We start from the raw sequence: 72,089 nt of genomic DNA on the forward strand, positions 1-72,089 counted from the left end.
TGCATGGGCCGTGTCACCTGCTCTGTTCCGTGGCTCTGTGAGCAAGTTATGATGACCTTCCATTTACAGAGGAAAACACCTGGGGCCCCGGAGCTTAAGAGCCTGTGAAGGTCACCCCAGTGGTAAGTAAGTAACCAAACTGACCCCTGAGTCCCCAAATCTGACGTCCTCCCTGAGGCACAAATGTTGCCTTCCAGGCACCTCAGGGGTAGGAGAGAAGCTCAGGGCACTGACCGGCTGCTTCAGAACCTAGAGTTCATAACAGGGGAGCTCGGGGGCTGGAGACCCGAGACAGAAGGGGGGTGGCCTCGGTGGCCAATGGCACCTCACACCCATGGCACCAGCCCTCAGGAGAGGCGGGAAGGGGCGCAGACACAGGATGCAGAGGAAGGAGGGTGGCGGTCTGCAGGATGTTCTTCACAGAAGAGAGAAACGCTTTCTGGCTGTCTCGGTGTCTCTCGCAGCGGGCTTCCTGTCACCAGTCCTGGGCTGAAGGTCAGCTGGCACGTCCTCTCCCCAGAGAGTCATCAGCAAAGCCATCAGGTGTGGCGTGAGCCGGCACTTCCCACACAAGAATCGATGTGTGTGCACCTGTGGGGGGACCATCCTGGGGATCGCGGCCAGTGCACCCCACACTGCTGTCTCAAAGGCTGACGGGTCCCTCTCTCAGCTCTGACGACCAGGTCGGTGGCCATGGAGGAAAGGATGCGGGACTCCGGCTGGAAGGCAGAAAACGCCATGGCTTCCCATTCCACAGCTCGGGCCCCTCCCAGGCCTCTCTCTCCAGCCCAGAACGGAAAGGGGTGGCGGGGACAGGGCGCCAGCTTCCTCCCGGGCTGTCAGGGCGCGGTCTTGGCATGGCCCCCTGTCCTGGCAGGGCGCTCCTGGTGCCTTGGTCTCCAAAGCTCCTCTCCATGGGCCAGGTCCCTGGGAGCAACGGTCAAAGCTCAATCAGGAGGGGATGAGGAGGAACTGTCCCCTGAGGGCCAAGGCTCTGAGACTCGGGCCTGTGGTCTCTGCTGGGCACACGGAGCTGTGGATGCCTCCTCCGGGCCACCCGAATCCAGAGCCTCGTGGCTTCCCTCTGGGTCTCTGAGCAGAGCTACTTTTGTGATCTCCTCTCATCGAACCAAACCCAGACCTCCAGACCCGAGTTCCAGAAGGGAAGCCTCCGTGGTCCACCAAACAAACGTTCAGTCCTGGACGGTGACCCCACCCTGGGCTGCGACCCCTTTCCTCACACGTCTGCCCTCCAGGCTCCTCCATGTGACCTTGTCCCCAGGGGATAGTTGGGACTCCTTACATGGCTGCCCAGGGTTCACAAGAGCACAAAGCACAATGTCCTGGTCTCCATTTCTGCTGCATCCTGTTGGCTATGGTGAGTCGTGCGCGGCCCCAACCAATACAGATCAATTACACGAGGTCGGGAACACAGGGAAGGGGTCATGGCGCCCTCTTTGAAGACCACCCATGAGTCAAGCAAGTGTAAGAGCTCCCAGCTGCTTGAGTTAGCACACTGAATCCAGACACCGTGGAGACTTTCCCCTTCAATTAACTCGGGATTAATTAGAAATGTGATTTGAAATCATACTTCTCCCTCCCTGGTCTAACACCCTCGGGGCCCATGCCCCCACTTCCTTATTTTCTGACAATGTCAATTAGCAGAATATTCTTGGGTGCCTACAATGCCCGAATCTGTCTTCCATCACCATGTGCTGGGATGGTCCAGAGGAAGCACCGTTTCCCCTTGCGAGGGGGTCATTCCAAGACGTGCTGCCCTCATGTTGAAAAGGAGAATGGCGAAACAATCACTTATGCTGAGTTATGGTTCTGTTCATCTGCTTGCCTCCTGTCTGAAGCAGCTTGACAATGTCTTTATCTACAGCCCTCTCTCCAAATGTTTTGACAAGGCAGATGCTTCTTAATGGCTCTAAGTAATTCTCTGAACTTGAGCGGAGGCCTCCCACAGCTTACAGTTAGGAGGTCTGTACTAGAAGGGGCAGGCATCCCCTGCTGTGAGAGCAGAAGGTGGGTGAGTTGCTATCCCCTCTGCACACAGGGAATACTCAGGCTATGCTGTGTGCATCCCTCCTGGGCTTCATAAGTAGATACTGCCTCTTAGGAGTGAAACAGTCACCGTTTGCTCAGAGCCCTTTGTCCTAAGGAATATTAAACATTTGCTAAAAAAAATAGGTGAAATTAAATACAAAAATCTATATAGGGTTTGTGGTTTTAATTGTACCATATTTAAAAATATTAAAGTCTTTCTATAATGTTTACTGAGATTGAACCAAACGTTTCATCTGAGAATTAATGAAGAGCACTTTTATTTTTTGGCTAAGACCAAGATTAGATTTACATTAATTAGAGAAATAATATCTAGGCCCTATTTTACACATCTTTATGTGGGATAATCATTTATTGGGTTATTTACTGTCTTGTGTATAACAATACCATCTTTGTGAAAAATCGACAAGTACATTACAGTTAAAATATTATGTACTAAAGGCAGATATTCTGAGTATGAATTTTATTGATTCCTATTTTATTTGGAAGACATAAAGTAATTCTGCAACATAAAACCTCAACAGATCCTTAACAAAAAGTTAATATTCCAGACTGGTGACTTTAGTGACCTGAGCCTGTTAGTGTTGCCATATTACCATAATCCCTTTCACTCATTTAGACTACATCTTTAAAAGTAAAAGATCAAGTGCTCACTTGAAGATGATGGTGGCTAATCTATTTACAAGTCAGTAAATAAATTACAGTCGTGGAAAGTATAATGGGGAAAGTGGAGTCAGGGAAGCTAATCCACTCTGAGAGATCAAGAAGACTTCCAGAGATGCAACTTTGAACTTACTTGTTCCTAACTCTGATGGAGAAAAGTTCTTATTTCTTCCCTGTGAATTACCCCACCACCACCTCTCTCTCTCCATTCCATACAAAAACACTCTCTCTTTTGCCTCAGATATAATAATTGATAATTTTTTTCATCTTGAATTTCTTTGCCACAGAGTGTATATATCAATTTTCAAATACCTTCATATTAAATCTTTTAAGTTCACTGCAGAGTTCTTTATGATTGAATCTCAACTGACATTTTGTGTTCTGAGCTGGCAGTTTAGATTGCTCATGTTACTTACAAGAAAAAGATCATCAAAATATATACTAGGGCTTGGGTTGTGGCTCAGTGGTAGAGCGCTTGCCTAGCATGTGTGAGGTACTGAGTTCGATTCTCACCATCACATATAAAGAAAGAAAATAAAGGTCCATCAACAACTACAAAATATGTTTTAAAAAATACACTCTGTTTTGTTGTTGTTTGTTTTCTACACATGTAGGGGGAAAATAGAAATACTATAGCTTTTCTATTTACAGTGACAAATTCTTTATATAGTCCCTGTCCATAAAATGCTGTCCTTCATTTTTCCTTCCTGTTTAAAATAAACTTTTAATTTTAGAATAGTGTTAGATTTATAGAAATGTTGCAAAGATATTAGAAATAAAACTAACCATGTTACACTATGCTTAACATATATCTATAGTACATTTGTCACAACAAGGATACATTACTGATAACTGGCTTTTTAAATTTTTATTTTTTTAACCTTGTTTTCAGTTCTGGAGATTGAACCCAGGGGCTCCCTACCACGGTGCTACATCCCTAACCCTTTTTACTTTATTTTGAGACAGAGTCTTGCTGAGTTGGCTAGGCTGTCCTTGAACTTGCCTGCCTCCCAAATCCTGGATTACAGGTGTGTGCCACCATACCTGGCCTTACTTTTTTATATTTTGCCTCAGCCTTGGAGTGGCTAGGATTACAGATATGTGCCACCACACCCAGCTTCTGGATAAATTAATTTTGATTTGGCTCATTTTTCTGCTTTAGGGTCCCATTCAGGATACCACTGTACATTTAGTTGTCATGGGTCCTTAGCCTCCTCTGTGTGGTGATAATTTCTCAGACTTCTCTTATTTTTTATGATGTTGACATTTTATGGAGTACTGGTCAGGTATTTTGTATTTTATAAAGTGTCCCTCAGTTTGAATTTGTCTAATGTGTAGAGGGAGAAGATGGAAGAGATGAAGTGACACTCATCACATCACACCAAGGGTACATAATATCAACATGACTTAGCATGATAATGTTAACTTTCTTCACATGGTTCAGGTAATGTTGGACAGTTTTCTCCATTGTAAAGTTGCCGCCCACCTCCTAGTCCCCATCTCCATACTGTACTCTTTGCAAATGATTCACTATGCTCAGCTAACATGCAGTAGTCAGGTAGGAGGGATAGTGGCATTGCTTTTTATTCATACATTTGACAAACACTTTTGAGCCCTTACTATGTGCCTAACACTGAGCTGTGTCCTGGAGACAAGAAAATGATCTCTCCTTGTCCCTGAGTTTATGAATCTTCCTTTTAGAGGAAATACCCCCTAAAATAAACAAAGACAATTTAACATTTCTTAACTGTTATAGAGAGAACAAACTAGGACGAGGTAGGTGAGATGTAAGGGCTGGGCAACAAGGTAGAACCAACCTTACATATATGGTGGCTAGTAAAGACATTTTTAATTTTAGCTGCCCTTGAATAACAAAAGCAATTATCCATGCCCAGAGTAGGCAGAGGGAACAACAATTCTGTGGAGACCCCGAAGGGGAAACGAGTGCAGCATGTTTAAGGAACAGACAGGAACAGTGTGGCTGGAGCAAAGGAAATCTCATAAATGGAGATGTGATGGTAATTTTCAAAGCAAGTTCAGCAACACAGCACGTGGGGCCTTCACTGACCCTGCTATGGTTTGCATATGTTTCCCCAAAGGTTAATATGTGAGAAGCTTGGTCATTAGAAGAGTGGTGACATTGAGAGGTGATGGGAACTTGAAGAGGCTAGGCTCCTTGGGAGGTCCTTGGGTCAATGAATGTATACCCTTGGAAGGGATTGAGTTCTTTCTTGTGGACCCTGGTTAATTGTTGCAAGGAGATTGTTATAAAGATCTGGCCTGACCCATCCTCTCTGGCTTCCTGTTTTGAGATGTGATTTCTTGCTCCCACATACTTCCACCATTTACAACTACCTTGAGGTGATATAGTTATGGTGGGGCCTCTCACCAGAACCTTTCCCTGTTTGGAGTTTTCACTGCCCAACCTGTGAGCTAACTTATCCTCTTTCCTTTATGAAGTTAATTTGCTTCAGATATATTACAAGATTGTTGTGAACTCATTGAAGACTATTCAACTAAAATTTTAAAATAAAAAAATATCAGAATGGTTTGTCAGTTAATATTAAAAAATATTTTTTCCAAATTTTAAATTATATTTTAGTTTTTAAAAAATTGTGATTTCCTTTGATTGATTTTTCTCATTCTATATTTGCTTTGACATCTAATTTTTGTTCATAATTTTGCTTTGTTTTTCATTACAAAAATTCCCAAATTATATGACATTCAGGCCCAAAAGAGTATATGTTTCTGCCTGTACTCACAAAGAATTATCAGTTTTTAATTGCTTATTCAGTTATCTGGTATCTATCTATCTTTTAACTGCTTATTCAGTTATAACTGATAACTGAATAAGCAGTTTTTCTTAGAATCTCATTTTGAATTGCAATGAAAAATAATCACTCATATACTTATAATATATGTTAAATTTGAAAATTTTGGGTTCAAAAGAATTGAAAGATGTTGCATGTATGGGGTTTTATTTGTTACTGTTAACTAATCCTAGAAAAGGAGTTTGAATATCCTGAACTCTATGATATTTTAACTATAAGATTTTGTTATTAGTTCTTATTCTTGAAAAAATTTGACTAGTGAATGATAATTATATATATATATATTCAAATTCCAAAAAGAAGTAAAAAATTAGACATTTCCTAATACAAGATTATTTATCATAAGTATTGTACTTAAGTGGATGAATTCATTCCCAGTAAGCTACTCAGTGAAGTCAGAAAGGAAACACAGGGCTAATGGATGGTAGTAAAGAAATGAGAAGGAAAGCAGGCAGTGGCAGTGGTCCCATCATATTAAATTGAAAGACTTTTATTGCCATTCGGTAATTAGGCATTTCCAGTAATAAAGATTCTGCCCTATTAGTAGGCTAATTTGCTTTTAAAATTCACTTTTATTTTGTTTGTATAATTTTTGTATGTTATGTAAAATTCATTTTTGTTGTTGTTGTTTTTGCTTTTGGTGACTGGGAATAGAACCCAGGGATGCTTAACCACTGAACCACATCCCCAGCCCTTTTTATGTTTTTTTTTTTTTTTTTTTTTTGAGACAGGGTCTCCCAAAGGTGCTTAGGACCTTTCTAAGATGCTGAGGCTAGTTTTGAACTCATGATCCTCCTGCCTCAGTCTCCTAAGCAGCAAGAATTACAAGTGTGCACCCCCAACACACACCATTAGGTGTAATTATTTCAGCTTTTTTAATATACTCTCGCACATCTTTGAAAATGATATCATAGGAAGAATTCATTAGAAATGGACGTCCAGGTCCCTTAGCTAGCCAAGCAGATAGGCACCCATAGAGAAACAGTGATCATTCAATTTCTGTTAAATAGGATTGCATCATAATTGATTTTCCAATCATTCCAAGTATCCTGCTCTGGAGAGGATATAAACTAATAATAAGTGGTGGTAAAAGGAGTTCTGTTGGCAGTCTAGTGGTAGTTACCATGAGAGGATGCCTGTGTACACAGTGGGGAGGCTGTGGCATCTGCTGAGGGGTCTACACTCAGAGTTGCAACTTGTGGTGGAAAGATATAGGCCAAAAGGAGGACAACAGAAAACATACTGTGAACATAAAGGTAGTGCAGTTTTTTGTAAATGTAAATAAGAAGGCAATAAAAATGTAGGGCACTATTAGAAAAGAATTCTTGGTTAAAAAAAAAAAACTTTGGAAAACCACGATGCTGGAATTTTAAATATACTTTATTAGACAGCTGCAACTATAATATTTATAGACATGTCATTGCATTTTATTATTCTAATAAAATAATTCTCTCTATACCTATGCTATCTCTCAAATCTAAAATGAAAACAAATTGTGTTAAAACCATCTCTTCAGAACAGTGGTTTGAAATTAATACTCTATTACTTAAATAATTTTTATGACATGATGTTGGACTTGTTTAATTTTAGTCATTTTGGCACTATGTATATTTAAATAAAAATTAGGTGTATAATAGGAAAGGTTCTGTAAAAGTATTACTTCAATTCAAAACATTTTATATACAGCTTGTATGCAGTTTATATACAACTGTGATAACAACTGGAGAAGCTGTAGAGAAGTAGATCATTAGTCCTTTACTCCATGGGATTCTGAAATAAGTTAATGATGCAAGGGTTAGCTTGCCCTAGGATGAATATGAGTGCAATAATTAATAAAAAAATTCATGACTTCTTTTAGAAGTAGTTGCAGGAAACATAAACCCATTTAAGATAAAGCCTTTAAAAATATGGAGAACTGCTACAATGCAGAGAGATGTAGAAAAAACATTGGGTTATCTGAACATCCAGTCCTCCAGAAGGCAGAATGCAGATCAGTTTAGTGGACTTTGTGTGCAGGAATGTATGGGTATTTGTGCTAGTTCTCTGACATTAATGTGATTATTCCATCAACATATGCTAGTTTTTTGCCATCCCGCTACAAACGACTTGCTCTCCAAAATTCCAGCAAAACTGGCTCTCTGCCCAACCTATAGATTGGTTATTCCTTTTCACTTAAGTGCAGGCTGCTGTGGCCTGGGAGGCTGGTTCTTCTCATATGCTGGACTGCCTTGCTAGAGAGGAACTGTGAGCATGGCAGGTCAAGGAAGGAGAGAAGGCTGAGTGTGGTTGATGGCTAATATATTGAGTAAGGGCTTATTCAATATGCTCACAAGGAGGGTCATTTTGTCTACTGGAAGGTTCATGGAAGACTTCGTGGAGGAGATGGCAAAGCTGAGTCTGATTTAGATGTCAAGATTAAATAGATAAAGAAGGAGGGTGTTCCAGGTAATGAAGCAAATTGAGCTAAGTCATTTCGGTTTATGCTTGGCACTAGGTCAGTCTGGCTCAGCAATCTTTGGTGAGTTGCCCTAAACCATCCAAGCAGCTCATTTCAGTACCTGGGAGGAATCTCTCAGGTTTGTGGTCAGAACACTTGTGTTTTTCAAAAGTTCCCCAGGTGATGCTGAGGTGAAAAGGACTCAGAACCACTGGACAGCCATAGCCTGCAAGATATTAGGGGTTTATGAACTACTGCTGGGAAAGGATATTAGAACAAGACTGTGCAAACTTAAGTATGTCAGCCCAGAACTTTCTCAGCTGAATCCTCTAAATGAGAAGAAGCCACGGAGGCCGCTATGTTATGGGTTTCCACTGTTTTGGGTGCCAGTGTAGTTGTATCTGATTAGAATTCTTTTGGGGCTTTTGACAGAGGTGGAGAAGGAGAGACCTGGTCTGGGTACCTGCACAGCTCTTAATGCCTTTTCACAGTATTATTTACTCATTGCTTCCCCTGTGGGGAGTAGATACTCTAGTCTCAGATTTAGTTTTCTAAGCAGAATGTGTTGAAGCTTTTATATAACAATTCTTTATTCTTTCTTCTTTCTTCAGGGGAGTCGGCTGCATCTTTGTTGAGATGATCCAAGGAGTTGCTGCTTTTCCAGGAATGAAAGACATTCAGGATCAACTTGAACGTATATTTCTCATAAGTTCTTTACAGAATGCTTCTGAGAAAAATTAGTTTCTAATTAGTCACTTAGTGACAGATTCTCGAGTGATGCATGGAAAATATTTTTTAACAAATTAATCTGTTGTCACATTTAGTTCTAACATATTTTTGGATTTTTAAAAAAGCAGAAAATTAGTTAAAATTGTGTTTTAAAGCTATTGTAAATTGATAATATGCAAATATAGAAAGTAAGATATAAGAGGCAATACAGAGTAACAGGTTAAAAATGGGCACTCGGAACAATTTCAAGTGATTTATATAGAAGCCCAGCTTAACCCCTGCCACCCTCCAGCTCTTGCTTGTATGACTTTGGTAACTGTCTTTTATAACACAGAACATGAAAAATGGTGGATGTAGGGAAGGTAGGAACCATGGAGACCCCAAGCATACAGTACCTTGGCCAGGTCCTTGGGACTGGCATCATCAGTGATAAGTCATGGTAGCATGTAGCCTTGAGATGATGTGTTGAGAATGGTGCTTTACTTCTGTGGTCTTCCTCTCTAAACTATATCCCCAGTCTATTTATGAAAAACACATCACATGAAACCAAATTGTGGCACATTCTACAAGATACCTTACCAGTACTCCTCAATGGTGTCAAATGTCATCAAAATCGAGAAAGGTCTAAGAAACTGTCACCACCCAGAGGAGGCTAAGGACACTTGACATCTCTATGTAATATAGTCTCCTGGGCAGAATCCTGAACCAAAAAAGCACATTAGGGGAAAAAAATAATGAAATCTGAATAAAGTATGATTTTTAATGAATATCAATATATGCATGTACTTCCTTAGTTGTGACAAAAGTACAATATAAGGTTAGACTTATATTATATAGCATATTCAAGTTTTTTAAAGTCTGCAAAAAATAAGTGTTCTGTAGCCAGATTATCTGGATTTAGCATCACCTTCTGTCTTTCACTTTTTAGGTATGTAGGTATGTGACCTTGGACAAGGGACTTACTTGGCAATCTGAGCCTTAGTTTGCTCATGAGTGTATTGAGGGGTAAATTACCTCAAAGGTTGCTTTAAGGAATCATTGACTTGCTATAGAGCGTTTTTAGAACAATGCCTGGCATAGTAAATACACCATAAGTATACGTTACTATTTTTGATACATCGTTTTATGCCAGGTAATTTTATTCAGTAGGCTTTTATGTTAGCAAATTGTCCTATAAACTTAATATTTAAGTATGAAATCAGAACTAGGCAAATTAGGTTTTTGTTGAAAGGATTTAAACTAAATACATTATAATAGCCAACATTACCATACTTTTCACTTCTTTGGTAAAACCCCCCTATGAAATCACTGAGGCAGATTTTAGTATGGCCTATGTGAAGAGACTTATTGGATTACCTTTTATTTAAGTTATTCAAGTACTATATCAAAGTGTAGTTTTCATATCATGTGTAAGAACCACGGTAGGGCATAGTGATAGTAATGCTATGAATTGAGACTTTATCACTAATGTGTTCACCTTGATGCCAACAGTAAAATGATAAGAAAAGGAGACTACAAACTAGAAAATTAAAGCACATGATTTCTTTCTGCAGTATCCTGTATCCCAGCAAGTCCCTGCACACTAACAGCAGGTGGCCCGTGGGAGAGTCCCTAACACAGAAGCCCTCATCAAAGTGTAGCTATTGATTTTTCTTCTCCCAGAAGCTGTCTTCATCCACTTCCTTTAATTTTATTGTATCTGATATTTATGAGTTCCCACCCACAAATATTGAAAATATTTCTTATGACTAGAAGAAATGTGTTTTTATAATGAAAAATTCCCTTAATATTAAAAAGTATAAAAGCTGAAAAATTGCCCTTTGTCCTACTACTCAGAGAAAACCACATTTAGTATTTTGATATATTGTTTCCATACATTAAAAAAATGTATCTTGTATACCACTTTATAACTTGCTATTTTCATCTAATACTATATAATGAACACTTTTAATTAAAAACAAATTTTGTAACCGATCATCATTTCTGATGACAGAGGAGTGTTTTTCATTGTATGGAGGAGACAGTATATGAACAAGAGCAGCCTAATATCAATAACTTGTTACTCTAACAAAGTGCTGCCAGAAATAAACTTTGCATACCTATCCTAGTAAGAATAATGATTAGAATCCAAGGTTTCTAATTCAATAAAATTTAATTTTTATAAACTTATTGACTGCTCTTATATACCTACCTCTTTATCTAAACATGTGAAAATCATTTTCCCAAGAACATCTCTTGTTTTCTTTGTCAGATTGTATTGAGACTGTCAATTTGCTCCTAAGCAAATTAAGCTTTCCCTGCTAGGAAAAAATCATTGATATTTTATTTTCCTTAGTACAAATGTACAGTTTTTTTAGCATATTTTCTTTTTTCCTTTCATGCTTTTAATTTTCATTCACTTATTTTATTTTTTTTATAATTTTTTTTTAGTATCTGAAAATCAGGAACATACTTTTGAATTGTTTAAACACAATCCACAGAATTAAAACAAAATCAGAAGCTATCCACAGTTATACTAATTGTCAATTACAAGTTTTACAATTAATACTTGATATAACAGTCAATATATAGCAGGGGATATTGAAATGATTTCAGAATCTCATCCAGTTGTATTCAATTGGGAAGGTTTCTTTAATGGGGATAAAACTGGCCAAAGATAGATACAACCAGGATCAGACCAGCTAGTAAAAGTTCTACCACAGTTTCTGTAGTTTCCACTTTTTTTTCTTTGTCAGTTAAAAGTGAACAGTGAGAATTAAATACTTATCTTTACATATACACAAGGTATGCTGTGAAGTATATTTGCTTACAAACATATAAAAATACTTGTTAACTAGTTCAATAAGAAAATAATGTATAAAAGTATATAGCAAAAACATTAATCATCTCTGACTCTGGAAAGCTCAATTCCATATTTTATATTACAGCAAACAAAAACAACTGTAGTTTTTTTGAATCCCTTAAACCAGAAATACTTGAAAAGGAAGACAGATAGAAATATTTCATTCTTATCCTTAGCATGGCTGTGAAAGAGTAAAATTAAGAAACCAAGTACACATTGAGATGCACAAGTCCAGAATGAGTCCAAATATTTGGCCACATAGAACACTATCATCTTCAAGAGGAGGAGTCATAACAGGCTTGATAAGCAGTTTTTAATCCATAAATACAATAGGTATTTTGGTATTTTGGCCACTGGGAAACAAAAGCTGTAGTATCAAGAAAGGTCTGATATGTCTCAATTTTGTAGACTCCATTCAGTGTATTTAAGGTTAACTAAGGTTGACATCAAAATCTTTAAAGATAGGCAAAAAATTCATATTAAAAAAAACCCTCCCATGGAGGTTAGAATAACAGTGGGTAATATGATTCCAGAAGTTAAAAATTATTTCACAACCTAAAACTCAGCTTAGCAAACAGCTTAGGTTCCAAAACTGATTCATCCCTATTAAGATGTAAGCCCTTAAAAAAAAGAATATGTCTGTATATGTAGACATGCATTTAGAAAGAATCAGATAATCTTTGAAGCAGCCTTAGTGTTTCCTTTAAACTGGTCTGGAAAGAACCATTATATTAGCTTCATGGAAAGGATTAGCCTGCTTCTTGGTCTAAGGTAAACACCGTGATCATTTGTCTAAGGCTAGAAAGGTACCAACATGATGTAAACCATCAGGAGAGGAGGAGAAAATGAGGGTTTTTCCTGGCAGTTGGTAGCTAAAATTCAAGGGATTCTTAGAAAATGACACAATGGCAGCCTTTCTTGTCTTTTTCTTTCCCAGTTGGTTCCGGTGAAGGAGGACATTCTTGCTCTTGAAATTTCCTTATAACCCGGACAAGTTCATGAAATGCTTGATCTACATTCATCCTAATCTTTGCTGATGCCTTCATGTATGTTACTTTAAGTTGCCATGCTAACTGCTGTCCTTCCTCCTATGTAACCTGTCTTTGATGATCCAGGTCTGCTTTATTACCAATTAAAATCATTGGAAACTCATCACGATCCTTTACTCTGAGAATCTGTCTTTGAAACTCATAGATTTCTTCAAAACTGCCTCTATCTGTGACTGAAAAGACCAAAAGGAAGCCTTCACCAGTCCTCATATACTGTTCTCTCATGGCACCAAACTCTTCTTGTCCAGCCATATCCAAAATATCTAGTTGGGCTGCTCTGTCATCTATCACACACTGCTTTGTGTAGGAATCTTCAATAGTTGGATCATAATCTGTTACAAAATAGGACTGGATGAACTGGATGGTGAGCGCCGACTTGCCCCCGCCGCCCCCGCCGACCACCACGAGCCTGTACTTCTTCTGGCTGGAGCCCTCTCGCCAGCCGGCTGCGACCATGGGGACGCTGCGGAGCCCAGCCCGGCCCGGCCCGCCGCGCCGCGCCGCGCCGAGCCACCGCCGCCCGCCCTAGGCCCGGCTTCCGGGACATGTGCGGATGGCAGGCTGCTGGCGAGCGGCTGGGTGGGGGTCCCGAGAGCCCTGAGCTGCCAGGAAGGACTCTCGGCGAGGCAGCGCAAGCCCCGGGCTGACTTGGTGCCGCCTGAGGAGCGGAGAAGCCGACAGAGCGCAGGGGTCAGGGGCTGCAGCGGCCGGGGACTTATTTTAAATAAAATTTTTACCGGTATTTTCTTAAAAATATAATAAACTTTTCCTTATATTTTGTTATTTTAAAAAATCAGTAGAGAGGGAATTTTAATAAGATGTATTTTGAAACATCCAGATTTTATGCTACAACCTGTCTTTAAATGTTTAGTTTTTAAATTTATTTAAAGTTTAAGTATAATAATAACAATTCCACTGAATTATATTCTGAGAATAATTTTCTTATCTTACATTTCACTTAGCTTTTTACTCCCTTGTGGCTATCAAACTATCAAATTGTTGATGATTTGTCTTATGCTAAAATAATTAATTTTCCCATATTCAAAATCAGAAAACTTCAAAAGGAATCATATAGTTGACATAGTTTACTTTGTCAGAGTTTTGACTTGAAATACTTATATAATCTAAGTGATTTCCAAAGGGTTGTACCTTGTTGAATTGCTATTTCTATGGAGATTTTGCTATGATTTCTTAATTTTATGGCAATAGTTTTCTAATTTTATGGGTATTCAGAGACCTTTGGGCTATGACTATGCTTTTAATAAGCCATAGAAATAAATTATTATGGACTTCCCTTGGGATTATTGATACACTAAACTACTGTTTCCTCTTAGCGTAGAGACCTTAAATGCACACAAGAATCATGATTGATAGCAATACTTCTTTCATTTACTGTAGCTATTTAACATGTGAAATGCTTTTTAAAATAAAATGCCCTTTGATAATTGGAAACTAGATCAGTTATATAAAATCACTGCTTTAGAACTAAATGATGTTACATTTCACCCCGAAGAATTAGACAAAACAATCAAAATAAGAGAGATCTTAAAAACTTTTTTTGGCACTAATTGTAATCATCTTAAATATTTTATTTTCTCTGTGGATTTGTTTACATTTACAAATGTTAGCTGTATATTACACAAGTAAAGTTTCTCAAGACATGAAAGATCATTGGAAGAGAAAATTTTTACAAACTTAATCAGGTTGAATCACTGGGAAAAAATGCCTTTCCTCAGTGACCTTTTATATCTGGTCTGAAGAGGGATGACTATTAAATCATTATAGAGATTATATTCACTTTAACAGGCTTCCGATATAACCTGCCAGAGACTCCCTTCTAAAGTGGCAGTGGTATATCTGACTTCTAGTATAGTATTGCCAAGGAGATAATTGACTCTGAAAAGTAGGATTATTTGGGTTGTTTGTGTTTTAATACAGGGATTAAGTTTATTCATATGCCTGTGAACTGAATATAGATAGGTGGTTAATAATTTTGAAGCATAAAATTAATAGCTCATTACCCAACATAACTAGTGTAATTAGCTCCCACAGACTGAGTCTTTATAAAAAATGTGAAAGGCAACAAAGATCAGTTAATAAAAGCCTTTGTGCTTCTTTCTCCCTCCTTTGGCAAAAGGGAACATTTCACATTTTTAACAAATCCAGTGAATTCATTTTCCAAACATAATAATTGTGTGCAAATATACAAGTTGAGTTGGTTTTGCTACAATTCGAGATTTCATCATTAAATTATTTTCTTTGAAATTGTGATGCTCATATGCAAGAAAGGAATGAAGGTGATAGAATTTGGACAAATTACATTCAAGAGTTTTTGAGTTGCCAAGAGAATAGGCACCTATTTCTCGAAGCAGCAACTCTCCTTTTTGGTGGAAAGAATGATTTATTTTCATTTCTTCAGCATAACCCATTTTAAAATGTGGCATGATGTATTGTGTGCACCTCCATTAGTTGCAAAAAAATAAGCAGCAAATACATTTCTTCAGGTGAGTATGTATTCAGAGTAACAAAATCACACCTAATAAAAAGACTTTGTATTCTAATCACATTGTTCCAAATTAAAAGTTCTACTTGATGGAAACATGGGAATATGTATGTGTCTCTCTCACTTCAAAACAGCTGAACAAATGGCAGAGAGTGCTTGCACAGCTGTCTGAAAACTTTGGCAGTTGCTTCTGGGCTTGGGTGGCTCATGGCCCAAAGTATAGCAGTCATGACAGAGGGGTGGCATAATTTTTCAGAACTGTTCTTTTTTCCTCTTTGAATGTTGATAACCCTGACAGCCTCACCTTTCCCTGCTGACCAGGTCTCCTGGATCAAATTGAATTTCCCAGTTCTTAGCCTATTTTGGCATTATTTGATTGCTACACTTGTCAAAATATCCCTCTTATCAATATAGATAAATAGATATCATATATATATATATACATATGTATATAATTTATTTATCTATCTATATTTGTATACACACACATATACATACATACAATTCTGGGTGTGTTTGCACGTGTGTATATGTATGTGTGTGAAAAGAATCACTAGCCACTTGGAAAGCCACTACTACTTGCTTCTTGAGTCTGATCCTTCCTTATGCCTCTGTGTTTTGCAATGAACTAACTGGAGAGAAATTCTCTGCAGATCCAGTTTCTGTCCTTGCTCCCTAATATGGGTGTGTTTCCAGGGTCTTAGAACTGGAACCATTATCCTAAAGTTTCATAGCAGGCTAGAGTAGTCTTGTAGAACATAAGTGAAAGCTGTCATTGCCTCCTTCAGGGGTTACTATCTTCCAGGAGCAGCCACATTGTTAGGGTGTAATATTAGTATTACAGATTTGTACCATTATTACAATTGTTGGATTTGCTTTAGGTCAGTTTACTGGGCTACTTCAGCACTCTTTTTTCAGCACTAGGGGCTATGGTATGTAAAGGAATTATATGCCACAGTGCCAATAATGGAAAAAATTACCATGACAGTCAAGGCAGGGGAACAAGGCATTCCTTAGCAATGAAGTCGTGATTAATTGCTAAGCAAAGATGAGCAGATGAAGACCAGGTAATAACAGTGGGTCTTATGTTAGTTTTAAAATACTGATTATAGAGGTAAATATTGGATTCTAATACTAGGTTCTTTGTTACTCTGAACAAATCACCTTTTCTAATAAAATGGTAGTTTCTATTTTTACAAAGGGAAGATTTGAACTAAATGATTTCAATATTGTCTTGCAGTTCTAACCTTTCAAAATTCTAAAAATGCATGATATTACAGGATTGTGTCTAAGGCCTGTGAGAGTTTTAAGAAGAAATTGCTTATAAAATTTTTGGTAAGCACTGAAGATAGTATAAGATTGGAAGATTTGATAATAAAGTGAGAAAGGAGCCTTTTATTTTGATCTTCCATCAATTATCATTTTTATTCATAAATTGATTCTCAAGAAGTACCTGCAGTAGGAGTCAGATAGTGGCAATTCTGTCCATTATTTAAAATTAATTTTTCTTATTTATATATGACAGTGTAATGCATTACAATTCTTATTACACATATAGAGCACAGTTTTTCATATCTCTGATTGTATACAAAGTATATTCACACCAATTTGTGTCTTCATACATGTATTTTGGATAATAATGTCCATCACATTCCACCATCATTTATAACCCCATTCTCCCTCCCCTGCCTTCCCACCCCTCTGCCCTTTCTAGAGTTTGTCTATTCCTCCCATGCTCCCTATCCCTACCTACTGTGAATCGGCCTCCTTATATCAGAGAAAACATTAGGCATTTGTTTTTTGGGGATTGGCTAACTTCACTTAGCATTATTTTCTCTAACTCTATCCATTTACCTGCAAATGCCATGATTTTATTCTCCTTTATTGCTGAGTAATATGTATATATGTAATATTGTGTGTGTGTGTGTGTGTGTGTGTGTGTGTGTGTGTGTGTATATCACATTTTTTAATTCATTCATCTATTGAAGGCCATCTAGATTGGTTCCAAAGTTTAGCTATTGGCTATTGTGAATTATGCTGCTGTAAACACTGATGTGGCTGCATCACTGTAGTATGTATTTTTTGATTATTCTCTTCTGAGAAATGTCAGTTCAGGTTCTTGGCCCATTTATTAATTGGGTTATTTGGGTTTTGTTGGTGTGTAGCTTTTTGAGTTTTTTATATACATTAGAGATTAGTGCTCTATCTGATATGTGGGATAAAGATTTACTCCCAAGATGTAGACTCTGTATTCACCTCACAGATTGTTTCTTTTGCTTAGAAGAAACTTTTTAGTTTGAGTCCATCACATTTATTGATTCTTGATTTTAATTCTTGTGCCACAGGAATCTTATTAAGAAGGTTGGGACCTTATCCCACATGATAGAGATTAGGGCCTACTTTTTCTTCTATTAGACTCAGGGTCTCTGGATTTATTCCTAAGTCCTTGATCCATTTTGAGTTGAATTTTGTGCATGGTGAGAGATAGAGATTTAATTCCATTTTGTTGCATATGGATTTCCTGTTTTCCCAGCACCATTTGTTGACGAGGCTATCTTTCCTCCAATGCCTGTTTTTGGCACCTTGGTATAATTTAAGAAAATTGTAATTTTGTGGGTTGGTCTCTGTCCTCTATTCTTTACCATTGATCTACCAGTCTGTTTTGGTGCCAATGCCATGATGTTTTTGTTACTATTGTTCTGTAGTATAGTTTAAGGTCTTGTATACTGATGCTACCTGCTTCACTCTTCCTGATAAGGATTGCTTTAGCTTTTCTGGGTCTCTTATTTTTCCAGATGAATTTCATGACTGCTTTTTCTATTTCTATGAGGAATGTCATTGGGATTTTGATCAGAATCGCATTAAATCTGTATAGTGCTTTTGGTAGTGTGGTCATTTTGACACTTAATTCTGCCTATCCAAAAGCAAGATAGATCTTTTTATCTTCTAAGGTCTTCTTTGATTTCTTTCTTTAGGGTTCTGTAATTTTCATTAAATAGATCTTTTACCTCTTTTGTTAAGTTGATTCCCAAGTATTTTTTTAAGGCTATTGTAATGGGGTAATTTTCCTCATTTCCCTTTCTGAGGATTTATGCATGCTGATTTTATACCCTGCTACTTTGCTGAGTTCATTTACTAGTTCTAGAAGTTTTCTGGTGGAACTTTTAGGGTCCTCTAGGTATAGACTCATATCATCAGCAAGTAGTGCCAATTTGAGTTCTTCTTCTCCTATGTGTATCCCTTTAATTTCTTTTGTCTAATTGCTCTGGCCAAGGACTATGTTAAATAGAAATGATGAAAGAGGGCATCCCTGTGTTGTTCCAGTTTTTAGAGGGAATGCCTTCAAGTTTTCAGAATATTACGTTTAGAGAAGTAAATTAAAAAATTAAAGATAGTGTGAGAATAAGTAAAATCACCTCTCAGAGATAACTAGTGTTTAAATACATTTGTATGTTGTCTTTTTCTAGTTTTTCACAGTGGAGTACATAATAAATTTGTGATTATGTATTCATCTTCTCTTTACTTTATATTATTTAATTTTATTTTTATTTCTTGATGCTAGAGAATCAAAAATAAAGGGGGTGAGAGTACTAGGTGGTACTGGGGATCCTGATGATAATTGTAATTTTGTGGGTTAGTCTCTGTGTCATCTATTCTGTACCATTGGTCTACCAGTCTGTTTTGGTGCCAATACCATGATGTTTTTGTTACTATTGCTCTGTAGAATAGTTTAAGGCTAAACTCTGTACTATAGTTTAAGAAAGGCTCCAGCCCTTTATCTTTATTTTAAGTAGGGAGCAATTTTAAGTAATTAGTGTGTACTTGGGAATATTATCTTAATGATACTATAATATTTTATAAATGTGCTAACATATTCTCCAACTAATAGATAATTTGCTTTGGGTTTTTATGCTAAGTAATGCATATAGTGAACTTACTCAAATATTCATTTATTCAGCAAAGCTAATAGACAACTATTCTTTGCCAATCACTTTGTCTATAGGTGGTAGCACAAAGCACATCTTAAAACTGTGGTTAACTGAGCTGCATTTGAAAAGCTTCCAGAAAATCATATCAAAAGAATGTTTTTTTCAAACGTTTATGTTTTGGTTAATGTAAGGAAAGAAAGGAGTCAAGGATAACTTAAAAGTTTCAAGTTTGGGAAACTAGGCGATTAATGAGGTCATTTCAAATAATGGGCACATTAAAAAGGAGAACTAGTGAAAATAGATGAGGAAGAGAACTCAAGGTAATGGCCTTCATGTCTTTATAGGTGATCCCAAAGAAGATGTTCAGTATACAGCTCAAGTACAACAGAAGTGAATGATAATAAGGAAGAAAAAAAATCCCTCACTTGAGGGAGGATATACATCAACTAGTGTGGGGAAGAAACAAAACCAGAACCCTTCCTTAAGCTCTGTCAGCATGGTCTGCACCATGCCCATACTGTGTCTGTCATGCTCTATGTGTTCAGTAAATGCTGATAGCCCAGGAAAAAAGAAGAATGTTCTGCCAAAGAAATGTAAGAGTCAACACAGAAAACATATCTGGGTTTCATTAGAAAAGTGTGAACCTCTCATGTTTTTTCAAAGGAGACCTGTGATTCTCCTCAGTGTCTCCATGATGCTGGAGCCTCAGAGGAAGGCACAGTTTCAGGCCATAACTTTTGGCTACCTTTATTAAGATTTTATATATAAAAGGAATCCTGATGCCAAAAGAAAGAATGAATGTCCCTGGACTAATGATATCTTAAGGTCCTCCTTATCAGGAGTTCTATGAGAAAGGAAAATAGAAAAGGTCCATGTGGAAAAAAATGTTGAAAAAAAATCCAGTGAAATTGAAGATGTTAGAGAAATAAATATTGAGGAGCTCACATATGTAGACATTAGATAGAGGTTCTAATAAGGAGATTTTTGTGCTTCCTAAACTAATAGAAGTGTAGGGAGAAAACTTCATTAAGATAATTTGTATTGAGAAAAGATGAGAACAGTGGGCTCCCACTATAGAATGACTACTTTTTGAAAAGAAACTTTTGTTATAAGACAAGCTGTCTATTATATAGAGATTTGAATTAGCTTACATAGCTAATTTTTTGGCTCCAAGTGTTTTATAATTACAGTGTTACAAACTTTGTGTAGAATGTAAAATGGGAATACTTTATTTAAATAATTTTCTCATGAAAATATTAATTTCTTTGACATATATTTATTATGGATCTACTCTGTGCTAAATACTCTTTCTGTGTTCTATGGATACAGCAGTGCACAAAACAAAGCCCCTGTTGTTATAAAACTTAAATTCTCTTAAATGATACTGCAAAAGATGCTAATTTATGTAGCATGTTCTGGGAAGGTATCTTTGAAGGTGATAACTTGTTCATGGAAGGTCATGGGACACAGACACAAAGATACCAGGGATCAGAGCATTTCAGGCAGGGGAAATAGTTAATGATAATAGTATTAAAATGAGAGTTCTCCATCCTAAGTTTGCTACATTGAGGATCATTCTTCTTGATGACCAAGGTGATTTTTGATGCTGCTGTTACTCTGGCTTCTTTATACAAAGAATTTTCTTACCTGGGAAGTGCTTGCTGTGTAAAGCATTCAGTTCCTGTCTATGGTAACTGATCACATTAGGTGGAGTGAACCAACAAAGAGAGCTTACAGCACATCTGAGGCAGCTTCAAGCCAGATTTGTGAAGAGGCTAGAGATCGGGGTTTCTGAGTTAATTCAGCATGAGAGTTCATAGAAGAAGATGGGAAATGTTTCTATTCAGGAGAATGGATGATGGTTCAGAGAAAAGAACAAGAAAAAGAATGTTTAGACTACAAAGAAAACCCAAGAGCACTGTTTTTTTTTTTTTTAAGTTAAAGTAGAGTTTCAAGAAGGAAAGGATTTATCAACTGCCTCAAATACTGCAGTAAGGGCAGTGAAGGCTGCTGCTGAGACAAGGCCACTGTGGGTAAATCTGAGAGAGTCATTCCAGGAGTGTTGGATGTGTGAAGCCTCATAACATGTGAGTGGATGGTGAAGAATTGGAAGACATTGAGCAGAGATCACTTTGAGAATTGATTGAAGAGGATTGAAGTCACTCTGAGGATATTTTTCAATTAATATTTATGATCTATGGTATGTCATATTTTTTAAAGAAATGAAGACTAGGATATTTGTAAGGTAAGGGACACTTAATATGTAAGAAGACATATTTGATGGATCAAGGTATTGGAGCAGGCTCAAGAGGATAGATGGTGGAGATGGTGCCTTGAAATGTGGATGAGAAGGTTTTCCAAAAGATGAAACAGGAGGGGAAGGAAGAAGAGGAAATTTGAATAAATGGTATAGAGAAGAAGAAAGGGCTTTGGGGATAACATGATCTGCCTGATTCTTAAATGAAAGTGGGGCCAGCAGAGTTATGTGCATGTAGGGGGCATATGTTTGAGAGAATGTGTTATATTCAAAATGCTGGTACAAAAACAAATGATTTGTAGCCATAATGTGATGACAAGAGGAGTAGTTGCTGACTACCTTCTCTGATGTTTTAAAATCTATTGATGATTTGAACATTACAATAGGAATAGAATGCCATATTTCCAATTGCTCTAATTTGTAATCTGTACTTATTAATATTGAATTAATTTTAGCTACATCATCCTCCCTACAAATATTTCCCAGTTATAGTTAGTAGCTTTTTAACAGAAACTTTTCTGTCTTACATTTAAGTTTTGAAAATTTTAATTGAATATATCCCTGTTTTATATTACCATTTTGTCTGTACATTAATTTATTTTTAGTATATGATGACTTCCTGGCTATTCCAGTTATCTCTTATCATGCAACCACCTCAAAATTGTATAGGTAACAAACTTTTTTTTTAAAAAAAAATCTTTTCATGATTTTAGGGTCAGTAACTTATAAAAGGTTGACTGAGTGATTTTGGACTTGGTGGCAGACAAATGGAGGCTAGAGCCAGATCAATCAGGAGTTAGAACAGCTGGGAACTGGCCAGACATCTCTGTCTTTATCATCATAGAGTCTTAGGTCCTCCGTGGGTTCTTTCCATGTGGGCTAATTTGGGCTTCTTTATGTCAAGACAGTTGGGCTGTGAGAGTGGGTGTCCCAAGAGGACCAGGTGGAACTGTGTGCCTTCCCTTAACTCAGTCTCGGAAGTCATGTGTTGGTCAAGCCCATCACAGACTCATCCAAAGTCAAGGGCAGGGGACATAGAACCCAGTCTAGAAGGAAGATGTGTCAAGAATGATGGCCACATTTTAACTGCCACACTAACCATGTAAATTTTCACTAATGTATATATTACCATGTCAGGCTGATCAACAGCTTATGAGATGGAGTGGAGGGGGGAACCAGCAAACAATTTTATCAAGTTCCTAAATTATTTCATATTTTTCCCATATTCAAACCCATTACAATGCCGCTTCCCATGGTTAATATGAAAGGATTAATTGTCGATATTACTTGGGGGACTGTGAGTTTCCCTCATTCACTCACCCTCCCTTTTTCACTAACAAATTCACAGATGTGTCAGACAGAGAGAGGTGGCAAAACACTGCCTTGGTGTGACATACCTGAGGCAGGTGAGAGGGTGTTAACACTTTTTTGTCAAGTCCCAGAAGATTATTCATAAGCAGATGTTAATAACTCATATTTTGTCTTGAAATCTTTGATTTGTAAAGTTCATCCACACATAAGAATATCGCTTATCTTATGTAGGGAGCATCGGAGGTAGCTGCCAATGAACACCTCCTGCTGTTGATGTCCTGTGTAAACAACCTTTCTTTCAGTGTGGCCTGGACATGGTGACTTGATTCTAATAGAATAGGGCAGAAATGAGGCAGTATCACTTCTGACACTAGGTTACAAAAAGTTTGTTACCTCCTTCTGGTATTTTGATAATAGATGACTGTTATTGTGTTCACAAGCAAATGAAGATGTGTAATCATCATACATCAGCCCCATAACTTCTTATCTCTCCTGATTACTCAATTAACATTATGTTTCCCACTTTCATGCTGCAGCCTGCCTTTTCTTATTCTGAAGACTCTGCTCTCAAGTGTAAGTCTGTCTAGGCCATTAATCTTTTTGTAGGACATGATTTCATTTAAAACCTGACCTTGCATCATCTCCTGCCTAAACCCCTGCAAGAAAAGACGCCTAATCCAAGTACTCTCTCCTCAATTGATCGCTCTCATGTCTCTTTATTATGTAATTTGATAAAAAGCTAGAGATATTTGATTATAATTTCTATAACATAATCTACCCAAGTCATTGGAGCACATCCCTTAGAGAACAATTTTATTATAAGTCAGGTTAACAGATTATCTAACCTTAAAGGTGAATTTGTCCTCTCACTTTTTGCTTTAATGGTGACAGGCATACATTTTTCAGATAGTCTCTATGCTATGTTTTTGTATCCTTCCTATTCCAGTGAATTTAGTTGCACTGAGAGTGTCAAAACTGTGTATCTTACTATTATTATTTTTTTTTTTTAGATTTGGAGTCTTTAATTTAGCATCATGCTATAATCAACAAACAAGAACAAACAGAACACTAGCACATGGAACAGAGGAAACGCACCCGGAACTCGAACAATTCCAGAAGCGATTCCAATCATCCCGATGACGAGTCCTACAGCCCAGCACCACAGTGGCACGTAAGACAGACTGGTATCACAATAATAATAACAACATGCAATGTTCATAACTACAGGTCAAGAATGGCAAAGCTGGCAAAGCTATACCACAATGGCACGTCCAGACCGGCCGAGCCCAGCACTACAGGCGCAGGGACACAGCTGGGCAGCGACAGGCCTGTGCAGGTCTCCTGGATGTGGCCCCCCCGTTGGCCGGGGCCGTCTTGGGATTCGTCTGTGTGTCTGTCCACGAGGCAGACAGAGCCGACTGGTGGGTCTACACATGGCTAAGTGAAGCATGAGGTATCGTGAACAGGGACCTTTTTGGAATAGAGCAGTAATCACAATAAGTCAAAATTGATCACATAAAAAAAACTACAAAAAAGGGCATCTGTAATACAATTTTCTATGAGAAAATTAAAACGAGCACATGGCAGTATATGATATCATAAAACAAAAACTGATCCTCCCATAGCAGCAAAACAACATGAAAGAGATACAGAGAAGCTGTGAACAATTTCCGACTGCGGGAAGTCACTGGTAGCAGCGCAATAGGAAGTGGAGCCACGGTAGCATGTCCCTCCTGTGGGCACTGCCTGTCCCCTCGGGAGCCTCCCCCCACACTCCTCCCTCATGTGCTCTCTCCAGCCTCCGCCTCAGCCTCCACTCTTGCCACCTCCCCTCAACACATCCTCAATGCAAAGGTACAGGACCAGGATGGGCAGGGATGAGAAGGTCCTGGACCCCACTCCTCTCAAGCACCCTTGCGTCCCTGTGCCTTGGGTGCCTCTAGAGCAGACCACTTTGGGAAATGCCCCACAGGCCGAGTCCAGGTCTGGGCAGTCTCTCTTGAGATCTTCCCTCACCTACCAAAGGCCCCATCTTTTCACCTGCAGCTCAAAGGCAGAAAGGGTTGAGTGTTGAAATCAAGGGAGACTGCATCACTTTGTAAATCATACTGGCCTTATGAGCATCCTCTGCAATAAATATTCTTTTTAGCCTTAACTATAAATTATATATTTTAGTGTTTAAAAACCTTCCGCTGTGAAATACCTAAAAGTAACCCTTACACTACTTGTTCTCTAGGTGAACCTTTGAGGTCCCTACTTTCAAACACCAGTTGGCACCAAAGGATTCCCACGAACTTCAACCTCTCTACAGGACAGGAAGGGGCCTACATCCTGGCACTGTGACAACACGGACCTTTTTCTTCTTGACTGGTACAAAACCTTCAGGAACACCCTCTCGCTGACACCACGGTGTCACACCCTTGCGGTCCTGTGCATGCAGGAACGTGAATATTCCCCGCCATTCCACTGGGAAACCGCACAGCACGTGACAGCGAAGTTGCCTCTAACTGCTGGACCAAAGTGCTTTGACATGAAATGGTTTAGAATATCAAGAAAGAAAACACAAAACCCCAAAATGATAAGAAGAAAGTAGCTGTGGATTGAACCTGATGTGAACAGGTGAGAACCCAGCATCTCACAAGCAGGTAACTACAAAAATAGGAAGATTATAAAAATAGAATCTATCATGTCGCTCTTTGCTTCCCTTCACAGCAGCACGTGGTGGTGGACAGCTGGCCTTTCTCGAGCTCCCTGGCTGGCACCTGCAGACTGATGCCCAGGTGGGGGTCCCCAGGCACAAGAGCCCGGGCTGCGCCCCATACCATGCTGACCCATAGGCAAGCTGCAGAGGTCACACGCCTACCTACCTAGGAGATAAACACACAAAGGAGTGACTACGTGGCGAGCAAGCGGGGCACAGAGCTAGGGCCTGTGAAGCCGTGCCTCTCAGGGGAGCGGGGACACAATTCCTACCTAACCCTCTTCTACTTTAAAATGGTTTTTCAATTTTTTCTTTCTTTCTTCTTTTTTTTTAAGAAGTTTTTATGCTTTTTTCTTTTCTGAACACATACAAAGAATCCGACCTAGCCCTCGGGGACCCTCGTGTGTTAATGCTATCCTTACAAGAGACACGAGTGCATTCACATACAGCTACTTGATTACGGAGTAAAATCCTCTATTTTGTAGCACAACGTCCCTCCCCCCACTCAAGGTCATGCAAATTCTATCTTTTCTTTCTTTTTTAAATACAGTTTTCAGGATTTTTTTTTCTTTTCTTTTGCTTAAGTCAGAGACGGAAGGGAGAAAGAGGAAAGGAGAAGGAGACTTTCCCTTCTGTTAGCAAAATGTCCCTGAAAAGAGGGACTTTGCCTGGAGCACTGGGGGCGGCCCCTCCCAGGCTGCGGGGCTTTGGCCGCTGCTGGGTGCTCCGTGGTGCCGCTGGCCGGGCACCTCAGACGTCCACGTCCCGCACATTGGTGGGCGTGCAGGCCAGGTTGGCCCCCGCCGCCTCCTCCACCTCCTCCTCGGAGGCCTTGGGGTCCAGGTTTTGCTGGGCCTGGCGCAGGCTGGACTCGAGCAGGGATTCGATCTGCTCCTGGCAGGCGCGGAGGCAGTCTGGGTCACACTTGATCACTCTGGAGAGGAAGTGGGTCAGGCGGTAGCAGGACAGGAAGGTGTTGGGGCTGCCCAGGTGGAGGCCCTGCACTGCGGCCACCACGCTCCCAGCAGCCACCATGGATGGTGGGTTAGAAATGAACTTCACGTCTGTGGCACAGAGGGCGACAAAGGTCTGAGCATGCTTGCGGATGATCTGTTTGTTCTCCTCGGCCTCTGGCATTTTGGAGAGGAAGTGTTCGATGAAATCGTCTGGGGTCATGGCAGCCAGGTTCCACTTGACTTTGTTCACCAGGAGCAGCTCCATTTGCAGCAGCTCGTCGGTTCGGATGGAGTTATCAGTGTAGATGCACAACTTCTCGGCCGTCAGCGGGATGGTCTCCTTCATCTTGGAGGCCACGGACATGCAGGTGGCCCCCAGCAGCTGCAGGCGGCTCTTCTTCAGGGGCTCCAGCGACAGGAAGCGGCCCAGGTAGTTCATGGCCAGGGGGAAGACCTCCTCCTCGCACTTCTGCTCCTCGCAGACCTCCAGCATCCAGGTGGCCACGATCTTCCGCATGGACGGCAGGATCTCCTTCTGCACACACTTGAAGTAGGACATGGAGGGAGCGCAGGTCTTCTCAGCCTTGAGCATGGCCCTCAGCACTCGGTCGTTGAGGAGGTTGGTGTCGGGGTATACGCGGGGATGGACTCCACTTCGCAGCACAGGAGCTGGTGAGCCATGGTGGGGGCTCTGCCTGGGCCGCTCGGGAAGGGCTGCACGTCTGGGTTCTGTCGGCGCTCGGCGCTCGCTCCTGCTGCCCCACGCTCCCTCGCGCTCTTCTGCCCCTAGCCGAGCGCGCTGACTCTGCTGCTCACTGCTACTGAGCCGACAGCCCTCTCAAAACTGTGTATTTTAAATGTACCATTGAATGAGTTTTTCTTAGTATAGTGCATAATCTAAGTCTAGGGTTCTGTTATTTTTTTATAGCATTAGATAGAAAAATTATCAGAGAATGTGAGTCTCTGCTTGGGAGTAGATTCTTCTCCAGGAAAAAAGCAAGTGTCAGTCTGAACTTCCTTTACCTATCATGTCGACCAATCCCTGTAAAGATGCAAGATTTAGTTTGGGGATACATCCTGCATTATCAAACCCTAATGCTTGCCTAGTATTCCTTTTTCCTTATTTCTAATGTCTATAACTCTTCACTCCAAATACTAGACCTGTCCCCTCTCACAGTGGATATTTCTCTGACTTCCCAATAGAAGCTCTCTCTGCTCCTGGACCTCTGGTCTGTTGACCCAAACCCCTCTGCCGTCTCCCTTCAGTTTTGACCTTGCACTGCATTTGTTTTTGTTCTTATTCTCTGACAGAGTTTAGGATTTGAGAGTAGGGGTTGGAAAGGAGAGGAGTGCTTTGTGTGGAAAAAAATTGTTGTGCACTCTGACACTGTTCAGATATTGACTTGTGATGATGGAATTATTGCAAAGGCCAAGGATATTTCTTGAACCTCTTTGCTTCTTTAAAAATTCATCTTTTTAGAGAATTCTCTGGAGATCACTTTAAGAATCATTTTAAAAAATAAAAAAAATGATTTTCCTTCTTTTATTTGTTTTAAAATAATAAGGGTGGGAACTGTGGCTCAATGATAGAGCACTTGCCTGACATTGTGAGGCACTGGGTTCCATCCTCAGCACCATATAAAAATAAAATAAAGGTACTGTGTCCACCTATAACTAAAAAAACACATATTAAAAAAATAGATAAAGGTTTGGCTTTTTCCTTATTTTCTCCCTTTTCCGTTGTAATAGTATAGAAACCAGTAATAGCAGATAACATTTAACGTTCTCATGCAAAGTTCATCTTATTGAAGTTCAATAGAACAAATTACTATTTATTTGCTCTAAGAAACGTTCAGTACTAAAAATGTTTCATGTTTGCCAGGTGGAAAGTAAATAGCTGTAAGATGTTAATGAAACCTTTTTTGGAAGTAATGTTAGGCTCATTTTATGCATCCCATCTCTTTTGTGACAAAATGTCTATGTCTCATACAGAATAGTGATGTGTGCATATTACAGTTGGTTATTGACTCTTGTTATGTGATTTAGTTCATTTAGCAATTGTGTCCTCAATATGCACAGCTAAGTAGACTTTTTGTTTTGTTTTTGTTATTTTTAATTAATTAATTTATTTTAATTAGGTACATATGACAGCAGGATGCATTTTGATCCATTGTACACATTTGCATCACAACTTTTCATTTCTCTGGTTGTACATGGTGTAGTGTCACACCATATGTGCAGTTATATATGTACCCAGGGTAATGATGGCCATCTCATTCCACCATCTTTCCTGTCCCCATGCACCCTTCCTATCTCTCCCTCCTCTTTGCCCAAAGTTATTCCCTTTTTCCCATTAGTGCCTCCCCTACAGATCAGCATCCACTTATCTGAGAGAACATTCAACCTTTGGTTTTTTGGAATTGGCTTACTTCACTTAGCATTATATTGTCCAACTTCATCCATTTACCTGCCAATGCCATAATTTTATTATCGTTTAATGGTGAATAATATTCCATTGTGTGTGTGTGTGTGTGTGTGTGTGTATGTGTGTGTGTGTGTATATATATATATATATATATATATATATATATATATATCCTAATTTCTTTATCCATTCATCTATTGAAGGGCATCTAGGTTGCTTCCACAGTTTAGCTATTGTGAATGGAGCTGCTATGAACATTGATGTAGCTGTGTTACTATGCTAATTTTAAGTTCTTTGGGTGTAGACCGAGGAGTGGGATAGCTGGGTCAAATGGTGGTTACATTCCAAGTTTTCTAAGAAATCTTCATACTGTTTTCAAGAGTGGTTTTCCCAATTTGCAGTCTGACCAGCAATGTATGATCTTTTCCCCCACACCCCCACCAATATTTATTGTTATCTGTATTCTTGATAACTGCCATTCTGTGATATGAAATCTTAGAGCACTTTTGATTTGCATTTCTCTAATTACTAGAGATGTTGAATATTTTTCCATATATTTGTAGATCGATTGTATATCTTCTGAGAAGAGTCTATACGGCTCCTTAGCCCATTTATTGATTGGGTTGTTTGTTTTTTTGGAGTTAAGTTCTTTGAATTCTTTATATATCCTGAAGATTAGTGCTCTATCTGATGTGTGTGTGGCAAAAATTTGTGCCCAAAATGTAGGCTGTCTGTTCTCCTCATTGATTGTTTTTTTTTTTTTTTTTTTTTTTTTTGCTGAGAAGAAGCTTGTTAGTTTGAGTCCAACCCATTTATTAATTCTTGATATTATTTCTTGCATTTTAGGAGTTTTGTCAAGGAAGTTGGGGCCTAATCTGACGTGATGAAGATTTGGGCCTCTAAGTAGACTTTGATGAATGTCTGTTTTAAAAAGTTTGACAGACTTTCATTTGGATTTTCTTGGTAACACCACTGGGACTGCTACTCTGAGGGAATAAGGAAGCTAAAATCATATAGGCACTCCAGTTAATCTCAGGTCCTTTTTAATTTTCATCCTAATATTGAAAATTCTTTTCAGATAAAAATAATTGAGAAGTGCATAGAATAGTCAAATTCATAATTTTGATTTTTGTGATAAATCACATGTCAAATTCAATATAAAATTATAAAGACATTAACTTTAAAGAAATTATAACCCTCTCTCTAGCAAAATAAATAAATAAATAGATGTGATCATTTTTTTGTTTCTTTCCAAATATTTAGTTCAATTTTATTTGCAAGCAATTAAAACAATGATGCTATATGGAAAAATCTGTATCTTCCACTCAATTTTGCTGTGAACCTAAAACTGCTCTAAAAAATTAAAATTCATTAAAAAAAACTGATGTAGATGGAAGAGAATACTATCTGCAAAATTCATTCTCTTCTTCTGAATTAATGGTAAGATTCCCCTTACCACAATTTTTATCTTCTTCTGCCAGTGAGAGACAGTGTTGAAGGGAATAGGCACTTACGCAATTAAAATATTTTTGCCTTGCAATTTAATGAAAGCTGTCATAGGTGATATAGGGAAATGCAATGGTAAGGAAATACCACACTATGCAGCAATGGAACAAACAGTGTAGTCACCAAGTTGAGACATGGAAAACCTACAGTCAGTACCCTAAGGATATGGGCCAGGGTGTGAGAATGTCGATAATGAACTTTCTTCTTCTAATGTGCTTTAGTTTGTATGAGTTGGGTAAAGTGGGAGAATTTGATTATTTGGGCAGATCTGTATCAACTTTCTTTCAAAAAAGCAAAAAGATACACCATCCTATTATTTCTTGCACAAGCTCAGTGACTTTAATAGGTAAAAAGGTTTTAGAGAGTGGTCTGTGTTCAAATGAATATTTTATGACTTTTACAAACATTGAGTTATTATTGACAATTAAACTATTCTGTCTCAGTCACCATCCTAGCACTTCTTTGATGTTTCTTAAAAAAAAAAAACAAAAACACTGAGTGAGCCATGCAATTGAAATAGTTCCCCCCCCATACTAATCCATGTTTCTTTAACCTCTAGTTTCTAAAATAATGATTTTGTTTATTTTTGTTTTGTTTTGTTAAAATTATGATTTTGATAAGATTGATCCTTTGTAGCATTTGTTTTGCTTTGTTTTGATGTACAACAGATTTTGTGTTTCCTCTTGCCTTTGGACTTGCCCTGCACCCATGCACCCATTGGTCTGTGGTCCAAGTACGAGTTTGACCAATACCAGCAATCTAACCTATAATTTGCATTTAGTATTCAAAACCTCACATCAGAATTAAAAGATCTACAAGTCAGTTTTCAATAAACTACTTGCATTTCACTGCTCAGAATTCTACCATCTTTCCTCATGTGATAATGCCCCAGAAGCAGCCGTTCACCTTCTCACTGACCTCCACACCTACTCCAGTCATTTCCACAATGTCAGCTAATGAGCCAAGCCTTATGTTAATAGTGTTGGGATGGGATACAAGGATGTACTGAACAGACATGGCTGTTCCTGCACGATTCCAAGATCATTTTGATGTCATTGTTCACTAAGGCATTGCTATAATGACAGAGTTCTCTTTTTTTCTTGCACATAACCTGGGTTATGTTTTGGTACTTTTATGCTTCAAGGCTGTCTGTGATAATATGTAGGGCACATTTTAGAAAGTAGAAAATGAAAGACAAAAATAAAAATTTAAGAGACTCTCAATCTCTTAGTAGAAGGAGAAATTCCAGTGAGTCTTCACACTTAATGACATCTTCAGAAGAGTAAGGGGAATTACTTAGAACGCTTCTGTATCCTCCTGAAACTTTATAAGGAGATTAGCAAATTAAGAGGATTATAGTTGGAAAAATCAACACATTTATAAATCTCTATACTCTAAATTTCTACAGTCTTCATTGCATAAAGTTTATGAGAGCAAGCTAGCCATATGTCAGATCTGTTTTCAGAACTGTGTAATTAAATGAGAAAACAAGTAAAAATCGGCAGGACAAGTATTGTTTTTTTTGTTTGTTATTGCTGTCATTCTTTTTAGTCTGAGGATCTCAAAGCTCTTCTAGATAATGTTTCCCTTTATGCTCTTCAACAGCTTTGGTTAGAAATGTTTCTTTTTCTCTTGTTCTAGTTCATCTATTTATGATAAAATTTTATCACAATGAAATAAATTTTTAAATATTGTGGAGAATCAATACACTAGGGTGACAGATTAATTACCTTCTTTCCCCCTTCAGGGAGCCCAGTAAAGATCTGAAGATGTATCATTGCTGATAGCTTACCCCAAAGGTCTGTTTGTTCCACCAAAAATAATGAAAAAAGGAAATTTGGTCCTGCTACTGGCTCTCAGGATACATAGGTTTGATAATGCTAGGCTGTCATCTCAGATGATAAGATTAAAAAATTTACTCAGAGAAGAAAAAAGAAAGCAAATGATGAGATTTTATCCACAGTGTGCTGCAGCTTAACCTGCTGGATAAATATTACAGTGATAACGGGACTATAATACAAAGGTACCTTCAATAATAGCTCCACATTTTACTTCTTTGTTTTTATGGGAAAGGCAGTACTTTTCTTTGAAATGTGAATGAATAAATTGAGAGTTTCTTTTCATCTTATTTCTCTTCCCTTTACTTCTGTCTAGTATTTAATTAATTCCATGGAAACACCAAGGGGAAAATCATAGCTATGTTGTAGTGATTTGTATATTCATTTCATATCAGTGTTTGAGCAACAAAGTTGGCTGACCTGAATACCCCATGCTACCTCCATTAAAATATTTTTTTCATGTAACTGTGGCTGGCAGAGCTTGAACCTAGTTGCAAATCTCAAAGCTCCTTCTCTTTGCATTACATTGTGTTTAAGTGAAATAATTTAATCATTTGTAATAAACGTATGGAACTTACAGTTCCAAGAAGTGATAGATAGTATTGTGGTTTACATCTTAGATGCCCCCCAAAACTTCATGTGTGAGACAATGCAAGAACATTCAAAGGTGAATGAGAACTCTAAGAACCTTAACCCAGTTGGTGAAATAATCCCTAATGGGGATTGAGTGAGTGGTAACTGAGGGCAGGCAGAGTGTTGCTGGGGGAGGTGGGCATCTGGAATGTGCCTTTAGGATATTTATTTTGTACCTGGTGAATGAAGTGTCTCTTTGCTTCCTGATGTGATGCCCTGAATCACTTTCCTCTACCACACTCTTTTCTCATGCTGTTCTTTAGGCCTGAGGAATGAATTTGGCCATCCATGAACTAAGACTTCTGAAATGGTGAGCCCTAAAATAAATTTTTGCCCCTAAAATTGTTCTTGTCAGATTTTTTGGTTGCAGCAGAAAAAAAGCTGACTAAAACAGATAGTAAATATGGAAGTGTGTCAAGGATTGTTTTAGAAAAATTCTGGAATAAAAGTTCATGATCTCTAGACTAGTTGCTGAAAGAACCTTCTTCTACTTCTCTATTTGTAACTGGACTGCTTAAGGAGGATTCAATTTCTTCACCTAGAGAAGAAGGTTAGAGGAATCATAGCTTTGAGTGAAAAAAAGTTTAATAGTGTAATTCCTTTTTAGAATTAAATTTCACCAATAATCTTTAGACTCCTAAATCTCACCTGCTTGACAACTTCCTCTACCTCCCAGGTGTGCTTCCAAGAAAGTACAGGACTCAGAGGAACATACTATGAAAACCACTAAACCAAATGATCTTTGTGGTATCATTTCCAAAACTGTTATTTTTTTCCACAGTAATAATTTTTGTTTTAATATCTCTTATACACTTATAAATTAATGTTGTTAAGATCCTTTTATGTCTCAATACACTGTTCTAAATGTATTGTCTTCATTAAAATATTAATCCCTGTCTGCTGAATTCCTTTAGCAATTTAATTATTTAGATCTCTTTTGTAGTATAGGTAGGTATTTTAATCCCAAAGCATTTTTTCCATCATTTATAATGTAAATTTCCTTTCACAAAAGCTTATTTATGGACTAATTCAAAAAGTATTTATTGACTATCTACTTTATGTCAGTTACTCTGTTAGAACCTAGACCGTTAAAATAAATAGTTCATTATCTCTTCCTCCAAGTACCTAATGGTGTGCCATGGAGAAGGCTAGGCAGCAGATGGTTATAATACCATGTGTAAAATTCTGAGTCAGCCCTGTATGTCCAGCATCACTATTAGTCCTTCCTTCCTCTTGGATGTATCAGATGAAATCCATCCAAACATAAGAATTGTTCTTAATTTTTACCCTTTCTTTGTCCTGTGCACCAAATATATTAGCAAGCTTAATTAGTTCTAGTTCTCAAAAAGATATGGAATTGACTCACAGTTCTCCACTGTGCTTGTCCATGTCACCATGATATCTCAACTGGTCATTGTGGCAGGCTCTGTCCTCTCCCCATCCCTTACAATACTCCTCTCCTTTCCAAATGGCAACCAAAGTGAAATAATTAGCATATCAATTTGCCTATTTCAAAAGAGGCAAAAATGACATGTCTTAGAAAATAGATGGTTTCTTTCTTTTATGTGTAATGCAGGCTAGTGGGTTGTCCTAGAGCTGTGTTCCATGAGGTCATCCTGTTTGTTATATCTGGCCCCTCTCTTTCCTTGGGTATCATCATTATTCACTTGGTTGAAGCTGAGTAACCACCACAGCATCAAGTTCCAGGCATCTAGCAACTGCTTCTCAGGGACATGAAGAACAAGTTGCATTTTGTCCAGAATCCTGCAAAATGTCTAGAAAAGGGTGATTATGAGACTGTGTCACCATGTGTTCAGAGAAAAATCATTAGGCATAATGCTTTAATGAAGAAAACAGAAAATACCTATAAGTTAACTCTCACAGAGAGTGATTATTTTACATTGTCTGATTATGTTAATCCCCACAGTAACCGTTTTTAATAACTTTAATTTTATATTTTAATAACTGTGCTTTGATTAAAAGACTGAATAGATCCTCCAAACATACCATATCAAAATATATGAAATAAAGCTAAAGCAGTACTTTGAGGGAAATTTATAGTATTAAAAACTAATACTGGAAAACAGGAAATTTTAAAATTAATGACTATATGTATATAGTATCAAGCAGAAGAAAGAAGCAAATTAAATCAAAAGCAAGCAGAAAAAAGAAAATCAGTATCAAAGAAGAGATATATGAAATTGAAAACAATGGAGTTAAATAAAAGCTGTTTTAAAAGATGATTAGTGGAGCAACAAATGTTGAGTCAAACTGATCAAGAAAAGGAGACCCATATTGATAGCATGGGGAAAGAAAGAAATCATCACAGCCCACTGGATGGCAGAGAACCCCTGGGCTAGAGCCGATTCACAGCTACAGAATAAATACTGGTGGCATGTAACTGCAAGCTAGAACTAGCTGCTAGGAGCCTCCGTTTTGGTGCTGGTGGGCTCAGGGAGGTGGACAAAGCATTGTGACCAGGAAATCCACTCCTGGGTCTGGTAAGCTGAGGCTGGTAGACAAACAGGGAACCACTGCCTAGGGCTGGCAAGCTGATAGGTGAGCACCTACCCCTTGATTCTTCTTCCTCCGTGGTTCCTCCAGCATCATCTGCTTAACAAAGCTTAACATAGATCTGCTGGCAAGAGAGAAATATTCCAGTATCACAAGGAGGCAATGGGAAATACTCTTGGGGCTAAATGACATATAGCAGAAACAGGAGAGGTTCATTAAAAATTTCAAAGACTGCTTCCTTCTTAATCACATGTGAGTATATATAATTTTAGTATTAACCAACAGAGAAGGAAATCAGTCTTGCATATCATGAGTCAAAGGTTACAACTCCAAGTCCAGGCAACATTATAATTCCAGTCCAGTGAACTTGTGGTTAGAGAGCTGTAGAATATAAACAATTTAAACTCATTTGTTACACTTCAATGAAATGACACAGTTTGACAGAATTTTAAGGTATATGATTTCACATTCCAGGGTGTGACCACTGTACCATTTTGACACAGAATTAGCATCTCTAATTAATATTATGTAAAACAGAGGCCTTTGAGGCAGGGCCATAGGAGACCTTTCATTGTGATGCAAATAGTATTTTTAGGACCAAACTGGATTTTTCTTTTAGGGTCCACATGGCACTTAACAGATGGTTATGTGGGCGGTTGTGATTTAAGATCTGAAGTAGTTCATAAAGACACCCAGCCTTGTCCCAGTCCCACCCTAGAAGCATCCATGGCCACAGGCTAGTCCTGAGAACTCTGCAGCAAGATGGTGTCAGTCATCCCTGTGGGGGAACACAGTTGGACCCTCAGACGGGCAGGGCCCAGGACTCCAGGATGGCTGGGAACTCAGTCTGCTGGCTTTACTCAGAATTAGCATAATCATGCCTATTTTAATCTGAAAAAGAACTTGCAGTTTTTCCTCCCATAGATACTTTAGTTCTTAGAGATGTAGCTCTAATGTTGAGACTAACTTTCCCCAAAGGGTCCCTCTTCTAATTGTCCACTAATATTTCATTCCACCTGCTAATTATTCAGAAATTTGGACCCTGTATGGTTAAGAGGGGGGTGGAAGGGGACAAAAGGCCACTTTAACATGTGCTCTTTTTTCCTCAAAAAAGTACTCCATATTTTCCTTGATGGAAATTACTAACAACACTTGTGTTACCAAATTCATTGTCTTCGTTTGATCACATTCGATTTTTCTAAAGCATTGTTCTCTACAGTGATATCCTATTCAACTTAAATTTATTTCATTTTCTTTTTTTTAAAACTAAAGTAAAAAGTATAGATAATCCCACTAGATTTAGTTTGTAAATTCAGAAGTTAATCTTTTTCCTGGTAAATTTTATTAAATTTCCATGCATATTCCTTCTTTATTCCTTTGTAATCATTCATATACATAGTGTTTGTGAATGGTATGTCTCAGTAAAAAACGTTACAAAATTGTTTTCAACTTGCTTTTAACTCCTAAATCATCCATTATTTTACATAAATCTTCATTTTGTTCTAACAGCTGCACGGTGGTCCATTCTGTGCTTGTACATATTTGGTCCACCTACTTATGACAATTTAAGTTGTTCACCAGTTTTTGTCTTTAATATTTTTTAGGTATTGATGAACCTTTATTTTATTCATTTATTTATTTGCAGTGCTGATAATGCTAAGCAAGCACTCTATCAATTAACCACAGCCACAGCCCTCAACCAGTTTTTTACTATCATAAAAGGACAAGACTGCTGAGGTAGCAGCATCCTTCTTCATACTTGAAGCTTTATGCACTTGTTTTCTCTTCAGAGATGACCCTAGAAAAGAATTGCTTAGTGCATCCTGAACATTTTTGTAGATTTTTATAAATGATTCTTCAAATGACTGGTTGGCCCTGGTGTTGGTGTTCTTGCTTGTCTACTATTTTGCTTTCCTGACATGACATGCAGCAGGCACAACAACGGCTTCTTCTGTGTCTTATGTAATTTGCCACAGTAGTGTTATTCCCCAGAGAATGCTATTCAGACCAGGCCTCCCTGGGTCTTATTAAAGCACACACTGTGCTTACAGTGAGGTGAGGGCCATATCACTGTCTTGGCCTGGGTCAAGCTTTCTCATCCCATGGAACAGGAGATTAAGTTATGATAGGTATTTTCTGAACTGCATACATTTACAGACAAAACACTGCTAGACACATTTATAAAATGTATAACAATCAGATAAGTGTTACCAGTAATTAGCAGTCAAACAAATCCGCCCCAGCTAACAACCACCCACCACAGGAGCAAAATAAATGTTATTTTTCCTTTTTCCCCCAGATGAATAGAAGCCTCAGATTCATTTCAGCTGGATAGAATGAAAAAGCCTTCAAGCTTGCAGCTGTCAATATACCTTTTTTAAAATCCCCTATAAAAGACAATATAACATCAATAAAGATTGTTTGTGAAAACAGGAGGGAGAAAAACAAAACCTCTGACAACTTCTTTATTTTCATTTTTACATGTGTCCTAATTTTTATCCATCTGTCAGTATTTTAATGGTTGAAGTCTTTTCACAAAAACAGTTTTACATTTTGGGTTTTTTACTTTATTTTAAACAGTATATTTTTTAAGTCCACATAGTGGTTGCAGCCATTATGGTCAGTACGTGTCAGTTTGGGTAGGGATGGTGGTGGCTTCCTCAGAAAAGACCTTTGCCTCTTTAACATCCTTTTAGAGGATATGGATTGCTCATTCTGGGAACACCAGAGCCTTACAAAGCCTGTGGTAAAGTGAGTCAGGATAGAGAGAAGGCCAGAAAACAGTGGATGATGGCTGCAACCTTAGTTATAGTAATTGCTCTCAGGAATTTGTTGTCTGACAACTCCACAAAGTTCTGCTGACTCAAAGTGAAGCCGCTTAACCTGCAGTTGTGAATTTAGTGTGGATGAGAGAAAGACAGGCAGATGAGGGGCAATGAACCAACAGCAATCTATATAAGCACTATAGCTTTTGATCCAAGTTTACAGTACAGGTTAAATGCAAATGTTCTTAAATTGAGATTGCATTTGAGGTCATTCTTTAAGGTTTCTTGTGTGTGTGGATTTTACTCATTCACTTTTCCTCTCTCTCCCCTCCATTTCTCCCTTTCTTTACCTTCCCTTCTTCCTCTCTTATATTTGAATTGTCTCCCAAACTCCTACTTGACAGCAACTTTTTTCTTAAGAATCTTTATTTTTTTTCTGTCAGAATACTTAATCAATTCTGAAATATAAAATAAAAATTCATAGAAGACTTGAGGACTATCATTTATAAGAGGGAATTGAGTTAACTAAAGTTTATGAGACTACCCTAGAACAAATGTGCAAAGTTGAATTTTATGCTGAATTTTGAACTTTTTGATGCTTTTATAATTTTTGTTTGCTTTATTGGATATAATTGTTGGGTTTTAAACTTCACATATTTAAATTATGCAGTCTGATAAGTTTCAGCTTGTATGTATGCCCATGAAACCATCACCACATTCAAGATGGTGACATATACATCATCTTTTAAAATTTATTTTTACCTCTTTATAATGTCTCCATTCCTTCTTTCTTCCCCCTTGCATCCCCAGGTAGCCATTGATCTATTTGTTGTCACTATAGATTACTAATCTGTGTGAATTTTCATAAATTATGTCCAATTAAAAACATAAGAGTATGTATATTAATTTTCATTTGGTGGTGGTAGGGTGAGGCTTTTTTCCAATGAGCATAACTACTTTGAGATTCATCTTACGTTTCTAGTGTCAGGAGTTCTTTGTTTTTATTTCTGGGTCTTACTCCATTCTACAATTTATATTTATATTTTTTTAACCATTCACATGTTGTTGACTTTTTAGTTGTTTCCAGTTTTGTCATTTTTTTTCACAGTCTGTGCAGCTTTTATTTCAATCAGGAAGTAATCAAATAAATCTATATACAGTCTAAAAACAGTAGAAAAGGTAAGTAAAAAGGCCCATAGTCCAGTTGGGGTGGGGACAAAGGGTCAGCTGGGCAAGCGTCGTACCTGGCACCTAGAGAAGAGCCTGGGCGTTGCCCTAACCACAATGAGACACGGCCGAGTTGAGTAGAAGGAGGTTCACGGAGTGAGGGCAGGGAGGGCACTGCCTGGCCACATGACTCTGTCTGCTCCTACAGGGCAGGAAGAAGCTCCAGGGCCACCCTGTGTTGCCAGCTTGGCTCAGACAGGCCCACAGGGAGTAAAGGCCTGGCCTGAATTCTGTTAGCATGTCCAAACCTTCACAGTGCTATCCACAGCTCCTGAGAAGAGCCAGCCCCGGGACACAGCCAGTGCAGTCACACTATCCTGATGGCGCAGTAGGGTCTGGGTGCAGATCATATTATCCATACTCCAGACCCTGAGGGACCGGTCATAGGACGCACTGAAGACTTTGGTCTGGTCTGGTGTAGAGATGACTGCCAGGGCCTAGACGGTTCCCACATGGCCTGTTAGGGTCCGCACCTGCTCCTTGGACTCGATGTCCCATACATGGATGAGGTTCTCATAGGTGCCACAGACAATGTGGTGATTCGTCACAGCGATGGAGTAGACACTACCACCAGATGTTTGTAGGACGTGGATGCATTCGAGGGTCCGGATGTCCCAGATCTTGATTGTCTGGTAGGAGCCACTGTACAAGTAGCTCTGGGCTGCCACCAGGGCCCTCACCCAGTGGTTGAGGCCTGTGAGCTCCTTCTTCAACTTTAGTTCAGTACCCACGATGTCTCAGACCTTAATGGCCTTCAGGGAGCCACTGAAGAGCATGTTGTGAGAGGACACAAGTGTGTACACAGGGTTGTCATGGGCCCGGATGGTGTTCACCTTCTGCAGGTTCTGGATGTCCCACACAATGATAGTGCAATCTGCAGAGCCACTATAGAGCTTGCACCCCTGGATGCAGAGAGCTAGCACAATGCCGTCATGGCCCTCTAGTGTCTTCTGGCATTTGTAGGTGGTACAGGTGTCCCATACCTTGATGGTCTTGTCAGAGGAACCACTGAAGAGCAGGTCACCCATGGAGTAGACACAGAGACACCAGACAGGGCCCTGGTGACCTACAAAGTTCCCTTTGCACCTGAAGATCTGCTGAGGGTCATAGGATCCTAGGATGCCCCTGTTCAGCCTTGCGTTGATGTGGGACAGCTCATCATTCAACATGGATGCATCCCTCCGGAACTCCATGAGGTCCTCGCTGAGTTTGCTCTGATTTTCATCCAGGACATCGAACTTGAGCTCGAGGCTCTTCTCTAGCTGGTCAATCTTCTCAGAGAGCTTGCCCAGCATGGAGCGCAGGAAGGCTATCTCCTGGTCCTTTTGTGCCAGGGCCACATGCATCTCATGGAAGCGGTCATCTGTCTGCTGCAAGAACTCCTTCAGGCCCTCAAACCTGCATGTCTCTAGATGTGTCTCATATGTGTCCTGGTTCCCGATGAAGGTGCACCCGTACTTGGAGTGAGGACACTTGATGTGCTCGCATTCTTTGAGGTGGGCTTCCAGGTTCATCTTGAGGAGGGGTGGGCAGCTAGGATTGTTGGGGCAGCGCACAGGCCTGTAGTCACAGCTGCCCTCATGATCCTTTCGGGTACTAAGCTTGATGGTGAAGGGGCACCCCCGGGGGTCCACCTCGAAGATACTGGGCTTCCCTGCACCCACCACACGGCAGCCGTGCCTGCAGTGGATGAAGAGCTCCCCAATTTGTTCGGCCACTGCGATGTTGTTCACCACCACTGTCAGCTTGGCATTGTCCACGGGACACTTCTCTGACTTCAAGGCGCATCTTCTACAGAACGTGTGCCCACAGGTGGTGATCACAGGGTCCTTGAATACACCACAGCAGAGTTGGCAGCACATCTTCACCGAGGGCTGCTCAGCAAATACAAGTGGCTCCGGCTCCTCTTCTTCCTCAGGCAGTGAGAACGTGGAGCGCAAGGACATGCTGGACTCAGAATGCAGGGAGCGGACGGAGATGGCCGAGTCAGAGCGACGAGGGGTGCTGATGGGGGGCATGCTGTCCTCCTCATCCTGTGGGGAGTAGGCGAGGGTGCTGGAAGAGGAAGGTGTTCTGCGGTGCTGCTTGTAAGTACTGTTCCCAACGGCTTTCGTGATGGTGGCGTCTGCCGAGAAGGCGGGTCCAAAGGTTGTTTCCATTCTGGTCCCAGTGCTGAGGTCTGGGGAGGGAAGGTTGGCAGGACCCCCAGAGAAGCGGTTGTAGTGGGCGCTCTTGCCTGAGCTCATGCTCTAGAGAGGCATCCAGGATCCTTGGGCAGCGTTCCCCGCCCGCGGCCGCCGGGGAGCGGCAGCGCCATCCGCTCGCTTCATCGTGCCCCCGCGGCCACTGGCCTGGAAAGGGACAGGAGGCTCGATCCCAGTTTTGTCATTTTTGACTATTGCACGAAAAGCTACTATGAATCATCATATGAAGATGTAAAATTATTTGTATGTACATATTTCCTTTCCCCTTGAAAATTCTTTATATCTTTATCAGATACATTATTTGAAAATGTTTTCTCCAATCTCTAACTTGCATTTTAGATTTTTTAACAGTTTATTTTGAAGAGCAAAGGGTATAATTTTGAGGAAATTCAAAAACTTTTGATCTATCCATGTTCATGAAGATTTTCTTCCAGGATTTTTATAGCTTCAGGATTTTTTATTTAGGTCTATGATCCATTTTTAGTTAATGTTTGTTTATGGTGCTAAAATTAAGTTCTTTTGCAGGGTGTTGGAGGGGTTCTTACAACTTTCCAATTTTTCCAGTACCATTTCTGGAAATAACTATTCTTTCTCTCTGAATTGCCTATGCAACTTTTTTGAAATTCAGTGGACCATGAAGTATTCCTAGACTCTCAATGCAATATCTCACAGGCTTGATTGTCATAGTTTTAAAGTTAAGTTCTATACATCCTTCAACTTACACAAGAATTTCACAGTTTTTGGGGGGAAGGGGCTATTTTATATCACCTGCATTTCTATATATTTTTAAAATATGCTGATTAGTTTTTACAAACTGCTGAATTTGTTTTATTTATGCGTCCATTTGGAGATAATTGGCATTTTATTAATTTGAGTCTTCCAAACTCTGAAAATAATGTGTCTCTCCTTTTATTTAGATCTTCTTTAATTTCTTTCATCTAAATTTCATAGTTTTCAGTGTATAGTCTCGCTCATTTTTTGGCAGATTTATAGCTATTTAATATTTTTATTGTATTGCAAATGTTATTTTTCATTTAAAATGTTAATTGTTCATTGATAGTATGTGAAAATACAATTTTTGTGTATTCATCTTTTATCCTGCTACCTTGCTAAAATCAACTTATTCTCATAGCTTTTTTGGTGGATTGCATAGATTTTTCTATGTGAATGATCATGCCATCTGTTCATAAAGGTAGCTTTTCTTCTTCCTCCTTCTAACAGTACTTCTTTTCTTTTCTTATTGCACTGGATAGACTCTTATTATAATATTGAACAGAAGTGAAAGTGAGCATTCTTGCCTTGCTCTTGATCTTAAGAGAAAAGCATTCAATCTATAATTATTAAAGATCATGTTAGCTGTAGGCTTTTTGTAGTTTCCTTTTATCAAGTTGAGAAGATTCTTCTCCTAGTTCATTAAATTTTTATCAGGAAGTGATACTGGAGTTTGTCAATTTTATTTTTCTCATTTACTGACATGATTATATCTTTTAGTATCATCTTGGACAAAAAATTTTAAAAAATGGCAGTTATGCTTATCTGATTCTTCTGTATATATTGTGGATTTCTTTTTTCCTCTTGTTTTTAAAATATTCTTTTCATCATGATTTTAAATAATTTGATTATTATGTGTATTAATGTGCACATGGCTTTGTAATTAGGGTTTCCCAAGCTTTTTCTTTGTTACTTTATAATTTTTATCAAACTTGGAAAATTTTAGGCCATTGTTTCTTAACATTCTTTTCTTACTCCTGCTGTTGCTCTGCTTCCTCAAAACTTCAGTTACAGACCTATTGGGCCACTGGGTTCACTGATTGTCACATAACTCACTAATTATTTGTTTCCTCCCTGATTTTTTGTTTTTGATCTTTTTCCCTCATTATGTTTCAGTTGGAGAATTTCTATTGCTATATTTTCAAGTTTACTAATCTTTTCTTCTTTAATGTCTAATTTTCTACTATTCTTATCAAGTGTATTTCTTATCTCATATATCATCTGTTTTATTTCTAGAAATTCATTTTTTTTAAACTTCTCCATATTTCTACTTAATGTATATAGTCTTTCCGCTCACCTTTAAAAAAAAATGTTTAAGTTGTTTATGAACCTTTATTTTATTCATTTATTTTTATGTGGTGCTGAGAACTGAACCCGGGTCCTCACATATGCTAGGCAAGCACTGTACCTCTGAGCCACAACCTTAACCCTCGCCTTTTTAACATATTCAATACTTGTGTAATAATTTCTTTTTCTACAGTTTTGTCATTTTTGAATCAGTTGATTTTTCTTCTTGTTCTGGATTGTATTTTTTTGTCTTTCTATGTCTAGTAATTTTTTATACAATTCCATATATTGTGAATTAGTTTTTCCATATTCTGTATATTTTAATATCTTCCCCAAACCCTCAGCTTATTCTATGACATGTTCAAGTTACTTGAAACTGTTTCATCTTTTTATCTTGTTTTTAGGCTTCCATACGATGTAGGCTGCCTAGGGTGAGTTTTTCTACACTACTGAAGCCAGATTCTTCTTGATATTGTGAACAATATCCTGTGACTCATAGGATCTCCTGCTCTGGCATTAGTACACATTTCTATGTCTGTGAAAGCCCTGGACACTATGCCCTACCTCTAAAATCATGGGTGGTTCCCTGGAATTGTATAATTTCCTCAACTTTATGCACTAACAGTACATAACTGCATTATCATGAGGGGCCTTAGAGTTTTCTCTTGGGACAGATCTCTCATTGATTTTCTGCTCTATACATTATAGCTGCCTTGGCTGCCCTGGACTCCCAGATGTGTATCAAGGAGATTACCAGACGCTTTCTGGTTTTCTCCCTGCATCATGACCTAGAAATGTTCTTCATACGGTAAATTGGACTAATCATAAATCTTACTTTGTTTCCTGTCTTTTGGGAATCACTGCCCTTCACTGCCTGATATTTAAAATTTCAAATGTCATTATTTTGTGTATTTTCTCTAGTGTGTTAGTTGTGTCAGACAGGAGGGTAAATTCAGTGTTTGTTGCTTGATCTTGACTAGAAGCAGAAATTGAAACTGTGCTTTATGTTCCTGCATATTTAGCATATCATTAGGTATACAATAAATATTGCTTAATGGGTGAATATATAAAGTCTTTAGTATAGATTAACATAGAAATAAATGAGTGGTGTGTATATAAATAAAAAGACACATTAAGTTTTTGAGAAGATTGGATATTAAGTAAGAAATGTCAGACAACAGAGGTTTTCTGAGCAGGGCTTTCTGGAAATGAACCATGTCCCAGTCAGCCACTCCGGGCACCAGCACAGCAGTATTGTACCTTCTTCCAGTACTTTTGAATAATAGAAATAACATGGTATAAGACTTCCTATTACCTAGCCTGATTGATCAAAGCTAGTGAGATAAGCAACAAGTTGTCACCACCCCAGAAATTCCTAAACAAAGGCTCAGATTTGCATCATAAAAAATAAATCCAAATTTCCTACTTCTTTTATTTCCTTCCTTTTCTTTTTCCAGATTCCTGCCCATATCTTGCTCATAGAGATCTCACCAGGGATTCTGATTTGTTCTGTGAGAAACAGATGCTCTCACAGCAGCTGGTGATAAATTAGTTATTTATCACTGTCTCTCTGCTTTAGCTTCTGCTTTCTGGCAGTGGATTTTTTTTTTTACTTACATCCACTTGCTTCTACCAACTATTAGAAGCTAATTTTGTGTTTGACTTTATTACCCATGACTCAAAATGTTATAAGACCAAAAAACCTGAGTCAAAATTTAGAAATAATCAAAGGAAACTGTAAGGTTAGTTTCCACACATCTCCTTTTCTTTACAATGTCACTTTGGCATTGAAAATAATTGAACAATCTGGTTGAAAACCTGAGTTCCTCTCTTGGCAACTTACCAGTGTTATTAAGGGAAGATCACACAGTCTCCTACTTATCCTTGTGAGCTTCTCCCCTGTTTCACCTCCTTAATTTACCTTGAGGGAAGAAAAGTTGATTCCAAGTTAGGAGAATCTTAGTATCTGGCTATCATAATCATAAACTTTATTTATTTATTTATTTATTTATTTATTTTTAATTCTTTCTTTCTTTCTTTCTTTTTAGTCATACATGACATACATAAATGAATTTTGACATTTAATATATACATGGAATGTACATACATCAATCATGAACTTTATATGAAAGGATTACTCAACATAAAACATGTAATTAAGACTCATTCTAAAGAGGACTGTTAGTTTTGCACAGGAGAGAAAGCTAGAGTGTTTCCAACCCTGCTTGGGTCTGTGTGACTAGTGAAATAACTATTCAGAATTGGAAAATCAGACTGAAAAGCAGGTGACCTAATTTTGTTATCTTTTATATTTGCAATGTGCTGAGAGTAATTTCATATGAACTCTTCTAGTGTTGAAACTGATGACACTTTTGTTAGTTGTCAAGAAAATAGAACCTTAAAACATCACGCTAAGTGACATCTCTTGTCATTCTGTCGGTTCCATCACCAAACTTCACCTTCACTTTATTTAATCCAGTGCTGAGTTCTGAAGTCACACATTAGAAGAACCAAAGTCTTAATACTTCTGTATTAAAGTAAAGAGAAGTCTGGGATCGGGGAACAAGGGACAGAATTTAACTCCCCAACAAACTTTCTTTCACTTATATTAAGCTACCCACCATTTGTCTCCCCTTGCTTTACTGAATTAGGTTATATTTTAGGGATTTTCTCTTTTGCAACTGAACACTTTATTATAGACAGGGGAAAACAGAAATACAAAGAAATTCAGAACAAAAAAAGAGATTACTTTGTGAATGTCTCTGTTTTTTGGAGTCAAAACATGAGAATATATTTAGAATAATAGTCTATCTCATATTATTTTTTCCAACATGTTTGTGAATGTTACCAACTGTTCCACATTCAGTGTTGATAACTTTTTTCTCTCATCCTTATTTGAAGACTATATATTGTCACCAGGATGAGAGTAATGTAGAAATGGCATTAGTATTGAACAAACAACATGACTAGAGGTTGTCATTAAACTAGGTTAGCTGTTAATACAGCTCAATTGTCTGTATTGTTACTAATGAGATCTGTTTGATTTGAGATATAAGTATTAATCATCCTGTGATTTGTGCCCCAAAATATGTGAAGAGAATGTGTGAGGAACCTCAGGTTCCAGAGTCCAAGTGCCCACCTGCTTGGCTGCACAGACAAACCATTTGTAAAGATTCACAGTTCATGTATACAGCACAATTTTTCATATCTCTGGTTGTATATAAAGTATGTTGACACCAATTTGTGTCTTCATATGTGTACTTTGGATAATGATGTCCATCACATTCCACCATCCTTGCTAATCCCCTGCCCCCTCCCTTTCCCTTCCACCCCTCTGCCCTATCTAGAATTTATTTATTCCTCCCATGTTTCCCTGCCTACCTCCTATGAGTCAACCTCCTTATATCAGAGAAAACATTTGGCATTTGGTTTTGGGGGACTGGCTAACTTCACTTAGTATTATCTTCTCCAATGCCATCCATTTACCTGCAAATGCCATGATTTTGTTCTCTTATTGCTGAGTAAAATTCCAGTTTTTATATATGCCACATTTTTTTTATCCATTCATCCATTAAAGGGCATCTAGGTTGGCTCCACAGTTTAGTTATTGTGAATTGTACTGCTATAAACATTGATGTGCATGTAATAAAGAATTGTAATGTATTCCACTGTCATTTATTTTTAAAAAAGCAATTTAAAAAAAGGATAGCCTGAGCAACTTAGGGAGACACTGTTTCAAAATAAAAAAATAAAAGGTCTGGGGATGTGGCTCAGTAGAGCACTTACCTAGCATTTGAGAAGCCCTGGGTTTGACCTCCAGCACCACAATAAACAAACAAATAAACAAAAGATTCACTGAGGCACCTGCAGTTCTTTCAGTTCTCTAAAGATATCAGTAGCTGCTTATTTATATTAAAAAACATATTCCTTAAAACTAAGTTTTAAAAAGTGAATCCACTGTCTCTCATTTTTCTTATTAACATCCTTAGTGTATTTCCCTTCAAGGGTGCTATCTTCACCTGAGAATATTCCATGGGATATGTCCTCTGACTTATCTTAGTCTAGTTTGTTGTCTTTCTTATTTACATGAAGGTCAGACACTTTGATCTCTTCTTATCTTACCCAACCTCACTTACACATTGTTCTTCTTGAGCAAATCTGAGCAGTGAGCCATAACCCCCTTCCTCAAGTCACTCCATACTGCCACTCATTTGGCCAAAGTTTTTATTCTTTACTGCTGTGGAGTCTGTAGCCTCAGCACGCTCTTCCTTTGCTAATTACTCTTTCTTTATTGGCAATTCAGATCCCACAGGTTGACCTGGCATTGCTCACAATAATTGTAGCTATATCCTGCAACATTCATCTTTCCAATGACCACCCCCCCTCCAGTAGAACATGATTTGTCTTTTTATACCTATATTATATAAGTTAGGTAGGACTCTGTTCTATTCTTATGTATTTTTTATAAGTATATGAACATTCTATAGAGCATATGTTTCATTTTCAAGAAGCATCTTAAAATGACATTTGGTGACTTGTGTATTAACAGATTATTATGTTTTAGATACATTTTGAGAAATTGATGTATAACATCAAAATGTTTTTCATTTAAAATAATGGGAAATCGGCTTTCAGTTAGCATTTTTGTGCAGAACATTAGCTTTCTGGAAATTGGCTACTTACTGATCTAAAGTGAGCAATGCCTAGACTAACCATCACTAAATAAATAGATCCCTGCTGCTGTCACACTGAAGGATGCTGTGTAGACTTACAGAGCTGCCCATGAGAAAATAGCCCCATAACCAACCCCAACCTGCAAATAATGCCTGCAGGTTAGAGATTCTTCCCTTATAAATACTGATTTGAGATTATTTAGAACCAAATATATTTTTCCTGCTGTCAAAAGCATAACACTCTGGTATGTTTCTATCAATCACCCTTTACACATGCCTCTCAATTTCATGCTTTCTGGCAGCCCTCAGGCCTCACAGACTGAATTTTGTGTTCCCTCAATTTATAATCAGACTATTGCAATCTTGCACTCTAATATTAATTACAAGCCATCAATCCATTATCTTAGGTGAAGCAATCAACTTAATAGATATTTTCATTTGATTCTATTTGTAGATTGTACTTTTAACTGTTCAATATATGTTTTAGCTCCCTGCCCCCAGACTGCCAACCTTTGTTTAAAGTAAGTTGAAATTGTGCTGGCTCCTTCCCAGACTACCCTCCCCAGCATCAAGTCACATCAGATCTTCAGGAAGTACTTCTGAGAGATCTGCAATCCAGGTCAGAAGCAGAACTGCAGGGTGCAGTGCCTCTGAAACTTGAATAACTTATCATTCTTCTTGAGCCATGCTTTGGCAAACCCTGTGCTACTGCATATGCTAGGTGCCTTTTGTACTCATCATCTGTAGCAAATTTTGAGGTTTTGGAAACCAGAATCTATTGGAGGGATAAGGGAGGTATGAGTGGCTTTTTTCCCTGTATGTCAAACTTTCAAGAAAAACTAAACAAAGCATTGTCAGTGTGACTTCACACACACCAGTACTGTGGAGGCACAGAAGGTGGCCTGCAGTGCACCTCTGCAAAGCCTCTCACAAACTTCAATGTCCCCACTCTTCCTATTCAAAAAAAGAGGGAAAAGAAATAAGAAACAAATCCTTACATCAAGGAGGAAGGCAGCCAGAATTCCTATGAGGCTCTTTGTCTGTTCTTACATCCCCAGCAATGTTCCCTTTCTTCACTTTCTCTGCTGGAATCCATTTGTAATGAGCAAAAATTGTTTAAGGACATAGGTCTGTTTTCTCTGAAGTTAATATTTCTTAGTGAGACATATTCCACTTTTTAAAGATACTAACCTAGGACTTAATTTCCTACTGTTGCCTTCAATATGAAAAGATTTTCAAGATATGTAAAAGAAAAGGCTAAATACAGGGCAGATCTAAGTGTCTTTAGTCGAAGGAAGAGAAATGGCTGAACACATGGATATGATGTGATGTCTAGGAAGGGGACAGAGGACTGCAAGGTGATTGTTTCCTAAACTCTCAGAACTAGGCATGTGGTAACAGAATCACTTCTTATTCAATATTCTTATATACTGTTATAAGTATTATTTTGCCATTTTGTGTGATATTTTCCTGATATTTTTGTTATGTTGGAAATAACACTTTCAAAGAATAAGCGCTTTAATACAAGATATTTCCTGACCTGCATTCACATGAACTTTCAGGTCAGTAGTGGGCTGGGTACTTGCCAATGCTCCCCAAATGCTGAACTTTTGGCCTGTGTAGTGTATCATTGATAACCTCAGATGCCTGAAGAGGTGTTTGAGCTCGACGTAAGTGGGGCAAATGGGCAATGATTTATGTTGGACGAGTGTCAGAACTACTGAAGTGCTGTGCTGTGCGTTCACAGAGCTCGGTAGGAAGGGCCAATACCGGTGCATTCTCTGATTGCTCTTATTTGGTGAGTAGGTGACCCTGTGCACAGAGATAACAAGACATTTTGCATTATGGTGCCACTAAGGTGCATAAGCTCACCAGCCTTCCAGATTGTTTTCATAACTAAAGGATGGCACTGCTGAGCTGACCAGCTTCATCCAATTTGAAGTGTTGGATGAAACCAAATTAGATTGCTTCTGTATTAGTTTGCTTCTGTATCAATTTTGACAAACAGCAGACAAATAAATGTGGACATGTTTTCTAAAGGAGACTTGGGAACAGTGGTATTTCTGAGTGAATTTGTTATGTAATCAATGACATTAATGGTGAATATAGACAGACTGGATAAATTTGAAATCTTCAGTACAAAGAAAGAAGTAAGGGGAAAAAATGAAATGAAAGGAAGCCATCTTTGTTCAGAAACCTGAGGAGCAAGTGATCTTGTGAAAATAATTTCGACTTTGAGGTCAGAGCCCTCCTCTTCAGCATATTAGCTATTTGTCCACATAATAAACTTCACTTTCTGAGCCTTTTCTTCATCATAAACATGGATTTGGGGCTGCTATAATAAAACACCATAAACCAATCATGTTATGAACAACAAAAATTTGTTTCTCACAGTTCTGGAAGTTGAAAAGTTCAAGATCAAGGCTCTGGTGTATTTGATGTCTGGTGAGAGGCCTTTTACTCACAGGTGTCTTCTCATTGAGTTCTCATACAGTGGAAGAGAACTCTGGTCTCTTTGACTCCTTTCAAAGGCACTAATCCCTTCATGAATTATTCACCTCTGGAGAGCCCCTTCTCCTAATACTACCTCAAGGTCCCTACCCTAAGGTCCAACATATAAAGTTGGGCAGCAGGCAGGGGAGTGGGGAACATAAACATTTCGACCACAGCAAGTATGTAACTTATTAGGATCGTTGTAATAATTGAAGATCAAATGTAAAGAGAGTTTTTATCAGAAAGAGTCTAACATACAGTAAATCCCAATAGATGAAAGTAATTTCACTGTTATTGGCAGAGATGTATGTAACAGCCACAGTGTGGAGCTGGCTTCTGCTTGCATTATCTCTCTCAGCCCCAGTGCTGGCCTGCCTCTGTGAATGGACAGCTCTAGCCAACTACTTACTTCATGAGACTTCTTCTTTCATGTCTGTAATATTAAGCTTTAACACTCCTGCTGCATCTTTACACCAAATAGATCTGGCTTTGATCTATTTTCAATTTTGGCTAAATTATGGACAATAACACACTATTTTAAAGTATAACCAGAGACTCCAGGATATGGAAATCAAAACCTTTTTAGTCTTTTCAGATCTTGAAAGTAGATGATTAACCATTGTCTGCTCCACATTGACTTGGACTTTCTTGGCTGTTGAGCTCCTGGCTCCAATTTGCTCCTTTTAATCATGTATAATATAATTTTTTTGCAACTCCTTAATTCCAGAGGTGCAGATTTATGTATTGGTTTTGTTATTTTATCAGAAATATGATCTTCAGTGTATGCAATCCTATAAGCTGCTCTTAACCTAATGGTTGCAAAGCATCCTATAGCCAACAAAAGGACTATTAAGGCATTAAATTATGCCTGCCTTTATTGTTTAGGGCTTTCTTCCCCAGAGTTCCAGTGCTGTGAAAAACCATGTTAATAAGGCCTCTGTGGACTAGAAGCCCAAAGGACTCTCCTGTTCCATGATAGTGCTGCATTAACAAACCACCTCAGAGCTCAGTGGTTTAAAGCAATTATTCTTGTTCAAATGCTCCTGAATTTGCTGAAGGTGGCTGATCAAGTTCAGCTTATCAACCATAGGTTAAGTCTTGGTTTTCTCCACATATTTTTCATCTCCCATGGACCAGCAGGCTCATCAAGGTGCTGGGTGACAGCAGAACAGCAAGGTGATTAGAAACATGTCACTGACTTGTAACGGCCCCTTTTACTTCCAGCCCCATCCCATGGCGATGCAAGTCAGACTTCCTGAAGGAACTAGAAAGTCATATGGCAGAGCATGAAATTGCAGGAAGGGGTGAGGAATTAGGATCAATGATACAGTTGACCACATCTTACTTTACCACTAAGTATAGAGGATCTTTAGCAGTTTCCAAGCCTCAGCTTCTCAGTGATTACATTCACTCACACATTCAGTACATATTTTTTACCACCTACTCAATTTCAGGTATTATAAGTAATGAAAATACTATGTACAAAACAAAATAGTCAGAAATCATTATTGCTTACATGCATCTTATATTCTAGTCAACGACAGATAAAATGAATAATATGTGCATATATAAGGAAGAAAAATTAAATTGGGTAAGCAAAATAATTGATATCTCTTCACAAGAGATGTTGTTGAGGGGATGGATAGGGGATTCTGACTGACATTTGAATCCTTGTTTTTCCTTTGGGTTGCTTTGTGATTTTGGATATACCTTATTCTTCTGTTGCTATATAACAAATTTTCACAAACTTAGCTGTGTAAAACCATGTGTTAGTTGGCTTTTCATTCCTGTGACCAAAATAACTGACAAGAACAACTTAATAAAGGAAGTGTATTTTGGCTCACAGTTTCAGAGGTTCAGTCCATGGTTGGCTGACTCCATTGCTCTGGGCTAAAGATAAGACAGAGCTTCATGGCTGAAGGGTGGGGCAGAGGAAAACTGCTCTACTCATGGCACCCAGGAAGCACAGAGAGAAAGGGCAAGGGCCCCAGGGCTATAAATCATTTGAGGGCACACCTCCAGGGATCCCTTTCCTCCAGCCATGGCCCCACCTGCCTTCAGTTACTATCTAGGCAGTCCATTCAAACCGTGATGGATGCATTAGGTTGCAGCTCTCACAATCCAGTCATTTTTCCTCTGAATATTCCTGCATTAAGGCAGGAGTTTTAGGGGGACACCGAATATTTAAATCACAACAAGCCACATACATTTATTGTGTCATTATCTGTGGGTAAGATGCCCAGGTTTAGTTTAACTGGTCCTGTGGCAGGGTCTTATAATGGAGTCTGGGTTTTTTGGCTGGACTGCATTTCTTTTTGGAACTTGGGACCCTCTTCCAATCTTATGGGGTTGGGGTAGAATTCAATCCCTTTAGATGAAGTAGTAAAGTCTTCATTACCTTGCTGACTGTCACTCCCTGAGGCTGCTCTCAGATCCTACAAGCTTCCACCATCCCTTGCTTTGTGATTCTCCAGCAGGCCCTCTCACAACATGGTCACTTGCTTCTTCAAGGCTACCAGAATACTCTTTCTCCCTTTCCACTAAGTCTCCTATATCTAGTCTATAATATAACCCCATCACCATTGCCATATACTGCTGACTGGAAGCAAGTCAGTTTGTGCCTGCATTCAGTGGCCTGGGTATTATGAGGCCAAAACAAGTTGATCATTATCTTAGAATCCTGTCAGCCACAACATGGTACTTACCTCTCTATGTTGTGTCCCAATTTCCTCGTTGGTAAAATGGAGTAGTTGACAATAGCATCAATCTCAATTGGGTGGGTCTGAGGGTTAAAAGAATTAATAGAAATAAAACACTTAGAACAATGCCTGCTAATAGAAATCCCTGTATGAGTATGATATGGGAGGACTTTGTTAGACGATTGTAAAGATCCCTTCAACCTCAAACGTCATAGTTTTGTTACTGTACACCGTAGTACACAAAATGAACAGATATAGAAAATCTACCAATTTAAAAGAGAGATAGCATAATGTGGGGGCATACTGAAATTAGCTTAAACACACTGATGTTTCTAGGAGGTGAGATCTATTCTTTTTCTTGAGTGGCCATTGGTGGGCCCTCCATAAGTTCTTTCTGCTTTGAAGTTTTGTAGGGAGTTCTATCAATAGAATCCTTTGGGCCCTGAAGTCCTCTAAGCAAATACAGCTTTGTAAAAAATATTCTTCTGGTCATCATATTATCTCCTAAACTAATTGAGAATTATGAGTCTGAAGTAGACCCTGGGTGATGTCCCTGGCTTAAGATGTAACAGTTGAAGTATAGTTGCCAGAGCTCTGTTTGAGATAAGAAAGTGTGAATAGCTTTTAACCAAACACTTTAAAATATGGATAATGGGGGTAGTACAACCCCCAGATGCCCTTTCGTAATCACACATGCCCATGAAGGAAAGCCTTACAGTCCTCTCTCCCAGATGGTTAGAGGCAGCAGATTGAGACCAGGTCTGCTGCCTCTGCCGGAGCTGCTCATGAAAGCCATTCCTGCAGGACCAGGCAGGATACTGCTGGTGGGAACGCGGTCTATAAGAGCACATCCATCCCCTGTATCCTCAGATAATACATTGTGTCCATAGTACTGAGGAATCAAGAGGCAACTTTAGTAGTTGCTTATCTAATTCATACTTTGTATGTTCATATTCTTTGTAAAAGGCCCCTAATTTCAGAAAGGTTTCTGAACAGCAGAACTTTTGATCTTTTGAGCCAGATCAGTCTTTTGTGTGTGTGTGTGTGTTGGAGGTGGGGGGCAGCCTTAGCATTGTGGGGTGTTTAACAGCAGCCCTGGTCTCTACCTGCTGATTTACTACACAACCCCAAGTTGTGATGACCAGAAATGTCTACATACATTGCTAAATATTTCCAGTGTGGTTTATGTAGTTATTCACTCAGATATTTTCATGAATTTTTAAATAAATAAGGCTTGCATAATTTTAATAAATTCAAACAGGACAAAAGGGTGAATGGTGTAAAGGATAAACAGCAATAACTTTCCCCTCCAGAAGCAAACAAAATGCCATTATTTAAGTTACAAGAGATGTCCAAAGATTGCACTGAAATTTTTTGGAAATGCAGATATGATATATACATATTATTGTACACACAGATGTATTTTATATATTGTTTTTGGATACTTTTTTTTTATTTGTTGTCAAAATGAACAGAAAATAACTAGCATGGATCTGCTTTATTTTGTTTGCATTGTGATTTTAAAAAGGCCCGTCACCTCTTTCTGGACTGAAATCCACACCTTAGGGAGAATTATTTCCTGTGTGGTGAGAAGCTACATCTCTTTCCCATACCCCCTCAGCCTCAGGAGCCTCTCATCATGATCTTTTGTAAGACTGATGTCTTATGGCTGTGAGAAAGAGCTCTTTGGGGCATCAATATTTTAAGCTCTCGAAGTATACATTTTTCATCTAAAGAAACAACTAAATTCTTCAAAAATTCTAACATCTGGCATTTGGGGGGAGCATGTAAACTTTGCTCATTCTGTTGAGAACACAATGTACATAAAAATGTGTGGTTTTCATATTACACCACTACCTTATTACACAGTGGAATACAATGTTCATATCAAGGCTTGTTCCTTGATATGATTTACTGTTTTTCATAATAAATGCATCACTGTTATTGCCACTCTGTAAATCTTTCTCTGTACTACAGTTCAGTAAAACTTTATTTATTTATTTATTTTTTTGGTTAGAGAAGTGGTGGTGTTCTTCCTCATATAAAGTTGACTTCCATGTCTCCCAAAGATATATAATCACTCAGAAAAGATCTTTCAAAATAATTCCCACTCTTGGCAAGATGAATTAAGTACTTCAGTATCCTGATGGGATCATAAATTGATGCAATAATGCTATAGAACAGATTAGGAAGAATTTTTAAATATTCATACCATTTAATTCAGAATTTAGAATTCTACAAATTGCTAAGTAATCACAAAGATAAAGATTTCTGAATAGGAAATTCATCTGATAAGAAGTAAATAGACAAATTATTTTTATTGTTACTACTATCACTGTTTCCCTTAGCCAACAAAATACCATACTAACATTATTATGCATGATCTCCCTAACTCACAATACTGTGAAATAGGTATTATTATCACATATTCCATAAAACAAAGCAAACCTTAGAAAAACTAAGCAGTTAATTCCAACGAAGAGGAGAGGAGGAATTGTGATGGTGATGGTGACATTTACTGAGTGTTACTCTGTGTCCTACAGTAATCTCACACTTTACGTGTATTACCTTATTTAATGTTTTTACCAAGAACCCAGCAAAGTAGGTACTCTTTATTATCCCTTTTTTACCAAACAGGAAACAGGCATATGGACTTAAGTTAAATAAGTGAGTTTAAATTACAAGGTTCAAAAAATAGTTGGGCTTTGAATGCAGATGGATTGATTTTGGCACCGATGCTCTCGTCACAGTGTCTTCTCCCTTCATCGTTTGACTGATAAGCAGCAGACCCAGACCTAAACCTAGGTCTGATAGACAGTCTGTTAATCACTGAGCAGTAGAGTTAATTAGCTCAGATAATTCCATTTGATTGATTGTCTTTAGTACTAGATTTGACTGTTTGCCCTCGTTTTAGTTAGCTTTGCATCCCGGTGACCAATATACCCAACAAGAACAATTAAGAGGAGGAAAAACTTACTTTGGCTCACAGTTTCAGAAGTTCGGTCCATCATCAGCTGTGTCGGTTGCTTTGGACCCAAGGTGAGGAAGAACATCATTATGGAAGGGTGTGGCAGAAGAAAGCTGCACAGGGCATGGCAGCCAGAAAGTAGAGCTTGAGTTTAAAGAGCCAGGGATAATATAATCCCCCAGGGCACAGCCCAGTGACCTACTTACTCCATTCACATGCACTAATCCATTCACTTATTGATTCATCAAATGGATTAATCCATTGATCATGTTATAGCTCTCACAGTCTAATCATTTCATCTATGAACATCTCTGCATTGTCTCACACACGAGCTTTCAGGGGACACCTAATATCCAACCAAAACACCCTCTTCAGAGCTCCAGAGAGGATCTACATAACACAGAGAGGTTATCAGGACTGAGGGAGAAATACAAGTTCATTCATTCACCATGTTGAGATTACCCCCATACCTCAAGCACCCCCAGGATATGTTGGTAGCTTGCCAAACAGAAAAATGCCTACATTAGTGTGGTCAGTTTCATCCCAGAAGTGAGAATACAGACTGAGCTTAGAACCTAGGAATGGTGTCATATTAGATAAATAATGTGACCTTTTTAGCCAGATTGTGCTTTTTATTTTTTATTTGATTTTATTTTTGACAAATAACAAATGTATGTCATGATGGGGTACATGATGTTGTGATCTAAGTATACAGTGTGATATGACTGAATCAAGCTAACTAACATGTCTATCATCCTAAATATTTGTCATTTATTCCTTCTGTCTTAACTGCAACTTTGTACTTTTGACCATCATCTCCCCATATTCCCCACTTACCAACTTCTATAAGAATCTTTCTGTTCTCTGCTTCAGTAAGCTCAGTTGTTTTAGATTCCACATGTAAGTGAGACCTGTGGTTTTGGGATTTCTGTGCCTGCTTATTTATTCCCCTTGACATAATGTCTTCTACGTTGATCCACACTGTTGCAAATGACTGAATTTCCACTGTGTGTATGTACCACTTTTGACTCTGTGGGTATGTGTATGCACACACTAGTGATTAAACCTAGGGCCTGTGCATGGTAGATTTTGCTATCACATTTGCTTTACCAATCATCTGTTGATGGACACATAGGTTGTTTCCATATCTTGGCTATTGTGTATAGCGTTGCAATGGAATACAGACATTTATTCTATATACTGATTTAAAGTCTTGTATGACATATATACTCAGAATTGGAATTTCTGGATCATATAGTAATTCCAATTTTACTTTTTCAAGGAACATCTATACTCTCTTGTACTAATTTTCATTTCCATCCACAGTAGCCATTTCTTTTAAATCCTGCCTGTTTTGCCTAGTTACCAGTAGTCAAGTCCTTAAGGCTCAGTAAGAATCTGACACATCTGGAGCAATGTTGTGAGGGTTAAATGTGGTGCCCTGGCTGGTGTGGGAGGGCCCCTCCTTCTGCTCAGCCAGCACTGCCCACCCCTTCCTAGGTCCACAGCAAGCCCTGAGCACCTAACCTCCCGCCTTGCAAAGAGCCTCTTCTGAAGTCCACAACCATGTCTTTTCTTGTATCCAACCAAGAGTTTTCTACCCTCCCCTTACTTCAAACACAGCCAATCTTGGCCTCAAATGCAAATAATGTTGACCACAGTAATTTAAAGCAGTTGTGGGTCTGTGCTGTAGGTGTTGTGTTTGCTTTGAACTGCTGGCACCCACTAAAACATGTGAGATCTTTTCTGGTAAGAAGTGGGAAGGTCTGTATTTTCAGAGCATTCGTTTCTAATCTAGGAACAGAGTGTTTCATAGAGCATGTCAATAAGTTTGGCTTGTGCTTTGTGTTATTAACACACCACAGCAAACCTGCACTGCCTTACTCTGTACTGCGGTTGCACCTGTCTCTCTGTGTAGAGCTCTTTATTCTAAAGACAGCTGTAGAAGAGCCTGCTAAGGTAGAGAATTCCCCCAGGGAATAGTCCAAATATAGAAATGTAAATTTTAAGAGGCATCTTGGGGAACCTTGCTGGTCAGTTGAAGTAGGAGGTGGTTTAAGGCCTACTCAGTGAGTCATTTAGGAACAGATAGTGGGGCTAATGACTTAAGTCTCATTAAATTGCATGTAGCAAGCATGGAGCGTGGAATGAGAAAGTGAGGAAAATGGTGGTGGTTGTGCTTGACTCCAGTCTGGTATTTTAAGGGACCGTGGGTGGCCTTGATCATATGGTTGCTGCCTCCGTGTGACAAGACTAGTAGGAGAAAGAAAGACACAAGTGGCACTGCTTGCGAATGTCAGTGTAGTCTGAGAACGCATCTACCAAAGACAGCCCTGGAAAGGAAGACTCGCAGCCAGCTGTCTGTGCTCTGTCTCCAAAGCAGTGAGGAAAACAGGAGCAGCAGGGAGGGTCTACTCCCTTTTTAAATTTAATTTAGTATGTGCTGAAGAACGAGTCCCCAACTCTTGAGTAACAGGATGATTGTCAAAAATCCTGATGTTTTGTCTTTCAAAAATCCCTCTCCACCACCCATCACTATTCCTCAGCTTGTTGCACTGTGAGCCAATTAGTTTAACCATAAGAAACAGAAATGACTGAAAATTAAAAATCTGGATGAGCACCTCTAGAGGACCGAGTTTCCTGGCTTATCAGTGAATGTAGTCATCAGAAGACTGCGCCTTGGTGGGACTGGCGCTTGCCCACTCCCCTATGTTGACAGGTAGTCAGGTAAGGCAGTCCTCTCTCCCTGGAAACTGTCAGCAGGAGACTTGGCACAGTGGAGTCAACAATGAGCTGCTGCCTGCCTTCCACAGAGATCAGAGGAAGAGCAGCTGCCAGCAGCTGAGCCCTGTGCAGGCCATGCCATGTCAACTGTCTAGATCCTAACTTGGGGGAAACTTTATCCTTTGCTGAAAATAATAAACCGTCCTGGTAATGTTTTGTGGAGTGTTGATAATCCAGAGTGAAAACAAACAACTTTTGAAAAAATAACCAGACAGGATGGATCTATACAAGTATGATAGAAGTACTGCTCTTGATTTATCTGAGACTCTTTGATCTCCATTTCATCCTTCATATGAGGGTAAAATTCTATCAAAAGTCAATACATGTGTTCAAATTACTTTTATGGTCTAATCTAATGGGAATATACCAGTATTCATACCATCTCTTCTCCCTTTCCCCACCCCCCAGTCACCACCAGCTATGTGACTTATTCTGTCTCAGACATCATTTGTATATCTCCATGTAAATCAGGGTTAGTGTTTATTGTTTCATAGTGTATATGATGAAGCCCCCTCCCCTTCCAACTATTACATACCCTCTGTCCAAACAATCACCTGGAACTGCTCCGGGACAGGGTCCCCCTTTCATTTCCTTGGTACACTTAGATATGCAAAAGATCTATTGGCCTACCTGCCCCTGCTCTCTCATTGAATTGTGTGGATTATGGTATCAGTGCTTAAAAAAGTTGATCAAGAATTAAGGAAGAATTAGATGTGTGTTTGTTTTAACATAGTCTCTTCACTGATTCTACTTTAATCCACAATGCAGAACTGTTCTAATTTCTAGTCATTGTAAGACAATTGGCCAAATATATTATTGATGCAGAAATGCATTAAAATATAATTTGAAATTAATCAGATAACTCACAACAATTGAGACTGGAGCTGAGGATGCAAAATAATTTATAATTTTAAACTAAGTATAACAGCGCTGAAGGTCACAACAAATTCACTGTGACACTAAAGATGAACCTACACCTCAGTGATGCCCAGAGAACTGTGGAAATCCAGCTCTCTATATTGTATGGAGCATTCAAAAGTTGTCAGGCACACAGCCTTGCTTCTTGGTAAAATGCTTTATTTTCAATTCTGAGTTTACTAATTTTAGGTTACAAACCCCAATTTTTGGTGTTGGGATTCTGAATAACAATCCCTGACCACTGAGGCTGTTAAAAATAAGGTATCCCCCTTGTAGGGCTGCAGGACAGCAAGTCAGTTGCAAAGAGAGCATGTGTTGGGTGTGGGAGTCAGTTCTTGTCCATGAGTCAGCTTATAGGTGGTGTAGTCTATGAAGGACATCATCCTTTGCCATGAATTCTTATTTTCCATAATTGGATCCTAGCTTTTAGTACAATCTTGGCAAAAATAGACTCTTGATTACTTTTTATGAATAAATATGTAACCATAGCTACATATATTAAAATTGTATATATCTAAATGACATATATACAGTTGCAAAAGCTATGACAAAATGTTGCAAATGCAGTCCATTTTCCTAAAACTATTTTGACCTAAATTCCTAACAGATTTTCTGCCAGTATACTTATCAGAGGTTTGGTTGTAACTCACATTCCTGCATATCCCATTCAAAGCTCAAAAAATAACCCCATCTTTTTTAGAACAGATAAAAGTATAGATTTTCTTTCCATGGGCATGCCTTGACCTACATAGTCCCACTGTATACTTATTCCTGAATAGTACTGGGGGCTCTGTTCGGTTATCCTTCCTCCCCTCTCCTGCTGACAAAACAGCACAGGGGAGGAACACTCTCTTACCATACTTTCCACCTCTACAAAGAGCACCATATTCTGCCTTTCAAATGCCCCAACCCATGTGCAATAGATGCCTCCATAAAAGAAGGAGTAAAGAAAGATGTACAAGAAAAGGAAAACCCAAGCCTTTCACCTGTTGGTAGCTTTCTGTTCCCACCTTGCTGTTGCTCCCCAGTGAACCAGTGCTAAAAATGCAGAAAAACTATTCACTTTTGACCACCCTTTACCCTTCTACTATAGTTCTTGCTCCTTCTCCCAAGTCTTAGTTCCCATTTTGGTCTTGGTCTTAAAGTCTTTATCCTAGCATTTACAACCTGGAAGCCTCAGGCAAGCCTGTTTTTTTTTTCTTTGGCTGGAGTTGCTCCCCCAGGCCACAACATGGGGAAGAGAGACCAGGAGTCCTGTTCTGCTCCCTGGGCTGCCTCCATCCGGGGACTGTTGTAATTTCCAAGGTCAGTGCATTTTATCACAAATGCCAGGGTGGTTTGTCTCTGTTGTTCTTTTCAATTTACTATGAATTAATTGGTCTCTTGTGCATCAACCAGGAGACTCACTACTTGGTAGAGAAGTAGAAAATTATATTGTTTTTGTTTCTTTGAAATATATTGTGAGTCTTACACAACTCTCAAACCGTTGGAACCCAACTCCATTTTCAACACCAGTAATTTATATTTACACTGTGGAATTGTATCATGGTAATAGGTTAATAAAAACACTGATGAGCTTTCAAATTGCCATTTTTTCCCCCTTCCTGTAACATGGGCATAAAACTATAAATACAAATGCCCATTATTAGGAGAGCAGATGAACTTTTCTATTCACATAATAGTTGCACAGGAATTTGGATGAATCTTAGCAGTATAATGTTAAATTTTTAAAAACCTTAAAAGATTAATGACAGCATTATATCCAATACATAAAATTTAAAATAATTTTTTATCCTGAACACAAACCTCAAAGTGATATATTTTATAGAATAATCATGTTGTAAACAAAACATACAATTAACATAAAATATTTTATAATTAATATAAAATATTAGATAATTTCCATAAGGACAAATAAAGTTATATAAAAAAGAAGAGGCCAAAAATAATAAAAGTAAATCAAGATGGAACTTACTTCAAATTAGGGAAGGACAAGATTGGATATGAGTCCTTAGATGACCTAGCCCTTGTCTGGGATGGTGAACTCATGAGTGCTAATTGAAATAGAATTCTGTGCACCAGGTCTGAAGAAGGAAAAGACTACAAAATGCGTTCTTTTTTCTTTGGTTTAAGATTTTATTAACTTTTCCAGGGTCAAATAGTAATGAATCATCCTGGTTTTCATAGGAGATAGCCATATGGTAGTGTACTCCTTGACTTTGAAACCAAACAAGGAATGTCCAGGAGGTCAGCAGAAACACAGCAGCACCTGCTGGGAGGAAGAGAGTCACTTAGCTAGTGAGGTCACCTGGCTGACCAGTGAGCTTCATCTGAGTGCTGGTCTTGCATACATAAGCTGTTGTAGAAGTCTACTGAGATGAATTACAGTCCTATTAATAATGTCTCACAGATCTGTCTGTGTGCTGAGGTGGGAAGGGCACAAGATGAGGGATTATAAATCCCAATGTTCTGGTTCTGTTTGTCTCTTCTAGGGGACTTAAGCAGGGTCCCCTCTTTACACTCACCATCATTGTCCTATTTCTTTGGGATGATGCACAACTCACAATATAGTAAGAATAAAATTGCAAACAGTAACATAGCTTATGTGAAGTTATCACTGCAAGGAGACATGCTTCTATAGCCTTTTCTGTTTTCTTCATATGTTTTAGATGTATAAATTACCCATTTTGAGTATCATTTCTGCATAACATCTTATAAATGTTTATTTACTTCATAGACTAAATATTGGATCCCCAGAGAAATTAAGTTCTAATACTCAGAACCTTATTTTACCTTATTTGGAAAATGGGTGTTGCAAATGACATTAAGGATCTTGAGATGGGAAGATTATCTTTGAGTGTGCAGGAAGGTCATAAATTCAGTTATCAGTGTCCTCGGAAGATGGGCAGATAGAGATTTAACAAAAAAGAGAAGGTATTGTGAAATGGAGACAGAGATTGGAGTGCTGTGACCCCACACCAAGGAATCCAGGAATCACTACAGAGCCTCAGAGGGAGCAAGGCCCTGCTGACATCTTGGATTCAGTACATTGAAAGCAATATTGAACTTCTAACACCAGAACTGTAGGAGAATGTATTTCTCTTGTTTTAAGCTAACAAGTTTGTGTTGTTACAGTAGTCACAGGAAGCTAATACATTCACAAAATGTGTTTTTGAATATAATTTTAAAAATCAGACTTGAGGAGATCAAGGTTTCATAGTGTGATCAAAAGTTTGATGGCTTTGTCATACTTTATTTTAAGTATGACATTTTTATACCTTTATTTTATTTATTTTTTTGTATGATGTTGAGGATCGAACCCAGCACCTCATACATGCTAGGCCAGCGTTCTAGTGCTGAGCCACAACCCCAGCCCCTTAAGTGTGACATTTTTGAGGGAAAAATTATAACACTTTTGTGTCTCCTGATATTCGGTACACAAATATTACTAAGGACAACTATTTTCATTAAAAAAATAAGATGATGACCAATTTGGACATGTTTACATGTTATACATGATATACATGTTGTATCAAAATTTCAGTTGGCTTCCACTTGCAGCTGAAGAAAGGAGCATCAGAGGATGATGCTCTTTTATTATTATTTGTTTGCTATCATTTCCAGAAATAATTTGCCATAAAAGACACACAGGCTACAAGACTGTCCAAGTAAGTGGAGAGGAACAGGCATGTTGAGCTCTGACCTACAGAGCACAGAGCGTCTCTCTGCAGCCAACATGTGAGGCAGCTCCTGATCTGAGGCACCACACCACTGGACTGAGCTGATCCTCAGCCCCTCCTTCCAGATGCTGTTTTAACAAATCATTTTACATAAGTCCTCAAATGAAGGTGGACCTCACGACTTCCTCTCCACCACTTGTGCTTTTAGGTTGAAAAGTCCAGTTAGACAGAATCTTGCAAAGTCATGCTTCAGTGGGCTCTGAATCACCTGGGGCTTTTGCTGCACTGTAGCTTCAGATCCAGAAGCTTGGCAGCTTCTGGTGCTGATGCTTCTAGTAGAGGGACCACGCTTTGGGTAACAGGGCTCTGGCTCCTGCCTCAGGTCCCTCTCCCTGATCCTATTTTTCTGTTGGGAGGTGCTGCTCAGACAGCTGGTCTGGTTCTTCTGCCCTTGCTTGGCAGCATCGCCCCCTCCAGCCTCTGTGTCTTCACCCTCAGGCTGCTGAGTGTTTGTACATTACAAGGCTGCAGCTCCTACAGCGCACAGCTGGAGACCAACAGTATGAAACCCTGTCACAATAACTTCACTCAGTCTGAAAAGAACAGTCATTGAGATGAGAGTGAAATTGATGAGGGAATCAGAGATTAGGGAGAAAGGGGATAGAAACAATAAGAGAAAAGAGAGAGCAAAAAGAAAGAAAATGTAGTCAGGGAAAAACATTTGAAATGAATTGCTTTTACTGTGCTTTTAAGAATATTTTCTGCACATTTTTTTTTTTTTTTTGGTACCAGGGACTGAACCAGGGTGCTTAGCCACTGAGCTATATTCCCAGCCCTTTATATATTTTTTAATTTTATTTTGAGACAGGGTCTCCTTAAGTTGCTGAGGCTGGCTTTGAACTTGCAATCCTGCCTAATCCTCCTGAGCTGCTAGGATTGCAGGTGTGCATCACCATGCCCCACTGGATTATTTTAAAGTTACTTTTTCTTATTTCCCTAACAATCACCTGCTTCTTTTGTTTATTCATCACCTATGAATCTTTTGTTGCTCTCTGGATCCAGGCCAGAAACTGGAATGAATGAATGAATGAATGAATGAATAAATGAATGAATGAATAAACAAACAAATCAATAATAATAATAATAATAATAATAATAATAATAAATCCCAAAGCTACTTAAACAACAGCCTCTGATAGATCACCACTGAGCCAGCCAGTGGTCTAACCCAGAGTGATATTAGAATCATTGGGGTGGCTTAGAAAATTCCACATATTTAGGCTGCTTCTTAGGCTAGTTAGAGCAGAATCTTTGGGGTGGGTCTCTTTTTTTCCTTTTTCTTTTTAATGAGTACTTTTTGATGATCCCTAGATAGTTCCCATATCTGGCCAACACCACTAAGTCAGACCTTTGCTGTCTGACTGGTAAATTGAACTTACATTCAACAAGATAATAAAATCTGTCCTTTACTTATTTTGGTTTCTTCCTCTAAACCTTGACTGTGTTAAAAACACTGCATAATATTTTGGAAACAGCATCTCCTTCCATCCAGTACCTTCAGCTGAGGAGCCAATATTCAAGCCCCTTTCTGAAGCCCCAATCACTTTCACTTTCTCAGTCCAGGAGCTCCCTCTGCTGGCCATTCTCAGGTAGTGCTCGCTGCTGTATCATGTCACTGTGGGTTCTGGGGCTCTCTGCAAAGCAACCCAGAATCCCCAGAATTGTAGCATTTTAAAGCAGTTTTTCTAAGTCTACATAAAACTTTCAAGCCATTGTCAAAAAATTAATGTCAGAAAACTCCAATTCTTTCCTTTAGTACCTGCAAAAATATTCCCCCTGGATAGAAAATGGGGAAGGAAAGTTTTCATGTGTACTTTCTCTACCTTCCCTCATCTAATTCATCTAATTTCCTAATCAACTCACTTCTCCATGCCTGTGCCATTAGTTGTAATTGAAATCAAATAAAAACAAAAGTAAACCTATATACATGACCTCATCATATCATTTAAATTATATATTGTAGTATTACATCAGAATTATAATCAGAATTATTGTATCACTGCATGTGATCATTGTGTTTCTGGAGGTAGAATTTAATCCTCAACACAATGCAAACTGGGTGCAGCCCAACCCATGACTTTGCTTAATCAGAGTCTCATAAGCACATTCATTCCATTTCAAACAGCCATTGTCATTAGAATGCCTTTCTTTCTTGTATACTAGTATCTTACCCCATGGGTCCTTGTTTTCGTGTCACTCAGCACAACATTAAGTCAGTCTCCAGCTGACAGTGCAGTAATTCATCTATTTGAAGTGTTGTTCTAAAACATTTCTTTCTCAACAAGAATGAACATTACTGGTCAGCTTCATGGCCCAGAACCCTCTGGTCTTTCTGGGTATCTTCCATAGAGCACTGACTTATTAACTAGTCTCTTTTCATGTGCAGCACCTGATACTGGCACAAGAATCCAGCTGTGCTCTGACTAACAAATAGTAGGACCTAATTATTAAATCTGTATTCATTGTTTATTGCTTTGTAACAATATTACCAGAAATTGAGCAAGCTCATGCACATTTATCATCTGGCAATTTCTGTGGATCAGGACTCTGGGCATGGCCTAACTAGTTTCTCTGCTTTGTGCTCATACAACCAACATTGCAATCAAGGAATCAGTTGCAATCTTATGTGAGGTCAACTGGAAAAGGATCCACCTCTATGCTTGAGTGGTTGTTAGAAATATTGAGCTTCTTGCAGGCTTTTGGACTGAGGGACTCAGGTTCTTGCTGTCTGTTGCCTGAGGTCTTCCCAACATAGTTGTATGCTTCCAAAAAGTCAGTAATGGGGTAAGTCTGGTAGTATGCTAAATGTAATAGCACAATATAATCACACAAAACGCATTTCCTCATCTTTCTTATATTCTGTTGGTTAGAAGCATGTCACTGGTCCTAGCCACACTGGGTTTAATCCCCAGAAACCCTACCAAAAGCTTCTCAGGGACAGGAAGTGATGTCAATAAGCACTAGCTTATTTTGTCAATATGTGGCTAAAATCAACATACCCTGAAGCAGATGGTGCCCTCTGGCTGCTCTTCTCTGAATTCAGGACATGAACATATTTTGTCTGACCCATTTCTCGTGGATTTTGTTTCAAATTTGGATTAGGTAATTTTTTCATAGAAACTTGAATTAGGTCACTGGATTAGGGTAATTTCACAGGAAATCCAAGTCTCATCCAGTTTCCTGAGCAAAATGAAAGCCAGGTGATGCTGGGCCTGCATTCTACGTGACAAGCACAGGCAGGAGCTGAGCGGTGGCTGCTCTCTGAGGACAGGCCTGCACCCTGCCCTCCCAGCTGCAGTCCTCTGGCCCTACAGCCAGCCCTTTCCCTTAGTCACCTGCCTTCCTGGATCCTTGAAAATTTTGAATTCACATCCCTGTTCTTTTCCAGGAAAATAGAGTGCAGTAGGAGAGAAAGCACTAAAGAGACCTAGGCTCTACTTTTTAAAAAGGTAGTTTAAGGCAACTGACTCTGCATTCACCTGTTTGTCATTTATGAGAATCCTTCAGTTCCATCCAACAAATATTAAGTGCCTATTTTCTGCCACATACTTCGGAAAAGGGAATATAAAGAAAACAAACAAAAAGAAGACCAAAAAATTCCCACTGAAAAAGTCCCAATGGAAAACAAATGGGTAAAATTTCAACTGTAACAGTTACTACCAGGAAGTCCCTATACTATGGGGATTCTGTTCTAGTATGCAGGGGCATACTAGGGGCTTGGCTGGAAAAATGGATATTTCAACTCAGAGCTGAAAAATTAATTAGCAGCTAATTAGATAGAGGGGTCACAGATGTTCAGGCTTCAGAGCCGCATGTGTAAAGGCTCTGGGTGGAGGGAGAGCATGACAGACAGAAGGCACTGAAGAACCAGTGTGGGCAGAGCATGAGGAGAAAAGGGAGAGGCACTCATCTCAGCTGGGGAAGACAGGTCAGCAGGCCCAATCAGGCAGCACCTTGAGGGGCAGACAGACGTACAAGATAAGATTTCTCCCAGAATGATGAGAAACCACTGAAACTTTGAAGGATTTGATTCATGGAGTGGCACTTGATCAAGTTTGGTTTTGCAAAGACAACTCAGGAATATGTATAAGTTACTTGGAAGAAGACCAGAATGGAGACAAGCAGACTGTTGGGAGAGCACTGGGCTTAGGAAATGATGGTGGCATGGTCACAGCAGGGGAGGGAAGAGGATGGAGGGATTCAAGACCCCAGAAGGAAGTTAAAATCAGAAGAGTGGTAATGGAAATAACAGAGTGTGGTTGGAGGGTGGAGGCATCTGTAAAAGTAACAAACCTGAAGAATTTATTCAAGAACCTCCTGGGAAATTCCATTCTATCTTCATAGTCCTTCCCTCTGGTCTGCTGGCTGACTGGCTCTGAGGTAGTTATGGGATATCCCCTGTACTTCACCATTAATTCTGAGGGTGAATCCAACAGGTCCCTTTCCTTCTTGGCATTAAAACAAATCAGGCCAGAATAGTAGAAGATAGCCAGAATCTTTCTGGGGTCCACTTGGTGGCTTCCAATATTCCAGCCTCCTCCCTCTTCCTCTCGCCCTGTGGCTCCCTGGACTGGCTTTCTCATTCCACATTGGAGTGTTTGGCTGTAGCATCGTACTTTTCATGGCTTAATGTTCTCCTTTCAATCAACTCATTTCAAGTAATGCTATTTATTTGTTCATATCACTACAGAAAGTAGAAAACCTTTGTGAACTGACATAAATTGAAAGTAAAATAAAAATAAAATCAATAAAAAATCAGTAAGTTTATTAAATTTGATCTTCTCATTCACCCAGAATTCTGGGCCTGAGGCCTCCTTTCATTTGGAGGAATGTGAACAAGCACCACACTGAAGTTTTTTTTTTCTCAATGTTCTCAAAAGAATTGAAAGAGAATCAGAAAGGGAACAACTTTCTCATTATGAGAGTAAATATCATGTAATGTTCTGTATATCCTGAAATAATTTCCAGTGTAGGAGTACGTGTTCCACTCTAGGGAAAGCTGCTTTGGGCCAGGGGTTCTAAGGATGAGTTAGAATCAGCTGTGGGTCTTTTATACAAAGAGCAGATTTACTGGTTCTGGGCTGGAACCCAGCCAAAGGTATTTTAAAACAAATATTGATTAATGATAACAGAATATGGAGCCATTTAGGAAATTGAGATTTTTCTTGGTTTTCATACATACCGAAGGTCCACTGACTTTTAGTGGCAATAGCCATGATGCTAGCCTTTGAGTACTGCATGGATCTGTCCTGCCCAATGAAGAACTAAGTGGCCCTCCAGAGGCTCCTCCTGGTGAAACTCTTGTTGTCATCACCCAAGCCTAGAATCACCTTGTTCTTTGTTTTTTCATGTAAATACAGTAACATCTAAGAAAATAAGCACAGTATATATAAACATATTTGTACTTAGAAGCACAAAACATTGTTGCTCAGTTTTAAGATATTAATTATTAATATATACTGAATTATACAGATACCAACTAATAGGTAACTTCAGAAAATTCTGTCACTAAACAGAAATGCTACTATGACAGTTGAGTCTCCAATGCAACACAGATGAATTTGTCATCTTTTGTAGTTGTGGCCTTAAATAAGGCAATCTGACATACAGATACAGGTATACCACTATTTCATTTTTCCCTCTACTGCAATCCCATCTGAGCTTTTTACTATTTCAGTGCACATGTTTTTGTTGTTGTTGTTGTTGTTGTTGTTGTTGTTGTTTGTTTTTCTCAGGAACTTCTTTTAGGTCCTCTTCATGTGATGGCCATAATATTACATTGATTTCTTTTTTATACTTGCATATTGGTACCTTTTATGCTCTCTGAGTTCCATTTCTGGGGAGTAAAAAAGCCTTGTATAAAAGGGTTTGTAAAGAGGAGGCACCTTGGGCTGGGGTTGTGGCTCACAGGTAGAGTGCTCACCTAGCATGCATGAGGCACTGGGTTCGATCCTCAGCACCACATAAAGTAAAATAAAGATATTGTGTCCACCTATAACTAAAAAATATTTTTTTAAAAAAGAGGAGGCACCTGGCACAGAGGCAGCCAGCATCACTGCTTTAGCTGTACCTTCTCCTGTGCACTTCACAACCCCCAAGTGAGAGCACCTGCCACATCCCATTGTAGCTCCTCCATGATCTCAGCTCCTGGTGTGCCTCCTCCATGCCAACCTCTGGGAGTTCAGTGAAGCACAAATCTGACCTTGTCACTCCTGCCCCTCTTCTTTTTTCATTATCCATGTCTGTGGACCTGGAGCTGCCCGCTCCTAGGGCGACCACTTCTCTCCCAGCTGGCACACCCTGAAAAGAGAGATCTGGATTTTGAGAGAGAAAGTCCAGATTCAAAAAGAAGAAAGAGGAGGAGGAGGAGAGGAAGAGGAGAAGGAGGAGGAGGAGGAGGAGGAGGAGGAGGAGGATACTTAGACCTTTTCGGTATACATATGGTAGTAAAAAGCAAATGATGAGAGAAAAAAAATGAGCCACAAACATGAGTTCCCAGAAGGGGGTGCCCAGAGCAGAACTGAATGGCCTGGCTGGACTCCCCTGGGCCCCAGTCCCCTCATGCATCCCCTCTTCTGCCTGGAGTCCTCTCCTGCTCCTCTGCTGGACAAACCCCTAATCATCTGGATGGCTCAGTTGAAAGGCTGCCTTCTCTGAGCTGTCCCTGAGCTGTGCTGCCTCCTCATGTCTCTCTCAAGCACACATGTGTCTGACCCTTGTTTCTGTCCTTGACTCTCTCCAGACTCAGCACCTGCAAGGTGGTGCTTACTTTTTATAACTCTTGTCTTCATCCCTAGGAAAAGGCTGGACATCTCTTTGGTACTCAGAATGTCTCTGTTTATTACATGGATAGGAAAATGTAATAAATGTGTGAAGAGGTAACGTGAATAGGTACAAAATTTACAATGCACACCGGATGGATAGCCAGTGAACAGTGAAGGCCCTTCCATCCCAGATTCCATCACCCATTTCACCTTCCTGAGACCACTACTGCTACTTGTTCTTATAGAGATATCCTGTGCCTGATCAAGTTATCTAGAGAGATGGAAGATGAGTACTTGATTCAAACATGCCATTGGCATTTCCAAGGACTTCTGTGTTCAACTTGGCTGTCTTGGGGCATCTCCTCATATCCTAGGCCACCTTTGACTTCCTGCCTCTTTCCCTTTCCTCTTAACACACTTCATCCTTCCACTCTCTGCCTTTTCTACCAACGTCCTCCTCTTAAAGTGTTCTTCTCACCACCATCCACAAATGTTTCCACCTCATCTTCCACCTGCCCTAATCCATAGCACATTGCTCATGCTGTTTTGGGTGACACAAGCTCCAGGTGGCTCTTCTCCATCTCCTCTGGCCATTATTCTGGGTGGAGAGCTCACAGTCAGGCAGAGTTATGAAAGTCACCTTTCTCTCTGGCTCCTCTAGGAGCTTTACGCTGTCTCTTCCAGGGTAGGGTGGGTAACATCCCAGCAAGTTCTGCTGAGCCACTGCACAAATATCTGTGAGACTAAGGATTCAGAATAATCTTCTAGAACCTAAATCCATACAGCTATAAAGCAATCATTATTTTAGAGATATTCCATGTTTGGACTTTCACAGTTTAAGTTTTAAAATGGTCCGCTCTTTGGTTGTTCTCCATTCCCTTACAGTTCACAGTAAAGGAAATAATTTAAATCATCAGTGCTGCTGTGGTCAAGCTCATAAAACCCAGATCCCCGAGGTGAAAAGCCAGCACTTTCTGCACCACTTCATTAGTTCACACTTGGGTGAGCCAGGTTTATTTGAACCCCATAGACCAGAATGCCCCTGTGCTGGACTCACTGTTAGAAACTCCTTTATCCCCTGGAGCCAGAAAGAAGTGCTGGCAGCCCTGGTTCTACCTAAGCCACAGGCATTCCTGAGGGAAAGGCTGAGGACTCATCTTAGCAGCCCTGAGTTCTGTACAACCACAAAGACTAGACAAATGTGAGAACTAGCTTGGAAGGTTATGCGAATATACACTAGTTCTTGACTCTGATCTCCAGAAGTTTAGTTTCTTCTTATATTTGTAAAACAAATATAAGGCCCTCTTTTTCTCAGCATCTTCCTTTGCTCAGCTTAGAGGCTGACATGAGGCCAAGATCTATGCCATACCTATAGAGGCATAGCCAACAAGAGCAAGTCTGAGGTCATTAAGTCACATTATGAGGGTCAGGAATGTAATCTTCCACCAATAAAGTGTGTTCATCCAGTTTTTCTTAATATTCTTCTGGAAGATGTATACCTGTTAACAGGAAAGTTAAACCATTTTGTAGGTGGTATTCAACATTGGCTTTTTGTAAACATATACACTTAAGAGTTCCAAATATTTCTCTCTTTCTGAAATTGCT

At 39.0% G+C, this 72,089-nt stretch overlaps 3 pseudogenes; all 3 read right to left on the reverse strand.

Moving 5' to 3' along the window:
* Positions 1-12,459: 12,459 nt before the first annotated feature.
* LOC143410154 (ras-related protein R-Ras2 pseudogene) lies at positions 12,460-13,074 on the reverse strand (annotated as a pseudogene).
* Positions 13,075-26,069: 12,995 nt separating this feature from the next.
* Positions 26,070-26,956, reverse strand: LOC143410298 (G1/S-specific cyclin-D1 pseudogene; annotated as a pseudogene).
* Positions 26,957-39,348: 12,392 nt separating this feature from the next.
* LOC143409761 (E3 ubiquitin-protein ligase TRAF7 pseudogene) lies at positions 39,349-41,456 on the reverse strand (annotated as a pseudogene).
* Positions 41,457-72,089: the final 30,633 nt, after the last annotated feature.

Source organism: Callospermophilus lateralis, chromosome 11 (genome assembly GCF_048772815.1).
Source record: "Callospermophilus lateralis isolate mCalLat2 chromosome 11, mCalLat2.hap1, whole genome shotgun sequence".
Lineage (NCBI taxonomy): Eukaryota > Metazoa > Chordata > Mammalia > Rodentia > Sciuridae > Callospermophilus > Callospermophilus lateralis.